This window comes from Oncorhynchus masou, chromosome 20, assembly GCF_036934945.1.
Source record: "Oncorhynchus masou masou isolate Uvic2021 chromosome 20, UVic_Omas_1.1, whole genome shotgun sequence".
NCBI lineage: Eukaryota > Metazoa > Chordata > Actinopteri > Salmoniformes > Salmonidae > Oncorhynchus > Oncorhynchus masou.
The window spans coordinates 8,346,198-8,407,145 of record NC_088231.1 but is presented as its reverse complement, the minus strand read 5'-3'; the positions used below and the strand labels follow the sequence as shown (position 1 = coordinate 8,407,145).

At 45.9% G+C, this 60,948-nt stretch overlaps 5 protein-coding genes and 1 long non-coding RNA gene across 9 annotated transcripts in view; 3 read left to right on the top strand and 3 right to left on the bottom strand.

Annotated features, from left to right (window-relative positions):
- Positions 1-5,576: 5,576 nt before the first annotated feature.
- On the bottom strand, positions 5,577-15,022 carry ndufs8a (NADH:ubiquinone oxidoreductase core subunit S8a). The gene is made up of 7 exons (XM_064926203.1): positions 14,958-15,022; positions 13,432-13,476; positions 12,997-13,062; positions 12,618-12,707; positions 12,030-12,202; positions 7,034-7,162; positions 5,577-6,763 (listed from the first exon to the last, which is right to left on the bottom strand). The coding sequence occupies exons 2-7, from the start codon at positions 13,472-13,474 to the stop codon at positions 6,632-6,634; spliced, it is 633 nt and encodes a 210-aa protein (XP_064782275.1). The 5' UTR covers positions 13,475-13,476; positions 14,958-15,022; the 3' UTR covers positions 5,577-6,631.
- Positions 15,023-15,051: 29 nt separating this feature from the next.
- Positions 15,052-18,164, top strand: si:dkey-9i23.8 (beta-1 adrenergic receptor). The gene is made up of 7 exons (XM_064925849.1): positions 15,052-15,058; positions 15,827-15,972; positions 16,286-16,475; positions 16,785-16,923; positions 17,227-17,391; positions 17,711-17,792; positions 17,881-18,164. The coding sequence occupies exons 1-7, from the start codon at positions 15,052-15,054 to the stop codon at positions 18,091-18,093; spliced, it is 942 nt and encodes a 313-aa protein (XP_064781921.1). The 3' UTR covers positions 18,094-18,164.
- tmem187 (transmembrane protein 187) lies at positions 18,156-19,518 on the bottom strand. The gene has a single exon (XM_064926202.1). It carries the CDS (start codon positions 19,379-19,381, stop codon positions 18,632-18,634), a length of 750 nt encoding a protein of 249 aa, XP_064782274.1. The 5' UTR covers positions 19,382-19,518; the 3' UTR covers positions 18,156-18,631.
- Positions 19,519-22,425: 2,907 nt separating this feature from the next.
- LOC135506817 (uncharacterized) lies at positions 22,426-23,932 on the bottom strand. Its single transcript, XR_010450566.1, has 3 exons — positions 23,555-23,932; positions 23,111-23,170; positions 22,426-22,970 (listed from the first exon to the last, which is right to left on the bottom strand). It is a non-coding gene; the product is annotated as an uncharacterized LOC135506817 (long non-coding RNA).
- A 2,651-nt stretch (positions 23,933-26,583) lies between these two features.
- si:dkey-9i23.6 (uncharacterized) lies at positions 26,584-36,701 on the top strand. Of its 2 annotated transcripts, XM_064926201.1 has the most exons (8): positions 26,584-26,775; positions 27,467-28,936; positions 29,139-29,314; positions 31,116-31,614; positions 32,365-32,455; positions 32,560-32,780; positions 34,048-34,159; positions 36,031-36,701. In XM_064926201.1, the coding sequence occupies exons 2-7, from the start codon at positions 27,467-27,469 to the stop codon at positions 34,144-34,146; spliced, it is 2,556 nt and encodes an 851-aa protein (XP_064782273.1). In that variant the 5' UTR covers positions 26,584-26,775; the 3' UTR covers positions 34,147-34,159; positions 36,031-36,701. The 2 variants fall into 2 exon arrangements, with proteins under 2 accessions (XP_064782273.1, XP_064782272.1); XM_064926200.1 differs by having other exon boundaries at positions 34,048-36,701.
- An 18,979-nt stretch (positions 36,702-55,680) lies between these two features.
- LOC135506814 (lectin-like) overlaps positions 55,681-60,948 on the top strand; it is a 7,360-nt gene continuing 2,092 nt past the window's right edge. Inside the window, exons 1-4 of one of the 3 annotated variants that reach the window (XM_064926199.1) lie at positions 55,681-55,778; positions 56,313-56,414; positions 57,448-57,581; positions 60,408-60,548. In XM_064926199.1, the coding sequence (XP_064782271.1) occupies positions 56,339-56,414; positions 57,448-57,581; positions 60,408-60,548 (351 nt within the window). In that variant the 5' untranslated portion in view covers positions 55,681-55,778; positions 56,313-56,338. Of the gene's footprint in view, positions 55,779-56,312; positions 56,415-57,429; positions 57,582-60,407; positions 60,549-60,948 lie in introns of all 3 variants that reach the window. The other 2 variants (XM_064926197.1, XM_064926198.1) reach the window with 2 other exon arrangements.

Genomic DNA, 60,948 nt, shown 5'->3' with positions numbered 1-60,948 from the left:
TGTAGTGGAGTAAAAGTAAAAGTTGTCAAAAATATAAACAGTAAAGTACAGTATAGACACCCCCAAAAACCGACTTAAGTGGTACTGTTAATTACACTTTTGGTGGTGTATCAATACACCCAGTCACTACACAGGTGTCCTTCCTAACGCAATTGCTGGTGACGAATGAATCACCTTAGGGATTTCACCATGAAGCCAATGGTGACTTAAAAAATGTAGAGTTTAATGGCTGTGATAGAAGGAAACTGAGGATGGATAAACATCATTGTAGTTACGTCACAATACTAAACGGTTAGGTTCTGAACAAACAGAGTAAAAACTCAACCGGAGCATCTTGACTGGCTGCATCACCGCTTGGTAGGGTAATTGCTTGGCATCCGACCTCGAAGGCACTACAGAAGGTAGGGTGTACAGCCCAGTAGATCACTGGGGCCAAGCTCCCTGCCATCCAGGACCTTTACACCAGGCGGTGTCAGAGGAAGGCCCTACAAATCATAGACTGTTCTCTCTGCTTCCGCACAGCAAATGTTACTGATGTCCCAAGTCTAGAACAAACAGGACCCTGAACAGCTTCTACCCCAAGCCATAAGATTGCAAAATAGTTAGTTAAATAGTTAACCAAATGTCTACACAGACTATCTGCATTGACCCTTTTTGTACTAACTAACGTCTCATCATATTTGCTTCCGCTAATGTTTATTATCTGTCACTTTATTCCTAGTTATACGTACAGTTGAAGTTGGAAGTTTACATACATCTTATCCAAATACATTTAAACTCAGTTTTTGACAATTCCTGACATTTAATCCTAGTAAAATATCCCTGTTTTAGGTCAGTTAGGATCACCACTTTACTTTAAGAATGTGAAATGTCAGAATAATAGTAGAGAGAATGATTTATTTCAGCTTTAATTTCTTTCAACACATTCCCAGTGGGTCAAAAGTTTACATACACTCAATTGGTATTTGGTAGCAATGCCTTTAAATTGTTTAATATGGGCAAACGTTTTGGGTAGCCTTCCACAAGGTTCCCACAATACGTTGGGGGAATTTTGGCCCATTCCTCCTGACAGAGCTGGTGTAACTGAGTCAGGTTTGTAGGCCTCCTTGCTCGTACACACTTTTTCAGTTCTGCCCACACATTTTCTATAGGATTGAGGTCAGGGCTTTGTGATGGCCACTCCAATACCTTGACTTTGTTGTCCTTAAGCCATTTTGACACAACTTTGGAAGTATGCTTGGTGTCATTGTCCATTTGGAAGACCCATTTGCGACCAAGCTTTAACTTCCTGACTGATGTCTTAAGATGTTGCTTTAATATATCCACATAATTGTCCTTCCTCATGATCCCATCTATTTTGTGAAGTGCACCAATCCCTCCTGCAGCAAAGTACCCCCACAACATGATGCTGCCACCCCCGTGCTGCATGGTTGCGATGGTGTTCTTCAGCTTGCAAGCCTCCTCTTTTTCCTCCAAACATAATGATGGTCATAATAGCCAAACAGTTCTATTTTTGTTTCATCAGACCCGAGGACATTTCTCCAAAAAGTACAGTCTTTGTCCCTATGTGCAGTTGCAAACCGTAGTCTGGCTTTTTTATGGCGGTTTTGGAGCAGTGGCTTCTTCCTTGCTGAGCAGCCTTTCAGGTTATGCCATATAGGACTCGTTTTACTGTGGATATAGATACCTTTGTACCTGTTTCCTTAAGCATCTTCACAAGATCCTTTTCTGTTGTTTTGGGATTGATTTGCACTTTTCGCACCAAAGTACATTCATTTCTAGGAGACGAGTCTACTTCCTGAGTGGTATGACAGCGGCGTGGTCCCATGGTGTTTATACCCGCGCACTATTGTTTGTACAGATGAGCGTGGTACCTTCAGGCAATTAGAAATCGCTCCCAATGATGAACCAGACTTGTGGAGGTCTACAATTTTTTTTTCTGAGGTCTTGGCTGATTTCTTTTGATTTTCCCATGATGTCAAGCAACGAGGCACTGAGTTTGAAGGTAGGCCTTGAAATACATCCACAGGTACACCTCCAATTGACTCAAATGATGTAAATTAGCCTATCAGAAGCTTCTAAAGCAATGACATCATTTGCTTTCGTTTTCCAAGCTGTTTAAAGTCACAGTCAACTTAGTGTATGTAAACTTCTGACCCACTGGAATTGTGATACAGTGAATTATAAGTGAAATAAACAATTGTTGGAAAAATGACTTGTCATGCTCAAAGTAGATGTCCTAACCGACTTGACAAAACTGTAGTTTGTTAACAAGACTTGTAATGACTCCAACCAAAGTGTAAGTAAACTTCCGACTTCAACTGTATGTAGGACACGTGACATCCTGGCAACTTTAAGAAAAAGCACTTTCTTTCGGAGTTGTGTCGTTACAACCACAAAGTCACAGCCATAAAGTCATAAACCCGGTCTATTTCTACAATTCATCTTCTTAAAATGAGGGGGGGGGGGGGGGTTAAGATGGTCATACCATGGAACATTTAACTATTTGACTTAGAATATTAGGATCTCTTTAGGTATTTAAAAAAAAGAGCTAAAATATTGAATTTGGCTACTACTACTACAACCAACATAAATGCACTGAATAACACATTCATAAATGGCAAACAAGACAGTAAAAAAATGAATCATAAGGAATAAGGTTTTAAAGTGTCTGTCCTATTTCTAGGAGATATAAGAAAGCTCAGAAAATATGTGTATATATTTTTTTACACATTTAACTGCTTATTTTTTGGGGCACAAAACTAACTCCGTATTTCCACGTGTTTGTATGGGTTACCTTCAGACGAGTCCCGTGACACTTGTGTGGGTCGTAGAGCAAAATGGAGAACACCATCATGTTCATCATTTAGGCCAAACCATTTGGACACTATAGACATTTTTGTGAGAAGACCCATTTTTCGGGATGCCTCATGGTCTGACAAACACTGCTGTAGCTCGGCCACCTTCCACCACCGATACAGAAGATTGACATAGGCAGATGCGGTGGATTGAGACAAACCCCATGCAAATAAAATAGATATCTCTATCTTAATGATTTGTTGAGCAATTACGAAAAGACTATTGATCGTCACAACTATAATATCTTTATTTTTCATAAAAGTGCTGGTTAAAATTATAAAGTAAACAATAGCTTGTATACATTAACTTTTCCATCTTACATCATATGGACTGAAATTGAGGTTCTTATTGACAATTTTCAATTCAATTTCACCGCAGCACACTGAACTGTTAATGATGGCATGGACAAGCTGAGGCCCCCTATAAAGCCTGGTCAAAAGTAGGGCAATATGGTGACATTGTACTGTACTGAGCCAATCGACTAAGCACACTGACACATCATCCACAGATACTGGCAGACGTTATGCATCAATGGCATTAACCTAAACCATAAATCAACCACGTTTTCAGATGCAAGAGCAGCCTTCATGGAATTGTAACCTTTAGACAGAAAGGTCCAATGCAGCCGTTTCATCTCAAGATCAAATCATTTCTGGGTAACAGTTTAGCGTGATTGCTTTCAATTAACATGGTCAAAAAGAAACAATAATAGCTTCTTTGCGAATAGCAATTTCTCAGGAAAATATTTTTGAGAAGATTGCCTGGGAGGGGAAAACTGGATATCAGCTGTTATTGGCAGAGAGGCTTGGACCTCTCTTTCTTATTGGTCTATTAACTGGTCCTATATGGCTCAGTTGGTAGAGCATGGCACTTGCACTGCCAGGGTAGTGGGTTTGATTCCAGGGACCTACCAATACATCGAATGTATATACACAGGACTATAAGTTGCTTTGGATAAAAGCGCCTGCTAAATGCTATCTATATATCTAACTAATTTACTGCATGAAAAACAGGCAGTGTTATTAAACAGCTCTTACACTGAAAGGGAATTATCATAAATGTCACAGTATACTTCACACCTCACTGTGAAAATACACTGCTCAAAAAAATAAAGGGAACACTTAAACAACACAATGTAACTACAAGTCCATCACACTTCTGTGAAATCAAACTGTCCACTGAGGAAGCAACACTGATTGACAATAAATTTCACATGCTGTTGTGCAAATGGAATAGACAACAGGTGGAAATTATAGGCAATTAGCAAGACACCCCCAATAAAGGAGTGGTTCTGCAGGTGGTGATCACAGACCACTTCTCAGTTCCTATGCTTCCTGGCTGATGTTTTGGTCACTTTTGAATGCTGGCGGTGCTTTCACTCTAGTGGTAGCATGAGACGGAGTCTACAACCCACACAAGTGGCTCAGGTAGTGCAGCTCATCCAGGATGGCACATCAATGCAAGCTGTGGCAAGAAGGTTTGCTGTGTCTGTCAGCGTAGTGTCCAGAGCATGGAGGCGCTACCAGGAGACAGGACAGTACATCGGGTGACGTGGAGGAGGCCGTAGGAGGGCAACAACCCAGCAGCAGGAACGCAACCTCCGCCTTTGTGCAAGGAGGAGCACTGCCAGAGCCCTGCAAAATGACCTCCAGCAGGCCACAAATGTGCATGTGTCTGCTCAAACGGTCAGAAACAGACTCCATGAGGGTGGTATGAGGGCCCGACGTCCACAGGTGGGGGTTGTGCTTACAGCCCAACACCGTGCAGGACGTTTGGCATTTGCCAGTGAACAACAACATTGGCAAATTCGCCACTGGCGCCCTGTGCTCTTCACAGATGAAAGCAGGTTCACTATGAGCACATGTGACAGAGTCTGGAGACGACGTGGAGAACGTTCTGCTGCCTGCAACATCCTCCAGCATGACCGGTTTGGTGGTGGGTCAGTCATGGTGTGGGGTGGCATTTCTTTGGGGGGCCGCACAGCCCTCCATGTGCTCATCAGAGGTAGCCTGACTGCCATTAGGTAGCGAGATGAGATCCTCAGACCCCTTGTGAGACCATATGCTGGTGCGGTTGGCCCTGGGTTCCTCCTAATGCAAGACCTCATGTGGCTGGAGTGTGTCAGCAGTTCCTGCAAGAGGAAGGCATTGATGCTATGGACTGGACCGCCCGTTCCCCAGACCTGAATCCAATTGAGCACATCTGGGACACCATGTCTCGCTCCATGCACCAACGCCACGTTGCACCACAGACTGTCTTGGAGTTGGCGGATGCTTAAGTCCAGGTCTGGGAGGAGATCCCTCAGGAGACCATCCGCCACCTCATCAGGAGCATGCCCAGGCGTTGTAGGGAGGTCATACAGGCACGTGGAGGCCACACACACTACTGAGCCTTATTTTGACTTGTTTTAAGGACATTACATCAAAGTTGGATCAGCCTGTAGTGTGGTTTTCCACTTTAATTTTGAGTGTGACTCCAAATCCAGACCTCCATGGGTTGATAAATTTGATTTCCATTGATGATTTGTGTGATTTTGTTGTCAGCACATTCAACTATGTAAAGAAAAAAGTATTTAATAAGAATATTTCATTCATTCAGATCTAGGATGTGTTATTTTAGTGTTCCCTTTCTTTTTTTGAGCAGTGTATATTTTTTTTAAAACACAGGAAATCACATTTTGACTGCATTGGGACATTAAAAGACAACACTGCAAGCCATTTGAAAACTTCGAACAGAACAATATTTATTCTTCATAATTTGAAGTCCACAAGTATTTAACCTTTGTACAATTCTCATGACAACAAACCCCCATTTAACTTTGTGTTTGCAGCAGGCTAATATATCTACTAGTTTGAGGATATTATAATTGAGCCTGAGTATCATGTACCAACTGGTTGTGTAATGCTTTCTGACCAAATGATAACACTCTGCCCTTAAAAACAGTAGGACTGCATCCCAAATGGCACCCTATTCCTTAAATAGTGCATTACTTTTGACCAGAATCTTATGGGCCCTGGTCAAAAGTAGTGCAATATATCGGAGATAAGATGCCATTTGGGACAAAGTAGGTAGTTGTCCCTAACCACTAACACATGGTTAGATTTATTTCCTTGCCCCTAATGGTTAAGGTTACTTAAATCTGATACTAGATCTGTGGTTAGGGGCAATATCTTCCCTCGAATCAGAAACAGTACTGTTGAGGAAAGACATCAGGGTTGTGTTCAGTAGGGCACAGCACTGTGGAACATTCAGATAGAAATATGGTACGTAGAACCAACATACCTCTCTGACAAGTAGAATAAAGAATCATGTCAACTCTATTCATGTAATTTCTTTCTGCATATTTCCACAACGTATCCCTATTGAATGTGCCCCAGGATAGGCATCTGTGGGCAGGCTGCCGGTACAGGAGACTGAGGGTGCTTCTCTCTGTGGGTGAACTGAGCTTATTAATACAGTGGCCCACACAGACCTCGTTCTGGAGAGCTGTGGGTTCCTGCTGTTTATTTGTCCCATTCAATATTTATGCAGTATAGATATATGCAATATAGATAAAACAGTGCTGTCTGGATCTCTGGAAACACATCTGGGTGTGAACCATTGATCTCGATCAACTGTACAGTATGAATGGACGTGTGTCTGTGTCAAAGAGGCTGACGAATATCTATACAATGTGTGTGCCAGTCTGTCATACCGCATCTGTGTGCGTTTCATGGTTATCAACAGAGTATGGTCAGTCAGTCGGTCGGTGTGTATCTGCGCACCAGTCAGTCTATCGATAGAGGTAATCAGCTTGTATGTTGGCAGCAATCTCAGCCTCCCACTTGTCTCCGTTATTGAGCAGTTTCTCTTTGTTGTAGAGCAGCTCCTCATGAGTCTCTGTGGAAAACTCAAAGTTTGGGCCCTAAGGGAGAGAGAGGTGAAAGAGAGGGTGGAAGAAGAATGAGAGTGGAGACACCACAACAAATAGTTTTACAGGTCCTTTACGCCAACCTCAGTCACAGGGATCTGAACAGCCAGACATCTACAGAGGAAGAGGGGTTGGTAGAGGGGTAGAGGGGTTTTGTGCCAAATGGCACCCTATTTCCTTTTGGTCAAATGTAACGCACTCAGTAGGGAATAGGGTGCCATTTGGGACACCGGCCACAGTAGAGAGGTAGAAGGTCCAGCTCACCTCCACGATGGCATCAACAGGACAGGCCTCCTGGCAGAAGCCACAGTAAATACACTTGGTCATGTCGATGTCGTAGCGCGTCGTCCTCCTGCTGCCGTCCGATCGGGGCTCTGCCTCGATGGTGATGGCCTATGTAATGGGGGGTGGGTAAATCACGTTTAGGGCAGTGAGCCTGAAGGTGTTGTGGTATAGCAGACATAGGAAACGGTAAACGGTGCACTTCTTTTGACCAGGGCCTATAGGGTGCACTATGCAGGGGTCTATGTACGTGCACCAATTTTGGACGCAGCCATGGAAGTATTTCCGTTGCAAAGTGCAGGTGTTTTGATGCCCTGGGAGGGTTAGGGATATGCAGATGTGAATAGTACAGGAGTGTAAACACTACAGGGGCCGGTTGCACCAGTTGGGACGTAACTATGTCAGATGTAAAATGCGCTCAACGCCGGACCAAAAAAAAACTATACCCGTTGCACCACCTGGGAGCAAGCCTTCTATGAGCGGTCTAGCAGGGAGCAGGCGGCGTAGGGTGTTCAATTCAGACTGTCTTCACAATACCAATAGAAATAACAGTCATCCATTTTCAAAAGCATGTGAATCTCACGTTCGTATTTCACAACCTCCGCTGACTTTTGGAGTTGCCTATGCACGAGTCATTAGCAAAATAATACTGTAGATTTGGGCAACATTATAGCATGCTAAAATGTTTCTGATCAGTGAATAGATGATCAGAAACATGAATAAATGAGCTAAATGAATGAATAAATGAGCTGCCACCTTCACTTATTTTCCCAGCCAGAGACCAAATATACAGACGGAGATTAGTTGAAACAGAATCACATCGGACAAGTCATCGGCTTTTGGTCAGGAGTAAACAGCAAAATCATCAACTTGTTATAGGCTACATAACATGCTATCAAAATGGTCTGATCAGTGGTAAATAACAGATGAGTCATCTAGACTAGAGATCAACCGATTAATCGGAATGGCCGATTACAAGTTTTCATAATAATCGGAAATTGGTATTTTTGGGCGCAGATTTGCCGATTTTTTAAACCTTTATTTAACTAGGCAAGTCAGTTAGGAACACATTCTTATTTTCAATGACGGCCTAGGAATGGTGGGTTAACTGCCTCGTTCAGGGGCAGGACTACAGATTTTCACCTTGTCAGCTCGGGGATCCAATCTTGCAACCTTACAGTTAACTAGTCCAACGCAATAACGACCTGCCTCTCTCTCGTTGCACTCCACAAGGAGACTGCCTGTTACGCGAATGCAGTAAGCCAAGGTAAGTTGCTAGCTAGCATTAAACGTATCTTATAAAAAACAATCAATCATAAATCACTAGTTAACTACACATGGTTGATGATATTACTAGATATTATCTAGAGTGTCATGCGTTGCATATAATCTGACTGAACATACAAGCATACAAGTATCTAAGTATCTGACTGATTAGTGGGATTTATTTCCTTAATGCGTTTGAGCCAATCAGTTGTGTTGTGATAAGGTATGGGTGGTATAGAAGATAGCCCTATTTGGTAAAAGACCAAGTCCATATTATGGAAAGAACAGCTTAAATAAGTAATGAGAAATGACAGTCCATCATTAATTTACGACCTGAAAGTCAGTCAATATGGAAAAGTTCAAGTACGTTCAAAGTTTCTTCAAGTGCAGTCACAAAAACCAAGCGCGATGATGAAACTGGCTCTCATGAGGACCGAAACAGGAAAGGAAGTCCCAGAGTTACCTCTGCTGCAGTTACCAGCCCAAATAAAATGCTTCACAGAGTTCAAGTAACAGACACATCTCAACATCAACTGTTCAGAGGAGACTGGGTGAATCACACCTTCATGGCCGAATTGCTGAAAAGAAACCACACCAATAATAAGAAGACACTTGCTTGGACCAAGAAACACAAGCAATGGACATTAGATTGGAGGAAATCTGTCCTTTGGTCTAATCAGTCCAAATTTTCGATTTTTGGTTCCAACCGCCATGTCTTTGTGAGATGCAGAATAGGTGGAACGGATGATGACCCTATAAGATGACCCTTCTTTCTTTTCTCTCCAAAACTCTTGAACGTGCCGTCCTTGGCCAGCTCTCCCGCTATCTCTCTCAGAATGACCTTCTTGATCCAAATCAGTCAGGTTTCAAGACTAGTCATTCAACTGAGACTGCTCTTCTCTGTATCACGGAGGCGCTCCGCACTGCTAAAGCTAACTCTCTCTCCTCTGCTCTCATCCTTCTAGACCTATCGGCTGCCTTCGATACTGTGAACCATCAGATCCTCCTCTCCACCCTCTCCGAGTTGGGCATCTCCGGCGCGGCCCACGCTTGGATTGCGTCCTACCTGACAGGTCGCTCCTACTAGGTGGCGTGGCGAGTATCTGTCTCCTCGCCACGCGCTCTCACCACTGGTGTCCCCCAGGGCTCTGTTCTAGGCCCTCTCCTATTCTCGCTATACACCAAGTCACTTGGCTCTGTCATAACCTCACATGGTCTCTCCTATCATTGCTATGCAGACGACACACAATTAATCTTCTCCTTTCCCCTTCTGATGACCAGGTGGCGAATCGCATCTCTGCATGTCTGGCAGACATATCAGTGTGGATGACGGATCACCACCTCAAGCTGAACCTCGGCAAGACGGAGCTGCTCTTCCTCCCGGGGAAGGACTGCCCGTTCCATGATCTCGCCATCACGGTTGACAACTCCATTGTGTCCTCCTCCCAGAGCGCTAAGAACCTTGGCGTGATCCTGGACAACACCCTGTCGTTCTCAACCAACATCATGGCGGTGGCCCGTTCCTGTAGGTTCATGCTCTACAACATCCGCAGAGTACGACCCTGCCTCACACAGGAAGCGGCGCAGGTCCTAATCCAGGCACTTGTCATCTCCCGTCTGGATTACTGCAACTCGCTGTTGGCTGGGCTCCCTGCCTGTGCCATTAAACCCCTACAACTCATCCAGAACGCCGTAGCCCGTCTGGTGTTCAACCTTCCCAAGTTCTCTCACGTCACCCCGCTCCTCCGCTCTCTCCACTGGCTTCCAGTTGAAGCTCGCATCCGCTACAAGACCATGGTGCTTGCCTACGGAGCTGTGAGGGGAACGGCACCGCAGTACCTCCAGGCTCTGATCAGGCCCTACACCCAAGCAAGGGCACTGCGTTCATCCACCTCTGGCCTGCTCGCCTCCCTACCATTGAGGAAGTACAGTTCCCGCTCAGCCCAGTCAAAACTGTTCGCTGCTCTGGCCCCCCAATGGTGGAACAAACTCCCTCACGACGCCAGGACAGCGGAGTCAATCACCACCTTCCGGAGACACCTGAAACCCCACCTCTTCAAGGAATACCTAGGATAGGATAAGTAATCCTTCTCACCCCCCCCCCTTAATGATTTAGATGCACTATTGTAAAGTGGCTGTTCCACTGGATGTCAGAAGGTGAATTCACCAATTTGTAAGTCGCTCTGGATAAGAGCGTCTGCTAAATGACTTAAATGTAAATGTAAGTGGTACCCACTGAAGCATGGAGGTGGTGGTGTGAGGGTGTTTTGCTGGTGATACCATCTGATTTATTTAGAATTCAATGCATACTTAACCAGTATGGCTACCACAGCATTCTGCAGCGATACGCCATCCCATCTGGTTTGCCCTTAGTGGGACTATCATTTGTTTTTCCAACAAGACAATGATCCAACACTTTCAGGCTGTGTAAGCAGTATTTGACCAAGGAGAGTGAGAGTGCTGCATCAGATTACCTGGCCTCCACAATCACCCAACCTCAACCCAATTAAGATGTTTTGGGAAGAGTTGGATCGCAGAGTGAAGGAAAAGCAGCCAACAAGTACTCAGTATATGGGGAAACTCCTTCCAGACTGTTGGAAAAGCATTCCAGGTGAAGCTGGTTGAGAGAATGCCCAGAGTGTGCAAAGCTGTCATAAAGGCAATTGGTGACTACTTTGAAGAACATAAAATATATTTAGATATTTCCATCATAAGTTTTTGGTTACTACACGATTCTGACAGTTAGCCTAGTGGTTAGAGCGTTGTGCCAGTAACCGAAAGGTTGTTGGATCCAAACCCCGAGCTGACAAGGTAAAAACCTGTTGTTCTGCCTTTGAACAAGGCAGTTAACCCACTGTTCCATCATTGTAAAATAAGAATTTGTTCTTAACTGACTTGCCTATTAAATAAAGGTTAAATGTAAAATAAATAAATAATCCATGTGATATTTCATAGTTTTGATGTCTTCACTATTACTCTACAATGTAGAAAATAGTACAAATAAAGAAAAACCCCTGAATGCGAAGGTGTGTATATACACACACTTTATGGGGGAATGTTGGCGTTGAATAGGTTGTCCTCAGGGCACTATTAAAAATGAGACACTTGTCTCAATGGGCTTCCGATTTAAATAGAAGTTAAAAAAAGCTATCATATTAATTCCCACAGTAACTCTTTATGGATCCATCTAGTTGTGGTTAAGAAAAGGTTCATGCAGTGGTGGGCTATGCAAAGGGATGGACTGTTCTCTCTATGGAAGTGACATGCCTTGCAAAGTTTAGAACTGCCACGAGGATGGCAACAGCCTAGTAACGGGCGCAGCCTAGCAACCATCATTATGAAGCATTAAATCTCATGCTTACACTGGACTAAGCTACGACAAGTCTTATTTTGGATTGGTGCAAACAGGTGTGAATCCTGATCACAAAGTCTGACGTAGCTACACATTTAACATTACATTTAAGTCATTTAGCAGACGCTCTTATCCAGAGCGACTTACAAATTGGTGAATTCACCTTCTGACATCAGTGGAACAGCCACTTTACAATAGTGCATCTAAATCATTTAAGGGGGGGGGGGGGGAGTGAGAAGGATTGCTTTATCCTATCCTAGGTATTCCTTGAAGAGGTGGCCTAGCACACCTGGCCTAGCATTTATGACCACGTTTTTACACCCAACTGATGCAACAGGTCACAGGTGTGTTTCTATGTACCTGGGCAGGGCAGATGGCTTCACACAGCTTGCAGGCGATGCAGCGCTCCTCTCCAGAGGGGTACCTGCGCAGGGCATGCTCACCGCGGAAACGGGGCGACAGGGGCCCCTTCTCAAACGGGTAGTTTATGGTGGCCGGCTCTCTGAATAGGTAGCTCATGGTCATGCCCAATCCTGGGGGAGCAAGAAGCAGGAAGTGATGTTATACACTGCACTGGCTGCATCCAAAATGGCACCGTACAGATTTAAGGTAACTCTACTTTGTCAGTATGTAGCCTTTATCACAGTCATTGAAAGGCTGATCCCTGATCTTTTGGTGCCCTCTTGTCAACCCCTATGAAATGTGTCACAGGAGTTTGCAAAATAGCAACAAAAAAACCTGGGACCAGGTTATTCAGTGGCATTGTCTGATTTTTATTTTATTTAACTAGGCAAGTCAGTTAAGAACAAATTTTTATTTTCAATGACAGCCTAGGAAAAGAAATGACACCCTGCTGGCCCATGGTCAAAAGTAGTGGACTATATAGGGAATACAGCACCGTTACAGACATGGGGGTTGGTGTCATGAAGAGTCAGGAGTAAAACTGACCTCTGAAGAGCTCAGTCCACAGCAGAGTCTGAGCGGCTCGGTCTGTTATGGACTTCATGTCTGTGGGCAGATCCTGAGCATTCACATACTCTACAGAGAGAAGACGAGAGGGAGGGAGAAAGAGAGGGAGGTAGAGAGACAAAGACAGTGAGATTAATGTTGAGTGTCTGAACATTCATACTAATCAAAGGCAAACAAAGTGCAGCTGTGTCGGGATCACAGTGGTCAGGTGTATATGAGAGACACTGGGTGTGCTCGTTTTTGAATTCCCAGGTGCCCCAGATGGGTGGGGATTTCCCTTTAGGACTAATGGAATGCCGCCCACCCAGTGATGCAAAACGAACGCACCTTGAGAGCCAGGGTAAGAGATCGTACTTACTGAATCCCTCTCTCTGGGCCGACAGACTGATTGGACGCACCAGATTGTGTCCAGCCGCAAAGGCGCCTGTGGGGGGGGAGTCAAATTATGACCGAAAAGGCAGAGGATGGAATAGAGCTACCAGGGAAGTGTTTTCACCACAAGAGGTCAACAATTAGCAAGTAGACTTCAATGACAGCTAACAGCATTGACTCGTCTTAAGTTATTACATTGAGAGCATTTAGCACACACTCTTATCCAGAGCAACCTACAAGCAGTATCTTCATAGATAGTTGAGATGTGTTTTGGGTATCTGTATCCACTGTTTACCCCAAATAACTAAGTATAGCCTAAATTTCCTCTTGAACTGTTGATGACCAGAGTGACTTTTCTATCACCAAAGCAGTGCACCACACCATCAATATCCATCCCTCCCTCCCTCACGTGAGGTCTTACCTGGCCGGGACACGGAATATAGTACACGCAACGCCGCAGACATGTCTGGAACACGTCAACAACACAGGAAGAGGTAGAGAAAGAAAAACAGAAACAAGTAATTATTGACCATGTGACACGCAAGTGCAATACAGGGTATGTGCATATAAATTGGCATATAATTTATTTGTATTTTTTTAAAGGTCACTAACCTATTGAAACCTGTTGCCAGATCATACATTGTACTCAATTCAGAAAACCTGTATTGGTCTTACTTTGTTTGTCATGACATAATGTAAAGATGTGCCTTATGTTATCATCCAAATAACTTGTCTGTTTGTCAACAAACAAACCGTAGGTAGATAGCTAACTAAGTTCCATAGCTAAGAGGTTAGTATGTGTTCTTGTTACTAAAATCGTTTGTGTGTGATGATCATTATGACCCGTTACTTTTTAATAAAAATAAAAAATGTATTCATAATACAAATATCCGCTTACATTGCTACATCAAACATGTCTAACAAAACAAAACACAGGTATTAACAAGCAAATACTCAAACATACAAAAAATATCAATAAAATAAAACATTTTTTTTTAGTGCAATTGTATTTACTCTGAAAAAATATTATTATAAAGATTCAGGAAGATGTTATTCTCGTAGTTATTAACTAGGGTTAATGTTTTAATAAGATAATTAAATTCAATCAGAAAAATGTGTAATTGTGGTATAGAATTTTGGAATTTTTGTTCGTGTATGAAGTATTTGACAAGAATTTAGAAAAAATTAACAATCATTTCAGTGGTCTTGTCATCATTGCAATAGTAACATATCTTTCATGTCAAAAACATAGGCAGTGTTCATAATGGTAAATAAGTATTTAGCTAGGTTTCCCCAAAATTCTGACCTTTTTCACAGAAAACGCAGATATCAGTAGCCACATATTTGGATATCATATAATTATATGGATATATCTTATGTAAAATGTTGAAGTGCACTTCATTAACTGTATTTGGTATACAGTATTTGTTATTATGACCCTTATGTCATGCGCTCTGCTGGTCCTTGTGACGACAGAGAGAAGAAGTTACTACACCAAAATTAATATCTGTTAACAGCATAGGTTAGTTAGTACGTTAGCTTGCTAGTTGAGGGCATGAGTGTTCTAGCAAGACAAATGTTTTCCCAGAAAACAAAAGCCAACCGGCTACACAGGTGACCCAGGCCCTGTTCAACGCTATTTTTTACTGCGTGACATGATATATTGTAGCAAAATGTATTACTACCAAAACGCTTTACGCTATGACAAATGCATGTTGTTAGATAGGTACTAACAAGCATTGGCGAGCCGGCTAGCAACAACCGGTTAGCCATAAAATCCTCAAGGACTTTTCCAATAACTGACGTTATGTAGCTTTAGCTGTAAAAGCAGCGGTCATACAAGTACCAACAGGCAGTAGAAATATCAACAAAGATATTATGTGTTGTAAAATATCTTTGAAACGATTGCAAATAAGTATGTAGTTGATAAAATAACGTAAAACTCACCGACGTGTCGCTATTTGGCCTTCTAAACCAGAACAGCGGACGATTTGAGAAGTGCAATTTGCGTGGGCAGGAAGTGAAAGAACATTATGACATAATGTCGCGTTGGACGTCAAAAAGTCGCCATTTTTGTTGTGGCACAGGTGGTAAGGTCAAAAGTTTGAAAATATGATTTTCTGTCCTAAAATACAGTGCTACGTGAAATTATTAAACGTATTGTTGTTGTTTTGAATTGATTGAGCTTCATTCAGTATTTAGTAGTGATATTTTACACACGCACACACACACACACACACACACACACACACACACACACACACACACACACACACACACACACACACACACACACACACACACACACTCTGCTCGAATCCCCGAGCTGACAAGGAACAAATCTGTCGTTCTGCCCCTGAACAGGCAGTTAACACACTGTTCCTAGGCCGTCATTGAAAATAAGAATTTGTTCTTAATTGACTTGCCTAGTTAAATAAAGGTAAAATAAATAAATAAAAATAAACACACACACACACACACTCACACAATGCTTAGTAAGGGATTTGCCAGTGGCTAATGAAGCAGGATAGTTTTAATTGGAGATTGTTTTTGATGACGGTCTCACTTTGTGTAATCTTCACTCTCCCATCCATAATTCCCTCTATCTCCTCATGGTTGTGGACTCTAACCAGCCGTCTTAAAAGTAAGTACTGTACTGTATTACAATTACATGAATTACTCTATAATAGCAATGATTTTCTACACATTGTGAGGCTTTCAAGATTGTATAATTTGACTAACCAACAGTATTTGACTGCATTCATTTATATCTTTATAACATATAATCACTGTTCTTTCTCTTCTCCATCGCTCAGTGAACGATTGGGCCAACAGCAGCACATCGGTAGTGTTGGAGCGGTCTTGGACAAGGGTTGAGAGGTCAGTGCTGGTGGCAGTTCTGAGCGTGGAGATGGTGCTGGGGGTCATTGGAAACTGTCTGGTACTACTGGTAAAAATCATGGTAGGTAACTGTTATTAACTCTGAGTGTGTGTGTGACTACACACACACTTCTCTCCCTGACATACTGTTAGGAGATCTAACCAAGGACTCGTATATCCTCTTTGTAACCCAGTTTTCTGACTGAAGCTTACTTCTGTGAGTGCGTTATAGTTTACATATGCCTGCCTGATGGTGGCACTCTTTTACAAAATGTCACAGTACAAACAAGCTCTTTCTGCTGATGAAGAGACACTGAGCAATGCCAATGAGCAGAGCCCATATAAATATAAAAAAGCTTGAAATAGAATAATCTCTCTCTCCGTCTCTTTCTTAGTGTAGGGGTCGGTTTCCCTGTAGATACTGGGTCCCGTTCGTCAGTCTGACCCTCTCCGACCTTGGCTCCTCCCTGCTCATCATCTCTGGCTCCTTATTGGCTATGTTGACTAAGGGTCAGAGGTCACCATGGTGCGAGGTCGTCAGCTTGCTCAAATTCGCCTTCATCACTTCCTCTATTGGAAGCATAGGTGAGACTCTCCTGGGCCTAGGTTGTAGGCGTTTTGAATCCGCATTTCACTTGGAGAAACAATAGTGTTACGGGACTGACTTTGATGACCACGTAATGCGCTAACCAACTTCTCTACACACACACTTTCCATTCTCATCATTCTCACTATTCACTTCCAAACACCCACTCCTCTCCTCACACGTGCATATTTTACATCCAATTCAACAATCCTCAATCCACTTACATCTAATGTTTGTCCCAAATGGCACTCTATTGCCTATGTAGTGCACTACTTTAAAAAAAAAACGAATTCCTCCACACTCCACAGCGATTCTCTGCGTACAGCGAGCCAAGGTCGTGGCCTCCACAGGAAGAGGCGCCTCTGTTGTCGTGGCTCTGGCTTGCCTGGCTTCCTGGTTGACAGGGGTGGTGTTTGGGAGCATCCCTGTGGTCTACAACTGGATCAGGTGAGGGAAGGTTGTGGTGTCTTGTAGTTTTTGGGTCATACAGTGAGGAAGACTAGGTCATTGTTAATTTATCTTCTCTTCCATCAATGTACTCTGGTCTATCTTTAGCCCAGTTAGCCAATCTAAATGAGGGGTTTTGCACAGAATTATAATTATTTGGCCAATAATGGGGGCCCAAAGGAAAAAATGGGCTGGTGTCAGGCTCTCAAGGAAAAAAATAGGCAGGTCTGTTAGAAATGTCCAGGCCGAATTTGGTCCGGTCCGTCCCTGCCTCTGAACTCTCTGTCGCTCTCTAACTTCCAGGTACGACCCTTCAGAGATGCTGTGTGCAGTGTTCTGGGAGAGCAGTTACTCTGACATGCTAGTCTATATCCTCTGTGCTTTCTCCATCTGCATCTTCCTCCCCTTCATCCTCATCCTCTTCTGCTCTCTCTTCACCGCTGCGTGCTGCAAGAGGAACTGTGACAGGTATGTGTTGTGATTTGTGAGCATTTGGGTGCATTGTAATAGTCTGAAATGGTCACCTCCCCCTCGTCTCGTGTACATCATCTGCATTGATGTGAAATAACTGCACATCAATTTCCTGATGCATGCACGCCATTCTTGCTTTACCAAAGTATCTTATTCAAGCTAGAAATGGAGGTTCCATTCACATATACTCAAAAATTACAGATCAGTGCAGATGATGGAAAGGCGATGAATAGAGAAAGCAACCTCACATAGAATGAGAGGCACCCAGATTAGTACCTTCCTCAGTAACGGCTCTCTTTCCCTCTCTCCTTCATAGTGATCCAGATGACCTCTCCTCTGTCACTCCTCTGATTGTGGCCTTCTACCTGTTCTGCTACACTCCCTTCGCTGTGTCTGAGGTGACACAGACACACACTCTCTTCAGATTAATTTTGCCATTCTCCTCCCTGAAGCCAATGGTTATTTTTTACCCTCACTTCCCCACAGCTGATTCTCCTGGGTAGACTGGACCTATCCCCTGCACCTGATTGGCTGAGAACCCTGTCATCAGTGATGTCCTACCTAGACTGCGGGTTGAACCCCATTATCTACTGTGCCAATCAGGACTTCCGGGAGGCGGGACTTGCTCTGTTCTGGACCAGTAGGAAGTTATTATTCTCTGAGCCTGTGCTGACAAGCATGACAAAGTTGGAATTGTAAAGATTGACCACAAAATAAATTATGGAAAGTTGGTGGCTAAAAGATTTCTCATAAAACTTAAAAAACATAAACATAACATTTAATTCCTCCAATTTGAGATATTATGACAATGATTGTTTTGACATATTTGTTGGAAATATATGTTGCACTGATGTTGATCTCTTAGATTAGATGTTAACGAACGCGATGTCGTGCATTGGTTAACATTACAAAGAAAAAACAAATATATATCTTCATCATTCTTAAATCATTGGCTGACTCAGTTCTTGCCGCCTTTTCCCCTCTGCATTTTATCAACCCAGCCTACCTGTACCTACATTTCTTTTCAATTCTGAATTAGGTGTGATTGACCTACTATCTAGAATATAACTTCAGTGGATGACCGACACAATTGTGTCATTTGTCCTTGAAGGGGGTTATGTTTCTTCTACACAATTTCTGCTCCCTTAAGTCCATGAAGACAATTGAATGAATTAACACACATTAGTCGCAGACAGACTCAGATCTATTGCCATTAATCATCCATGAACAGACTTATTCAGTCCGTTTTGGTGAAGCGCGTGAGAAAGCAGAAAGTGTAGTGGAACTGCAGAATGTCACACACTTTGGACCAGAAGTGTCCAGTGAGATGTTGGAACGGTCGGTACCGGGCCAGGGTGTGATCCAACAATTTCAGCAAAACGAAACCACTGCAGGACAGTACGGCAAGACCCAGGTATCTACGGGAGTGGCAGTCCCCATGGTTACGGTTTACCCCTACACCTTTGATGACCGCGAATGCCACATGACATCCGAGGGCCACCTCGAATCCTTGGTCGTGCACCAGCGAAAGACCATAGCTGAGAATGGAGCATAACTCGACCGTTAACATGTACCGTGGCCGCCAACCGTGCTCGATAAAATCGCACCACACCAGCACCCACGCGAAGATGGGAAGCGTGAACCACTGGTCCAAAACAGCGGGCGCACGAAGGAGAGTCGCGAGGCGCACCCACTGCACAGGTGCATAGGCAATGGCCATGAGTGCGAACATGTCTTTGACGTAATCTGCCCTAGTGTCTCTTTTACCGTCCGTCCGTTGAAGTAGCCAGTAAATGCCCATGAAAATGTATCCCAAATTGACCAAGGAGTTGAATGGCATTGCCAGGTAACAGGGTAGGTAGTCAACTGTCTTTTCCGCGTAGTGATCATAGCTCATGTCGACTAAAACGCTGTTGAATAGACCAGTGTTCGCCAAAACGACACAAACACAAACGGGCACTAAAACGTGTAACAATGCAGACTTCATTACTATATCATATAGTCCAACGCATTCGTACAATAATTGTTTTAGGAAGAATGGAAAATTAAACGTTTTGACAGAGCAAGTTGCGACACAAACTTTTCATGTTGTTTTCCGGGATTGGAATCACATGATGGCGCCAATGATTTATACACTAGATGACTAATGGGCACTGTTTTGAAGACCCCGTGCCTCCATCTTGGCACTCCCCACCGTTTAAGAAAAATATGTAGGAAGTTTTGATATGCGTTTATTAATGTCTACATTTGCTTTTGACAAGTTTATTCTATTACAGACACCTTCATGTATACGTTAATATATTTAGATCGAAACATAAAAGTAAAACATTTGAAAATATATAAAAACATTTTCTTTAAAGTATAATTTTTGTTGTTGATTGAAGTAGCTATTTACTGTACATATAGGTAGGGGTAAAATGACTAGGCAACAGGATATATATAATAGACAGTAGCAGCAACATAGGGGGTGAGTGTGAAAGTGTGTATGTGGAGTCAGTATGCATGTGTGTGTTGGGGTGTCAGTGTAGGAGCCAACTTCGGCTTGATCTGAAAATGTGGTCGTAGACTCCGTATGGAGGGTGTGACACAATTGCGTAGCCTCCGGAGGCACACAGCGGCCAAATTGAGCTCCCAAATTCTGTAACGGATGGCTCCGTATAGCTCTGCATTGACATGATTGGTTGACGGTAGGTGGGGGCGGGAAATCCTGTATAAACACAAACTCACTTCCTTCACAACAGCTCTGCACTGCGCCGTGAAGCGCAAGAAGTATGAATGCCCTGACTTCTGCAGAGGCTGTACCACCGTAAATGATGGAGCCTTCCTTTTTTTTACACCACATGGTATAGAGTTCCTGGATAGCAGGGACCTTGGCCCCAGTGATGTACTGGGCCGTATGCACTACACTCTGTAGTGCCTTGCATTGGATGCCAAGCAGTTTCCATACCAAGTGTTGATACAGCCAGTCAAGATGCTCTCGATGGTGCAGCTGTAGAACTGTTTTAGGATCTGAGAGCCCATGCCAAATATTTTCAGCTTCCTAGTTTCCGCTGGCTGCCCCTCCACCACAGAAAGCACTGCGCTAGACTGAAACACCTGCATTTTGGAGCTGCCTTACTCAAGAAAGCAAGAAAGAGACCATGTTTGTATACAGCTTTATTATTGACAGTTTTGATATTCATTCATCAAGATCCATTACACCGCATAGCATAACAAGCTGCTTAATACTGATATAGAAATATACTTTCTTTCTTCAAACATGCATTCCAGATGAAATCCTGCGATGGGGTTGAGCGGGTAGGTACTCGGGCAACCGGACATGACCCATCTCCAGACCTTCTCTGGAAACCTTCTTCCATTCCTCACTTCCCTCATCAACAAATCCCTGACCACTGACTTCAAGATGGCCAGAGTCGCTCCCCTCCTCAAGAAACCAACACTCAACCACTCTGACGTCAAAAACTATAGGCTGGTATCCCTTCTTTCTTTTATCAAAACACTTGAGCATGCCGTCTATGACCAACTCTCTTATCTCAGAACGATTTTCTTGACCCTAACCAGTCAGGCTTCAAGATGGGTCACCCACCTGAGATCATTCTCCTCTGCATCATGGAGGCTCTCCAAACTGCCAAAGCTGACTATTTCTCCTCTGTTCTCATCCTCTTAGATCTATCTGCTGCCTTTGACACGGTGAATCATTGGACCCTCCTCTCCTGCTCTCACTACTGGTGTCCCCCAGGGCTCGGTTCTAGGCCCTCTCCTTTTCTCTCTGTACACCAAGTCACTTGGCTCCGTCATATCCTCACATGGTCTTGACCTATCATGGCTATGTGGACGACTCTCAATTACTTTTCTTTACCCCCTTCTGACACCCAGGTGCTGACACGCATCTCTGCATGCCTGGCGGACATCTCAGCTTGGATGTCGGCCCACTACCTCAAGCTCAACAAGACCGAGCAGCTCTTCCTCCCAGGGAAGGCCTGCCCGCTCCAAGACTTCTCCATCATGGTTGACAACTCCACTGTGTCCCCCTCCCAGAGTGCAAAGAACCTTGGCCTGATCCTGGACAGCACTCTGTTGTTCTCTGCAAACAAAGCAGTGACTCGCTCCTGCAGCTTCACGCTCTACAACATCCATAGAGTGCGACCTTACCTCACACAGGAAGCGGGGGCAGATCCTAATCCAGACATCTCTCTCGACTTGCTGTTGGCTGGGCTCCCCACTTGTGCCATTAAAACCCTGCAACTGATGCAGAACGCAGCAGCCCGATTGGTGTTCAACCATCCCAAGTTCTCCCATGTCGCCCAACTCCTCCGCACACTCCACTGGCTTCCAGTCGAAGCTCGCATCCATTACAAGACCATGGTGCTTGCCTACAGAGCAGCAAGGGGAACTGTCCCTCCCAACCTCCAGGCTATGCTCAAACCCTACTCCCCAACCCGAGCACTCCGTTCTGACACCTCTGGTCTCTTGGTCCTCCCACCTCTATGGGAGGGCAGCTCCCACTCAGTCCAGTCAAAGCTTTTCTCTGTCCTAGCACCCCAATGGTGGAACAAGCTTCACCCTGACGCTAGGACAGCAGAGTCCCTGCCCATCTTCTGAAAAACGTCTGAGACCCTACCTCTTCAAAGAGTATCTTAAATAATCCCACAGCACCCCTCCACCCCCACCCTTTTATCGAATTAACACTCGCAATTGACTGCTGATAACTACTTAATTGAGGAAAATGTACATACTACGCCTGAGATAAATGCACTAACTGTAAGCTGCTCTCGATAGCAGTGTCTGCTAAATGACTAAAATGTAGATAATCATAAAGTAAAACATTTTTGAATTACCCACAATCCTGGAAAAATGGAGCCACTTGGCAAGTTGTTGCAAGAACTTCAATTACATTTTTTTTTAGAAATAAGATTAAAATTGAGTAAATTAAATCACTACATTTAGTCTCTCTTTGGTTATCCTAATAAAAATAGTTACATTTTGAGCAACATATTAAATTGGATTTATTCTAAAATGTTGGGGTAAATGAACAAATCACTGAAACTACTTGAATTCATTTTGATTAAGTTTATTTGTATACATTTTTTTTTTGTCAATTTCAATTAACCCCAGAAATGTTTTTTACACTGGTGAATGACAGTAACAGTTTTGTTATTTATCCTAGAAGTGGGCTCGGCCTATAAATCAGCATTAGTGGGAAATCAGGTGTAGTGGGACATTTGTGTTTGAGGGTACTATACTATGATACTGTACACTATAAAGTAATTTCAGTGTGTACAGAATATTCAAGTAAATGGTAAGAGTGGGTGGGGTATGTTGCCAAAGTCAGCCCAGGGTTCAACTGTTGGAACAGTATTGTGGTTATATTGTGGTTGAGGCTGGCTTTGAAACAGGTGGTCCGAAACTTGACTCTCAGTACAGCAGATTCCTCTCTCGTGTGTGCCACCAGATCCTACATTCACAATCGGAGGCCCCTTTCAGGTAACGGGTGACCTGAATCTGGACCCTCATCCGTGGCACGGTAGCATCTGCCACACGTTCGACTTCAGGCCCTTGGTATTACAGCCAGACACCTAAGATACAAAATGCAAGAGAAGTATTAGAAATGACATACTATGTTAACATATTTCCCTCCCCCACCCCCTATATTTTTTATATATACATTTGTGACAGTCTATAAAAACATTTAAGTTGGTAACAGTTATGTTTGTACCTTCATGTCTGCGGCCCAAACTTGGCACCGTTGGCCAGTTGTAGTGTCTCTCTCCTGGTCCTGTTTGAAACAATAACGCCACATTGAAATGAATACACAGAGTTGCAACATCAATCAAGGGGCTTTTTTCTCCTCTGAATGTGCATATAACGTTAGTCAATGTTGTTAGCAAGATGGCTAGCTACATAATTCGGCTAGCAAGGACACAATCGGATAACAAACTAGCCAACTTAATAGCATTTCCCCCAGAATTTAGCTTTCTAGCAACTGCCAAGTTCATGTTTCAAGCTAGCTAAGCAGCTAACATTAGCAAGCCATCTAACATTAGCATGCTAACGAAGTATTGTTAGCGAGCTATCTAGCTTGCGTTATTGTCGTGTTTTATGTTAATGCATTACACAAGTAAAACTACACACAAATGAAGAAAGCTGTAACATTACTCACTTGAACAAACAAACTTTGCATTCCATTCTGGTGCATGAACAGATGAGAACAAAAAATGTTCAAACGCTTTGGTTCCATATTTGAACATTTCAAATTAAGTCTATTGACTCCATTGAATGACCCACTATGCGTGATCCAAAATCCAGGCTAGCGAATTGGTGCTCCATCTATTTACAGTCCCTTCAGAAAATATCCACACCTCTTGACTTTTTCCACATTTTGTTTTGTTACAGCCTCCCTTTGAGCATGGTGAAGTTTTCCATTACACTTTGAAATGTGCGTCAATACACCCAGTCACTACAAAGATACAGGTGTCCTTCCTAACTCAGGACTGGGGAAGGTGGTCCACCCACACAGACGGTGCTGTGAACAAGGTGCAACAGCGCCACTATCAGAGCTAGAAACACAAGCATTTCGCTACACCCGCAATAACATCTGCTAAACATGTGTATGTGACCAATAAGATTTGATTTGAGTTGCCAGAGAGGAAGGAAACTGCTCAAGGATTTCACCATGAGGCCAATGGTGACTTTAAAACAGTTAGAGTTTAATGGCTGTGATAGGAGAAAACTGAGGATGGATCAACAACATTGTAGTTACTCCACAACAATAACCTAATTGACGGAGTGAAAATAAGGAAGCCTATACAGAATACAAATATTTCAGAACATGCATCCTATTTGCACAGCCTGATGTCACAGACTAGACGTAACATAGTGAAGGTAAATCCGGGACACTCAAATTAGTATGATTTGTTATGTTTGGTATGGTTACACAAGACATATAGCTACAAAAACTAAAGTAGGGTGGTTGGTCTGGGTGGATGGGTGGGTGTATAATGCGAACATTAAGGACTGGGAAGTTTTTCAGGATAAAAAAAGAAACGGAGTGGAGCTAAGCACAGGAAAACCCGGCTCTGCTTTCCACCAGACACTGGGGGATGAAATCACCTTTCAGTAGGACACTAACCTGAACACAAGGCAAAATCCACACAGAGTTGCTTACCAAGGAGACAGTGAATGTTCCTGAGTGGCTGAATTTTGAAAATAATAATGGGCAAATATTGTACAATCCAGGTGTGGAAAGCTCTTAGAGACATACCTAGAAAGACTCCAATAGACTCCAGAAGCCGAAAGTGCTTCTACAAAGTATTGACTCAAGGGTGTGAGTACTTATGTAAACAAGATATTTCTGTATTTAATTTTCAATACATTTACCAAACATTTCTGAAAACATGTTTTGTCATTATGCGGTATTGTGTGTAGATGGGTGAGAAAAAAATAAACATTTAATCCATTTTGAATTCAAGCTGTAAATGTGAAATAAGTAAAGGGGTACGAATACTTTCTGAAGGCACTGTATATTGAATGTGTGCAGCTAGTGTATTGTTGTTCTGTATTTCAAAACGTCGGGTGGTGATAAATACAGACAATTAAACTGTTCTTTACCTCCAAAAGCCTGTGGCGTATTCTATCTAAAAGCTACTGGCTACTACTTCTTCATGTGGTTTTCCGGCAGACTAGACACTTAGTTGTATATTGCTGCCTTTCACAGTTCAGAAAGTGCATTGCACATTTTGTTCACAATAAAGGGAAAAGGGAAATGGGGAAAATATAAATTGCACCTAGATCTATACCTTTACTCCCAAACAAACAAACAAACCCCATCCCACGACTTTGGCCCTAACAGATTCGACACCAGGCCATCAGCCTAGGAAGCTGGAACCCCTTTTCTCAAAACACCCTGTAGTTCTTCTGCGATAAAATCTCTTGACCCAAAAACATGCCTGCTGCTGCTACTACCAATTCCATCTTTTCAATCTTTTGGGATTTCCTTTCCATCTGTGCAGTACAATTAATGACCATAGCAATAAACACCAAGAAGCCAACCTTACTGAAGCACAAACTTTTGCGGTCACTCTGTACTGGCCTACTACTCACAGGGATCCTCTCAGGCTCCTTCACCCTTAGCCCCCCATCCTCTATTTTCCTCACTGCCACAGAGCTACTTGCTGCTTTCAAGTATCAAAGACAAGTTTGAAAACTCAATGGAGGATGGGGGAAAAAAAACTTCCCGTTGATAGCTTTTCAGCTTCTTCTGCGGTGTTTAAGCGGTGCCGCTGTAACCGATGTGAAATGGATAGCTAGTTAGCGGTGGTGCGCACTGATAGCGTTTCAATCGGTGACGTCGCTTGCTCTGAGACCTTGAAGTAGTGGTTCCCCTTGCTCTGCAAGAGCCGCTGCTTTTGTGGAGCGATGGGTAACGATGCTTCGTGGGTGACTGTTGTTGATGTGTGCAGAGGGTCCCTGGTTCGCGCCCGGGTATGGGCAAGGGGACGGTTTAAAGTTATACTGTTACATTGAGAGAATAAGCATAGTAACTACAAGGTTTTACTAACAATGGGCAGTAAATCATCAAAGGAGGTTCCATAATTAATAACAGGAGATGAGCAGGAAATGCAGTTAAAGGATAAAAGAAATGTCTATTTCTGTTTAAAGTGGAGGAAGAAGTATGAATTTGACGGACCTTTAAATATATAAAAACTGGAATCAATGATTAAACAATAAATAGGGTTTGTGGGGACAAGGTAGAGAAGCAACGGACAGAATGGTTTGACACCGCTCATATTTGGCTGGCTCAAGCTAGAAAAAGAGAGGAGGGGGCCAAGAAAAAGGGAGCTTCTAAGGAGGAAGAGGCACAGAAAGGAGGACAGGATTTAGCAACCTTATTGAGAAAGTGGATAGAGGTAGAAAAGGGTGGAGGTGAGAAAAAACAAAGAACTCTGAAGAGAGAAGACCGAGAGGGACCTAAATGTTACAACTGTAGCAAGCCAGGACATTTGGCTAAGGAGTGTGAGGAACCATGCACGCACTGCGATAAGGTGGGCCACAATCACCGAAACTGTGTGTTTAATATAGCATGCCATGCCATGTTAAACTTTGAGTCACTGACACGCGGAATGAGGGAGGACTGGTTTTGGCAGTTTCAATGAGGATATTATTACACACACACACACACACACATGCACGAGCACGCAGAGGGAGAAGGCAGGAGGGAAGAGAGAGGCCGGACATGTTAGAGTTGTGTCTGTTAGGAACACATGTGGGAAAGAGAGAGAGAGGGACTAAAGGAAAGCAGCTGAGGAACGCTTTCAATGCAAAGACGGCTCGAGGAGAACAGGATGAAGGGAAGAAAACACGGAGGAAGAGAATAAAACAGCGGTAAGAGAAATATACTGACTAAGTCTAATTAGGGGTGTAAAATTCTGTTAACTTTCCCAAAGTTCCGGAGTTTTCCAAAAATCCTGGTTGGAGATCTCCGGATTCCCTGCTTATTCTCTCCTGATCCCGGGAATATTCTAACTAGAGTTTCTATAGAACCTGGGAATTTACCAACATTTTTGCAACCCTAAGTCTAATAAATCTCTGAAGAACTGTGAAGTTGCAGTGATTGAAATGCATGAACATTACACTGAGAGAGAGAGGATGTAGTAACATCAACGGGTTGTTGTACAGCTTCTGTAGGGGCATATAGAACATTATGAGTGAATCCAAACTGTGAATAGCTTCAGTTGATAAAACTAAGTCAAAATTTCTGTGAAATTATGCCATCAATGACCTGTGCTGACTTTGACACACACTGGTCAGAGACAGGCTGACAGACAGGTCGAGGGACGGACGGACGGACAGATAGACAGACACTGAGTGTATTATTACTGTAGGGATGTGGTGATGAAACAACACTCTGTATGACTCCAAAATGGCACCATATTCCTTATGTAGTGCACTACTTTTTGACCAGAGCCCTATGGCACTCTATCTGGAATGGGCCCTAGTTAATAGTAGTGCACTATAAAGGGAATAAAGTGCCATTTGGGACACATTAAAAATCTCTGTATTTCTCTCTCTCTAGATGTCTGAGGCAGACAGTCACTCTGGAAGTATATCTCTGATCCAGTCCATGCTGCTCAGACTGAGCACTGCAGAAGACACGGATCAACCTCCTAACATACACCCTAACACGCACCGTAACACACACCCTAACACACCCCATCACCTCAGAACCTCAGTGGAAACAGACAGGGGATTCTATGTGACCCCTCAGGACCACAATAATGCAGAACTCATATTCCAAGGGAAGCTCGTTTCAGTGATTGAGGATGATGATAATAGTGATCATGTTGATGATGATAATGATCCACAATTGGAAGTTCTGACTGAGAGGGACAACGATCTGGAATCATCAGACAGGGATTCAGAGGAGAGAGAAGAGGGGAATTCCGGCATTCTATTTTTGGATGCAGGATCGAAAAAACTGGTCGACGAGGAGAAAGAGGAAACCAGCGAACCCCCTGCTGTGGTTCCCAGATGGGAGAGAAGGCAGTTGCTACCCTGTCCCCCTGGCCTGGATGCCAGACCACCGCCTCCCCCCGTTCCCCCCAAGAGGAAGGCTAAACCTCCACTACACCCTACAGGGCCACCGCCGCCGCCCCCTCCACCAGCCCTCGACCCTAGCCAGGGTGTCCCTGTGTTGGGGAGAGTGGTAGGCGAGGGCGCAGGCTGTGAGCTGAGGCCTCCAGGGCATGGGAGAGGGCCTGGAGGCCAGGAGGAGGACATGCTGTCATCCTCAGGGGATAGGCTGTCTATGTACTCAGCTGTCATCCTCAAGTCAGAACTCCGATTCTCACAGCCCCTTCTGGATCCTACTCTGGACTCTACAGCACAGAGGGGTGGGGGGCTGCAGCAGTTGGAGACGACTGTGTCCGTGGCAACACAGGACCCTTCTCAGCTGAGGGGGAAGGATATAGGGCGCCCCCCTAAAACCTCTGAGCCGGTGGGGATGGGAGTAATGGGGGTACCCAAACCATTGGAATCGATCGCACCCACGCCGCTTATACCCAAACCTCCACACAGAAACACATCTCTGCCCCAGGGACCTGAGAGGAGAGCCCAGGACAGTCCAGATGGAAGTGCCTCTTCTGGGTCTGAAGCGAGAGTCATCCCCCCTGACCTCCAGTCTATACCTCCAGAGACAGAGGGAGTCAGAGAACCACCAGAGCCTAGCGAACACATCGCAGATGGGAGCGAGAGCTCCAGAACCCCTGCCGAGTTTAGGTGTAACATAGAGGAGGGAGGTTTGATGGAAAGGGGGAGGAATTTAGAAGGCACACATGAAGTTGTGGTTCAGGATGCTGCAACATGGGGTGGTGTGGGTGTGCTTGGGTCGAAACACCCGAATATTAAGACAATGAAGGGAGGAAAGGTGAAGAAATTTGCCAAGAAGATAATGAGCAGATGGAAGCAGAGTCGAGAGGAGAAGAGAGGGAATGGAGAGATTCAGGAGGACGACGGAGAAAAAGAGGTGGAGAGCGAAATGCCATTGGTAAGTCTTTCTTGCTCATTTAATGCGACAACATTGCATTAAATGATGAATCAAATATTGCACAATTGTCCTCTTATAGCAGGTGAACCTCGACCAAGATCGACACCCAGTCGGACTATCTCACATTGATTAAGAACGAAGTCGCCCTCTTTTTTTTAGGGTGACCACGGTGTGATTCTTAGCTGTGGTCTCTTTTTGACAGGTGAACCTCGGTCAAGATCGACATTCAGTCAGGTTGCATACCAAAATGTCCGTCATAGAGGAAGAGGAGGACGAAGAGGAGAAGAGGAGTAGTGAGGCTGCTCCACCGACGATGGAGCCGCCCAGCCAAGCTGAGACGGAGAGGAAGCCTGTGGGACAGCATGCACGTTTTCAGAGGTGAGAGACAGAATGAGAGGGAGTAAGAGGAGGAGAGAGATGTTTTCAGTGGTGATGGAAAGGGAGTCTTGGGGAGTTTGCATCTACCACACCCTCTCTTTATCCTTGACTTTACTTAAGGTACTGTGCTTGCCATAGCCGAGCTCACACATTCCTTGGTCTCTGTGTGTGTGTGTTTTGTTAATGAAGTTACAGTAACTCAGACTCTACTTCCCCATAGCTGTCATGACTTCCTGGGTGCCCTGAAGTCACCACACGCACATTCTGTGCTCCGAGCTGTTATTCCAGTCAAGTGGCATTTTTGCAATCTCGTTTTTTTTCTTCTCCAATCGCTTTACACAAGTGTTTGGTGAATTGTTCCACACAACGACATAGGTGATCCCTTCACCTTGACAGGAGGAACTCAATGAGATGTGCAGCATTGTAGGACCAGTGTGAACGCCCCCCCCTGCAAAAAGAACAAAAACAACATTATTCTGGATCCATTCTAACTGTGTAGGTGATGCATTTTTTGCATACAGTACATATTTGTTCTTGTCAATGACAGATATATATATATTTAAACTTACTGTAGAGTAAAATCATTATAGTCCTCATCATAATTGTACATTACAGTATGCATCCCTTTCCATGACATAGACTGAGCAGGTGAAAGCTATGATCCCTTATTGATGTCGCTTGTTAAATCCACATCAATCAGTGTAGATGATGGGGAGGCAGGTTAAATTAGGATTTCTATGAGACATGGATTGTGTGTGTGTGCCATTCAGAGGGTGAATGGGCAAGACAAAACATTTAAGTGCCTTGGAATGGGTCATGGTAGTAGGTGCCAGGTGCTCTAGTTTGAGAGTGTCAAGAACTGCAACGCTGCTGGGTTTTTCATGCTCAACAGTTTTCCGTGCATATCAAGAATGGTCCACCACCCAAAGGACATCCAGCCAACTTGACACAACTGTGGGAAGCATTGGTGTCAACATGGGCCAGCATCCCTGTGGAATGCTTTCGACACCTTGTAAAGTCCATGCCCCGACAAATTGAGGCTGCTCTGAGGGTCAAAAGTAGGTTTAACTCAATATTATTAAGGTGCTCCTAATGTTTTGTACACTCAATGTATATCATACTTTATATGTTTATACTTTACAAACATACATTTTTTTTCAGTAGTTCTCAAAATTAGAATATAGGTTTACCAAATGTTGAAGTGATGATCAAATTAAGAGCAGTTGGATTAAGTAATAGAACAATGTATTTTAACAAATGAGAACAGAATCATATCAAAAGTAATGTGAACACTGCATTGTGAAATGCAGGCTATTACTTTATATGAACATGTATTACAACGTGAAACTTGTGTTTCTAGATTAAACACTGATTAAGTGTGGTGGAAAAGTGACTGTGTAATTTTGTGTGTTGTACTTTGTCAATTGAAGGTGTTAAAGTTTTGAAATAACTGCCTTTTAGATTATATGTTTTGAGTTTTTTTTTTTACAAACTAGAGTTGTGAAAATGTACCACATACTTGTGAAAAGTGTTATTATATATATTTGTTTAAAGAAATGTGACCACTGCTTTCATCAACCCATGACAGATAACATAATATATATGTTGTTACCCAAATGGCACCCTATTCCCTATATAGTGCACTAATAGGTCAAATGTAGTGCACTTTATAGGGAATATGGTGTATAGTGCACTATGTTTGATCAGTGCCCTGTTCAAATGTAATGCACTATATTGGAAATAGGGTGCTATTTTGTGACGAAACCATTGACTTCAATGTTTTTCCGCCTCTATTTTACAGCTCCTTCAGCTCTTTCAAGTTCAACTTCAGTCCCATCAGCTTGGTGGACGAGATTCTAACAGGAGAGGAGTGGTCACCATTCCTGTCCATTAAGGACAGTCCTGCCCCCTCACTGTCCGTTTACCAATCAGAGGCTGCTAGCCAACACGGTGGTGAAGGCGACCAATTAAAGACTGATCCAGAGTTGCACCTCCCCAACAACGTTCAACATAACCACGAAAACATAGGCCATTCTTTATATGAGGATGTTCACTTCAGCCAATCAAGTTCGAATGAGATTGTGGACAACCAATCGGACTACAGACAACAGGAAGTAGAGAACAACAATGACACTGGAGCTGATGCAATTGCTGTTATCAAACCGAAGATACTATTGGACAATGATCCAGCGGAGGAGAGTGAGTTGGACCACTCCAGACCCATATCTAAGGACATCCATGACTCTAAGTCCCCCATAAGGAACCAATCAAAGGACCATCTTGACTTCTCCTGTGTTAAGGTGAGCCACACGGTGGGATTGTGGGCATTAGTCATTTAAAGTGCAGTTGTAGGCCTCTGTCTATTGGCCTCTGTCCAACCCTGTTCTTGGAGACATAACCCCCTGTAGGTTTTTTGCTCCAACCCCAGTTGTAACTAACCTGATTCATCTTCATCTTATCAGCCAGCTAATTATTAAAAGCAGGTGCTCTAGATTAGGGTTGAACACCTACAGAACAGTAGCTCTGCAGGAACAGGGTTGGAGAGCCCTGGTATATAAACACTCACTGAAAAATCTCACTCTCTTGTTCTTATTCTCTCTCTCTCTCTCTCTCTCTCTCTCTCTCTCTCTCACTCTCTTGTTCCTATTCTCTCTCTCTCGCTCTCTCTTTCTTTCTTTCTTTCTTTCTTTCTGTCTTTCTTTCTTTCTTTCTTTCTTTCTTTCTTTCTTTCTTTCTTCCTTTCTCTCTCCCTCTCTCTCTCTCTACTCTCTCTCTCTTTCTTTCTCTCTCTCTCTCTCTCTCTCTCTCTCTCTCTCTCTCTCTCTCTCTCTCTCTCTCTTTCTTTCTTTCTTTCTTTCTTTCTTTCTTTCTTTCTTTCTTTCTTTCTTTCTTTCTTTCTTTCTTTCTTTCTTTCTTTCTCTCTCTCTCTCTCTCTCTCTCTCTCTCTCTCTCTCTCTCTCTCTCTCTCTCTCTCTCTCTCTCTCTCTCTCTCTCTCTCTCTCTCTCTCTCTCTCTCTCTCTCTCTCTCTCTCTCTCTCTCTCTTTCTCAGTCACTTGGAGTTCTGGACAGTTCTGCTCAGAAACATAAAATTCATCTGAGCAAAAAGAGAAAGCACAGACTTCCGGGGCTAAAGACGAGAAGTAAGATTGAATGACTGGAAAACGAGATGAAAGATTTGGACAAAAGCTGAGACGCTGAAATATAAAAAACATGTCTGCTGTTCTCTCCTTCTTTCCTGAAACAGAGACCTTCAAGATAAGACGCACTGCAATCAAAGCCCCGGAAATCAAATTCCTCAAACCCTCTCCTCCTCCCACCCTCTCTCCCACATCACTCCCTTCTTCCTCCTCTTCCTGCTCCTCTCCCTCCTATGTCTTTCCGTCCTCTGTTTTCTACAGCATCCCTCCGTCCGCTGAAGAACACGACCATGGGACAACAACGACACAGGGCAACTTCTCCGTTAAGGTCAGAGTTCATTTGACCCCGTAACCCTTGGCAACATTTTTGAACACTGTAACATTAACATGTGTCTCGGAAGTGTGTCTGAAATGGCACTCTACTCCCTAGTGTACTACAGGAATAGGCTGTAATTTCATACAGACTGTTGCTCATTCCTGAATGTAATAATGTATATTAACATCACTAGCCAGGTTTCCATCCAACCTTGTTATGCAAGTAAAGCACAAAAATGTCAGGACATGCCTGATGGACGCAACACATTTGTCGGTAAACTTTCCAAATGTCGACAAAACAAAATACGCTAGGTAAGGTGGGATCTTTTTGTGTCTGTAAAATGAATAATGTGAGAAATGGCAGTGGAAGCACCTTTATAATCAGATATTGACATAATAACCATCATATCAACATCCGTGTTGTCTGAATGAGATTCTATAAAATCTGAATAAATGGATTAATTTAAGTACAAGTATATGGTGTTGTATGGTGAAATGATTGAGGGTCATAAGAAGTGAGAGATCTGACTATAATGAGGTGTTGGGGAGTTTTCAACACTTTTCAGTAGCCAGACTCTGAGACAGCTTTAATTTAACTGTAGTTCAATGTGCTAGCAAGTAAGCATTTCACTGTGACAATAAATACACCTTTATGTGCAGATATTGATATAATAACCATCATTTCGAAGTGAACTTGGATTCAGGTGATATGTGGTGTGGTCCTCCCACTATGGCTCGGGAAAACATGCAGTTTATTAGGCTACGGATGAAATAAATGATGATGAACTTTACTTGGTGGGGAAAGTGCACAGTGATGAGCTTGATCCTGGTTTGACAAATCAAAATAATCCTGTTCTTTTTGTCCATAATAATCTCATAATGTATGCTAAACCAGCACTGTAGCCACCCCACTGTAGCTAACTGTTGGCTAGAGAGCACGTGCCAAAACCAGAGTGGGCACATTCACTATACAGTCTAATGCAAGAAATGTTTTCACAAAACCGTCAGTGGAGTTGAAAATGCAATTGAAACGCATTTAACCACAATTTATTTTTATGTAAACTATGTCATCACGCACAGCTCTTTATCCACAACAAGTCCATTTGAATGAAACATCTCTGGTGGGAAAATGCTTAAATTGTTTTTATGCAGATTCTAGAATTTTTGAACAGATGAACATCTGTCACCAATTGGATGGAAACCTAGCTATTGGCAGAGACCACTTCAGTCCTCCAAAGATTTCAAAATGGTTCCATCTCTCTCTTCTCTCTCTCTCTCAGACTACTGAATGCAGCAGAAAGCCAGATGCAAGTCCTAAGCTGCCTCTGTCCAAGTTCATAACAGTCCTGAGAGACAAAACCAAGAAGAAGATTCAATAGTGAAGAGAACTAGGTCTTGGTGATCAAATAGTAACCCATAGCTCCTTCTACTAGCCCCTACCTGCACCCTACCTCTAAGCTCTACCTGCACCCTACCTCTAGCCCCTACCTGCACCCTACCTCTAGCCCCTACCTTCACCCAACCTATAGCCCCTACCTGCACCCTACCTCTAGGCCCTACCTGCACCCTACCTCTAGGCCCTACCTGCACCCTACCTCGAACCCCTACCTGCACCCTACATCTAGGCCCTACCTGCACCCTACCTCTAGCCCCTACCATCACCCTACCTCTAGCCCCTACCTCTAGCCCCTACCTGCACCCTACCTCTAGGCCCTACCTGCACCCTACCTCTATGCCCTACCTGCATCCTACCTCTAGCCCCTACCTGCACCCTACATCTAGCCCCTACCTGCACCCTACCTCTAGCTCCTACCTTCACCCTACCTCTAGCCCCTACCTGCACCCTACCTCTAGCCCCTACCTGCACCCTACCTCTAGCCCCTACCTGCACCCTGCCTCTAGGCCCTACCTGCACCCTGCCTCTAGGCCCTACCTGCACCCTATCTCTAGGCCCTACCTGCACCCTACCTCTAGGCCCTACCTGCACCCTACCTCTAGCCCCTACCTGCACCCTACCTCTATCCCCTACCTCTAGCCCCTACCTGCACCCTACCTCTATCCCCTACCTCTAGTCCCTACCTGCACCCTACCTCTAGGCCCTACCTCTGGCCCCTACATGCACCCAGTGGTGTAAAAATACTTTAAAGTACTACCAAAAGTTTTGAGAATGACACAAATATTAATTTCTTCAAAGTTGGCTGCTTCAGTGCTTCAATGCTTCAATGCTTTTATTGACAATTACATGAAGTTGATGCAAAGAGTCAATATTTGCAGTGTTCTTTTTCAAGACCTCTGCAATCCACCCTGGCATGCTGTCAATTAACTTCTGGGCCACATCCTGACTGATGGCAGCCCATTATTGTATAATCAAGAGTTTGGAGTTTGTCAGAAATTGTGGGTTTTTGTTTGTCCACCCACCTCTTGAGGATTGACCACAAATTCTCAATGGGATTAAGTTCTGGGGAGTTTCCTGGCCATGGACCCAAAATATTGATGTTTTGTTCCCCGAGCCACTTAGTTATCACTTTTTCCATATGGCAAGGTGCTCCATCATGCTGGAAAAGGCATTGTTCGTCACCAAACTGTTCCTCGATGGTTTGGAGAAATGGCTCTCGGAGGATGTGTTGGCACCATTCTTTATTCATGGCTGTGTTCTTAGGCAAAATTGCGAGTGAGCCCACTCCCTTGGCTGAGAAGCAACCCCACACATGAATGGTCTCAGGATGCTTTACTGTTGGCATGACACAGGACTGATGGTAGCGCTCACCTTGTCTTCTCAGGACAAGCTTTTTTCCGGATGCCCCAAACAATCAGAAAGGGGATTCATCAGAGAAAATGACTTTACCCCAGTCCTCAGCAGTCCAATCCCTGTACCTTTTGCAGAATATCAGTCTGTCCCTGATGTTTTTCCTGGAGAGAAGTGGCTTCTTTGCTGCCCTTCTTGACACCAGGCCATCCTCCAGAAGTCTTCTCCTCACTGTGCGTGCAGATGCACTAACACCTGCCTGCTGCCTTTCCTGAGCAAGCTCTGTACTGGTGGTGCCCTGATCCCGCAGCTGAATCAACTTTAGGAGACGGTCCTGGCGCTTGCTGGACTTTCTTGGGTGCCCTGAAGCCTTCTTCACAAAAATTGAACTGCCCTCCTTGAAGTTCTTGATGATCCGATAAATATTTGATTTAGGTGCAATCTTACTGGCAGCAATATCCTTGCCTGTGAAGCCCTTTTGTGCAAACCAATGATGACAGCACATGTTTCCTTGCAGGTAACCATGGCTGACAGAGGAAGAACAATGATTCCAAGCACCACCCTCCTTTTGAAGCTTCCAGTCTATTATTCGAACTCAATCAGCATGACAGAGTGATCTCCAGCCTTGTCCTCGTCAACACTCACACCTGTGTTAACGAGAGAATCACTGACATGATGTCAGCTGGTCCTTTTGTGGCAGTGCTGAAATGCAGTGGCAATATGTTTTGGGATTAAGTTCATTTGCATGGCAAAGAGGGACTTTGCAATTAATTGCAATTCATCTGATCACTCTTCATAACATTCTGGAGTATATGCAAATTGACCATTCAAATTGAGGCAGCAGGTTTTGTGAATTTAATATTTGTGTCATTCAAAAATTCAAAAATGTTGGCCATGACTGTACTTTACTTTACTATTTATATTTTGCCTACTTGTACTTGTACTTTTACTTCACTACATTCCTAACGACAATAATGTACTTTTTACTCCATACATTTTCCCTGACACCCAAATGTACTTGTTACATTTTGACAGGAAAATGGTCCAATTCACACACTTATCAAGAGAACATCCCTGGTCATCCCTACTGCCTCTGATTGGGCAGACTCACTAAACACAAATGCTTTGTTTGTAAATTATGTCTGAGTGTTGGAGTGTGTACCTGGCTATCTGTCAATAAAAATAAAAATACAATTGTGCTGTCTGGTTTGCTTAATATAAGGAATTCGAAATGGTTTATACTTTTACTTTTGATTCTTAAGTACATTTTAGCAATTCCATTTACTTTTGATACTGAAGTATATTTAAAACCAAATACTTTTAGACTTTCACTAAGTCGTATTTTACTGGGTGACTATAACTTTTACTTGAGTAATTTTCTATTAAGGTATCTACTCTTACTCAAGTATGATAATTTAGTTGTTTTTCCACCACTACCTGCACCCTACCTCTATCCACTGCCTGCACCCTACCTCTAGCCCCTCCCTGCACCCTAGCTCTAGCCCCTCCCTGCACCCTACCTCTAGCCCCTACCTCTAGCCCCTACCTCTAGGATCTACCTGCACCCGACCTCTATCCACTACCTGTACCCTACCTCTATCAACTACCTGTACCCTACCTCTATCCACTGCCTGCACCCTACCTCTAGCCCCTCCCTGCACCCTACCTCTATCAACTACCTGAACCCTACCTCTATCAACTACCTGCACCCTACCTCTATCCACTGCCTGCACCCTACCTCTAGCCCCTCCCTGCACCCTACCTCTAGCCCCTCCCTGTACCCTACCTCTATCAACTACCTGTACCCTACCTCTATCAACTACCTGTACCCTACCTCTATCAACTACCTGTACCCTACCTCTATCAACTACCTGTACCCTACCTCTATCAACTACCTGTACCCTACCTCTATCAACTACCCGTACCCTACCTCTATCAACTACCTGTACCCTACCTCTATCAACTACCCGTACCCTACCTCTATCAACTACCTGTACCCTACCTCTATCAACTACCTGTACCCTACCTCTATCAACTACCTGTACCCTACCTCTATCAACTACCTGCACCCTACCTCTATCAACTACCTGCACCCTACCTCTATCAACTACCTGCACCCTACCTCTATCAACTACCTGTACCCTACCTCTATCAACTACCTGTACCCTACCTCTATCCCCTACCTCTTGGCACTACCTGCACCCTACCTCTAGCCCCTACCTCTAGCCCCTAACTGCACCCTACCTCAAGGCCCTACCTGCACCCTACCTCTATCCCCTACCTCTAGCCCCTACCTGCACCCTACCTCAAGCCCATACCCCTAGGCACTACCTGCACCCTACCTGTAGGCACTACTACCTGCACACTACCTCTAGGCAGTACCTGCACCCTACCTCTATCCCCTACTTGCACCCTACTTCTAGCCCCTACTTGCACCCTACCTGCACCCTACCTCTAGCCCCTACCTCTAGACACTACCTCTAGGCAATACCTGCACCCAACCTCTAGGCACTACCTGCACCCTACCTCTAGGAACTACCTGCACACTACCTCTAGGCACTACCTGCACCCTACCTCTAGGAACTACCTGCACCCTACCTCTATCACCTACTTGCACCCTACCTATAGCCCCTAATTGCACCCTACCTCTAGCCCCTACCTGCACCCTACCTCTAGCCCCTACCTGCACCCTACCTCTAGCCCCTACCTCTTGCCCCGACCTGCACCATACCTCTAGCCCGTATCTACACCCTACCTAAAAGTAGGGTGCAGGTAGGGCCTAGAGGTATGGTGCAGGTAGGGGCTAGAGGTGTGGTGCATGTAGGGCCAACAAGTACGGTGCAGGTAGGGCCTAGAGGTATGGTGCAGATATGGGATAGAGGTAGGGTGCAGGTAGGAGATAGAGGTAGGGTGCAGGTAGGGGATAGATGTAGGGTGCAGGGAGGGCCGAGAGGTAGGGTGCAGGTAGGTTCTAGAGGTAGGGTGCAGGTAGGGCCTAGAGGTAGGGTGCAGGTTGGGCCTACACATAGGGTGCAGGTAGGGCCTAGAGGTAGGGGCTAGAGGTAGGGTGCAGGTAGGAGATAGAGGTAGGGTGCAGGTAGGGCCTAGAGGTATGGTGCAGGTAGGGGATAGAGGTAGGCTGCAGGTAGGGGATAGAGGTAGGGTGCAAGTAGGGCCTACAGGTAGGGTGCAGGTAGGGCCTAGAGGTAGGTGCAGGTAGGGCCTAGAGGTAGGGTGCAAGTAGGGCCTACAGGTAGGGTGCAGGTAGGGCCAAGAGGTAAGGTGCAGGTAGGGCCTAGAGGTAGGGTGCAGGTAGGGGCTAGAGGTAGGGTGCAGGTAGGGGTTAGAGGTAGGGTGCAGGGAGGGGCTCGAGGTAGGGTACAGGGAGGGGCTTGAGGTAGGGTGCAGGGAGGGGCTAGTGGTAGGGTGCAGGTAGGGCCTAGAGGTAGGGTGCAGGCAGGGCCTAGACATAGGGTTCAGGTAGGGCCTAGAGGTAGGGTGCAGGTTGGGCCTAGAGGTATTGTGCAGATAGTGCCTAGAGGTAGGGTGCAGGCAGTGCCTAGAGGTAGGGTGCAGGCAGTGCCTAGAGGTAGTGTGCAGGTAGTGCCTAGAGGTAGGGTCTAGAGTTAGGGTGCAGGTAGTGCCTAGAGTTAGGGTGCAGGTAGTGCCTAGAGGTTGGGTGCAGGTAGGTTCTAGAGGTAGGGTGCAGGTAGGGCCTAGAGGTAGGGTGCAGGTTGGGCCTAGAGGTAGGGTGCAGGTAGTGCCTAGAGGTAGGGTGCAGGTAGTGCCTAGAGGTAGGGTGCAGGTAGTGCCTAGATGTAGGGTGCAGGTAGTGCCTAGAGGTAGGGGCTCGAGGTAGGGTGCAGGTCCAGAAAGAGAGCCAATTATCTACAAATTCTATCTTTTGGGGGGGCAGAAATCAGTTTTCAACCAACGATTGAGTTGTGAGACTCTGCTGTAGAGCTCATCACTCCCCCTAACTGGGAGGGGGTCAGAAACAATAACTCGATGCAGACACATCTTTCAGTCTGATTTACATGCTGAAGCTATGTTGCGCTTGGTGACCTCTGACTGTTTTATCCTAACATGATGCCTAACATGATGCCGACGTGGATAGCAATATCCCTATACCAAAGATGTTCTCATCTATCTGTGCCAATACTTTCTACATTCGCCAGTTTTAGCTTTAGCCAGCACCATCTTCAGATTAGCCTTAATGTCGGTAGCCCTGCCCCCTGTTAAACAGTGTATGATCGCTGAATGATTAGTCTTAAGTCTAATACTGCGGGTAATAGAGTCGACAGTGACTAGGGTTTTCAATATGTCAGAGCTAATGGTGGGAGGCTTCGGCGTCTCAGACCCCGTAACGGGAGGAGGAGAGACCAGAGAAGGCTCGGCCTCTGACTCCAACCCGTTGCTCAATGGGGAGAACCGGTTGAAAGTTTCTGTTGGCTGAATGAGCGACACCGAAGGACAACCATCTCTGCAGCACCACCTATCAGGCCTTTGTGGTAGTGACCAGACGGAAGCGACTCCTCATTAAAAGGCACATGACAGCCTGCTTGGAGTTTGTCAAAAGGTACATAAAGGACTCTCAGACCATGAGAAACAAGATTCTCTGGCCTGATGAAACCAAGATTGAACTCTTTGGCCGGAATGCCAATGGTCAAGTCTTGAAGAAACATTGCACCATCTGTATGGTGTAGCATGGTGGTGGCAGCATCATGCTGTGGGGATGTTTTTCAGTGGCAGGGACTGGGAGACTAGTCAGGATCGAGGGAAAGACGAATGGAAATCTTTATAAAAACTTGCTCCAGTGCTCAGGACCTGAGACTGGGTTGAAGGTTCAGCTTCCAACAGGACAACGACCCTAAGCACACAGCCAAGACAACCCAGGAGTGGCTTCGGGACAAGTCTCTGAATATCCTTGAGTGGCCCAACCAGAGTCCGGACTTGAACCCGATCTAACATTTCTGGAGAGACCTGAAAACAGCTGTGCAGTGATGCTCCCCACCCATCCTGACAGATCTTGAGAGGATCTGCAGAGAATGGGAGAAACTCAGATTCAGAGAATTCAGCAGTACATGTGGCGTCCACAGGTGTCAGTGCTGGGGCTTTTCCTGTTTTTAATTGACATGCTCCCTCTCAGCCAAATCCTCAGAGATTATAACGTCAACTTCCACTGCTAAACTGACGATACTTAGCACCTAGCCCACTACTGCTATTTACCTGCCTTAATTCTACATTTATGTTGCTATATTGAATGTAAATATATTTTTCCCCCCTCCGTAGATCTTTGAGACAACTCCAGAATGAAAAGCGCGACACAATTTAATTACTGTACAAATCACAAATGCAATTTCTCTAACTATGAATGAGATTCTGTAAGATCTGAATAAATGGATTAATTTAAGTACAAGTATACGGTGTGGTATGGTAAAATGATTGAGGGTCATAAGAAGTGAGAGATCTGACTATAATGAGGTGTTGGGGAGTTTTCAACACTTTTCAGTAGCCAGACTCTGAGACAGCTTTAATTTAACTGTAGTTCAATGTGCTAGCAAGTAAGCATTTCACTGTACTTGTGCATGTGACAATAAATACACCTTTATGTGCAGATATTGATATAATAACCATCATTACGTAGTGAACTTGGATTCAGGTGATATGTGGTGTGGTCTTCCCACTATGGCTCGGGAAAACATGCAGTTTATTAGGCTACGGATGAAATAAATGATGATGAACTTTACTTGGTGGGGAAAGTGCACAGTGATGAGCTTGATCCTGGTTTGACAAATCAAAATAATCCTGTTCTTTTTGTCCATAATAATCTCATAATGTATGCTAAACCAGCACTGTAGCCACCCCACTGTAGCTAACTGTTGGCTAGAGAGCACGTGCCAAAACCAGAGTGGGCACATTCACTATACAGTCTAATGCAAGAAATGTTTTCACAAAACCGTCAGTGGAGTTGAAAATGCAATTGAAACGCATTTAACCACAATTTATTTTTATGTGAACTATGTCATCACGCACAGCTCTTTATCCACAACAAGTCCATTTGAATGAAACATCTCTGGTGGGAAAATGCTTAAATTGTTTTTATGCAGATTCTAGAATTTTTGAACAGATGAACATCTGTCACCAATTGGATGGAAACCTAGCTATTGGCAGAGACCACTTCAGTCCTCCAAAGATTTCAAAATGGTTCCATCTCTCTCTTCTCTCTCTCTCTCAGACTACTGAATGCAGCAGAAAGCCAGATGCAAGTCCTAAGCTGCCTCTGTCCAAGTTCATAACAGTCCTGAGAGACAAAACCAAGAAGAAGATTCAATAGTGAAGAGAACTAGGTCTTGGTGATCAAATAGTAACCCATAGCTCCTTCTACTAGCCCCTACCTGCACCCTACCTCTAAGCTCTACCTGCACCCTACCTCTAGGCCTTACCTGCACCCTACCTCTAGGCCCTACCTGCACCCTACCTCTAGGCCCTACCTGCACCCTACCTCTAGCCCCTACCTGCACCCTACCTCTAGCCCCTACCTTCACCCAACCTATAGCCCCTACCTGCACCCTACCTCTAGGCCCTACCTGCACCCTACCTCTAGACCCTACCTCGAACCCCTACCTGCACCCTACATCTAGGCCCTACCTGCACCCTACCTCTAGCCCCTACCATCACCCTACCTCTAGCCCTTACCTCTAGCCCCTACCTGCACCCTACCTCTAGCCCCTACCTGCACCCTACCTCTATGCCCTACCTGCATCCTACCTCTAGCCCCTACCTGCACCCTACATCTAGCCCCTACCTGCACCCTACCTCTAGCTCCTACCTTCACCCTACCTCTAGCCCCTACCTGCACCCTACCTCTAGCCCCTACCTGCACCCTACCTCTAGCCCCTACCTGCACCCTGCCTCTAGGCCCTACCTGCACCCTGCCTCTAGGCCCTACCTGCACCCTATCTCTAGGCCCTACCTGCACCCTACCTCTAGGCCCTACCTGCACCCTGCCTCTAGGCCCTACCTACACCCTACCTCTAGCCCCTACCTGCACCCTACCTCTAAGCTCTACCTGCACCCTACCTCTATCCCCTACCTGCACCCTACCTCTAAGCTCTACCTGCACCCTACCTCTAGCCCCTACCTGCACCCTACCTCTATCCCCTACCTCTAGCCCCTACCTGCACCCTACCTCTATCCCCTACCTCTAGTCCCTACCTGCACCCTACCTCTAGGCCCTACCTCTGGCCCCTACATGCACCCAGTGGTGTAAAAATACTTTAAAGTACTACCAAAAGTTTTGAGAATGACACAAATATTAATTTCTTCAAAGTTGGCTGCTTCAGTGCTTCAATGCTTCAATGCTTTTATTGACAATTACATGAAGTTGATGCAAAGAGTCAATATTTGCAGTGTTCTTTTTCAAGACCTCTGCAATCCACCCTGGCATGCTGTCAATTAACTTCTGGGCCACATCCTGACTGATGGCAGCCCATTATTGTATAATCAAGAGTTGGAGTTTGTCAGAAATTGTGGGTTTTTGTTTGTCCACCCACCTCTTGAGGATTGACCACAAATTCTCAATGGGATTAAGTTCTGGGGAGTTTCCTGGCCATGGACCCAAAATATTGATGTTTTGTTCCCCGAGCCACTTAGTTATCACTTTTTCCATATGGCAAGGTGCTCCATCATGCTGGAAAAGGCATTGTTCGTCACCAAACTGTTCCTCGATGGTTTGGAGAAATGGCTCTCGGAGGATGTGTTGGCACCATTCTTTATTCATGGCTGTGTTCTTAGGCAAAATTGCGAGTGAGCCCACTCCCTTGGCTGAGAAGCAACCCCACACATGAATGGTCGCAGGATGCTTTACTGTTGGCATGACACAGGACTGATGGTAGCGCTCACCTTGTCTTCTCAGGACAAGCTTTTTCCGGATGCCCCAAACAATCAGAAAGGGGATTCATCAGAGAAAATGACTTTACCCCAGTCCTCAGCAGTCCAATCCCTGTACCTTTTGCAGAATATCAGTCTGTCCCTGATGTTTTTCCTGGAGAGAAGTGGCTTCTTTGCTGCCCTTCTTGACACCAGGCCATCCTCCAGAAGTCTTCTCCTCACTGTGCGTGCAGATGCACTAACACCTGCCTGCTGCCTTTCCTGAGCAAGCTCTGTACTGGTGGTGCCCTGATCCCGCAGCTGAATCAACTTTAGGAGACGGTCCTGGCGCTTGCTGGACTTTCTTGGGTGCCCTGAAGCCTTCTTCACAAAAATTGAACTGCCCTCCTTGAAGTTCTTGATGATCCGATAAATATTTGATTTAGGTGCAATCTTACTGGCAGCAATATCCTTGCCTGTGAAGCCCTTTTGTGCAAACCAATGATGACAGCACATGTTTCCTTGCAGGTAACCATGGCTGACAGAGGAAGAACAATGATTCCAAGCACCACCCTCCTTTTGAAGCTTCCAGTCTATTATTCGAACTCAATCAGCATGACAGAGTGATCTCCAGCCTTGTCCTCGTCAACACTCACACCTGTGTTAACGAGAGAATCACTGACATGATGTCAGCTGGTCCTTTTGTGGCAGTGCTGAAATGCAGTGGCAATATGTTTTGGGATTAAGTTCATTTGCATGGCAAAGAGGGACTTTGCAATTAATTGCAATTCATCTGATCACTCTTCATAACATTCTGGAGTATATGCAAATTGACCATTCAAATTGAGGCAGCAGGTTTTGTGAATTTAATATTTGTGTCATTCAAAAATTCAAAAATGTTGGCCATGACTGTACTTTACTTTACTATTTATATTTTGCCTACTTGTACTTGTACTTTTACTTCACTACATTCCTAACGAAAATAATGTACTTTTTACTCCATACATTTTCCCTGACACCCAAAAGTACTTGTTACATTTTGACAGGAAAATGGTCCAATTCACACACTTATCAAGAGAACATCCCTGGTCATCCCTACTGCCTCTGATAGGGCAGACTCACTAAACACAAATGCTTTGTTTGTAAATTATGTCTGAGTGTTGGAGTGTGTACCTGGCTATCTGTCAATAAAAATAAAAATACAATTGTGCTGTCTGGTTTGCTTAATATAAGGAATTCGAAATGGTTTATACTTTTACTTTTGATTCTTAAGTACATTTTAGCAATTCCATTTACTTTTGATACTGAAGTATATTTAAAACCAAATACTTTTAGACTTTCACTAAGTCGTATTTTACTGGGTGACTATAACTTTTACTTGAGTAATTTTCTATTAAGGTATCTACTCTTACTCAAGTATGATAATTTAGTTGTTTTTCCACCACTACCTGCACCCTACCTCTATCCACTGCCTGCACCCTACCTCTAGCCCCTCCCTGCACCCTAGCTCTAGCCCCTCCCTGCACCCTACCTCTAGCCCCTACCTCTAGCCCCTACCTCTAGGATCTACCTGCACCCGACCTCTATCCACTACCTGTACCCTACCTCTATCAACTACCTGTACCCTACCTCTATCCACTGCCTGCACCCTACCTCTAGCCCCTCCCTGCACCCTACCTCTATCAACTACCTGAACCCTACCTCTATCAACTACCTGCACCCTACCTCTATCCACTGCCTGCACCCTACCTCTAGCCCCTCCCTGCACCCTACCTCTAGCCCCTCCCTGTACCCTACCTCTATCAACTACCTGTACCCTACCTCTATCAACTACCTGTACCCTACTTCTATCAACTACCTGTACGCTACCTCTATCAACTACCCGTACCCTACCTCTATCAACTACCTGTACCCTACCTCTATCAACTACCTGTACCCTACCTCTATCAACTACCCGTACCCTACCTCTATCAACTACCTGTACCCTACCTCTATCAACTACCTGTACCCTACCTCTATCAACTACCTGTACCCTACCTCTATCAACTACCTGTACCCTACCTCTATCAACTACCTGTACCCTACCTCTATCAACTACCTGCACCCTACCTCTATCAACTACCTGCACCCTACCTCTATCAACTACCTGCACCCTACCTCTATCAACTACCTGTACCCTACCTCTATCAACTACCTGTACCCTACCTCTATCCCCTACCTCTTGGCACTACCTGCACCCTACCTCTAGCCCCTACCTCTAGCCCCTAACTGCACCCTACCTCAAGGCCCTACCTGCACCCTACCTCTATCCCCTACCTCTAGCCCCTACCTGCACCCTACCTCAAGCCCATACCCCTAGGCACTACCTGCACCCTACCTGTAGGCACTACTACCTGCACACTACCTCTAGGCACTACCTGCACCCTACCTTTATCCCCTACTTGCACCCTACTTCTAGCCCCTACTTGCACCCTACCTGCACCCTACCTCTAGCCCCTACCTCTAGACACTACCTCTAGGCAATACCTGCACCCAACCTCTAGGCACTACCTGCACCCTACCTCTAGGAACTACCTGCACACTACCTCTAGGCACTACCTGCACCCTACCTCTAGGAACTACCTGCACCCTACCTCTATCACCTACTTGCACCCTACCTATAGCCCCTAATTGCACCCTACCTCTAGCCCCTACCTGCACCCTACCTCTAGCCCCTACCTGCACCCTACCTCTAGCCCCTACCTCTTGCCCCGACCTGCACCATACCTCTAGCCCGTATCTACACCCTACCTAAAAGTAGGGTGCAGGTAGGGCCTAGAGGTATGGTGCAGGTAGGGGCTAGAGGTGCGGTGCATGTAGGGCCAACAAATACGGTGCAGGTAGGGCCTAGAGGTATGGTGCAGATATGGGATAGAGGTAGGGTGCAGGTAGGAGATAGAGGTAGGGTGCAGGTAGGGGATAGATGTAGGGTGCAGGGAGGGCCGAGAGGTAGGGTGCAGGTAGGTTCTAGAGGTAGGGTGCAGGTAGGGCCTAGAGGTAGGGGCTAGAGGTAGTGTGCAGGGAGGGGCTAGAGGTATGGTGCAGGTAGGGCCTAGAGGTAGGGTGCAGGTTGGGCCTACACATAGGGTGCAGGTAGGGCCTAGAGGTAGGGGCTAGAGGTAGGGTGCAGGTAGGAGATAGAGGTAGGGTGCAGGTAGGGCCTAGAGGTATGGTGCAGGTAGGGGATAGAGGTAGGCTGCAGGTAGGGGATAGAGGTAGGGTGCAAGTAGGGCCTACAGGTAGGGTGCAGGTAGGGCCTAGAGGTAAGGTGCAGGTAGGGCCTAGAGGTAGGGTGCAGGTAGGGGCTAGAGGTAGGGTGCAGGTAGGGGTTAGAGGTAGGGTGCAGGGAGGGGCTCGAGGTAGGGTACAGGTAGGGCCTAGAGGTAGGGTGCAGGGAGGGGCTTGAGGTAGGGTGCAGGGAGGGGCTAGTGGTAGGGTGCAGGTAGGGCCTAGAGGTAGGGTGCAGGCAGGGCCTAGACATAGGGTTCAGGTAGGGCCTAGAGGTAGGGTGCAGGTTGGGCCTAGAGGTATTGTGCAGATAGTGCCTAGAGGTAGGGTGCAGGCAGTGCCTAGAGGTAGGGTGCAGGCAGTGCCTAGAGGTAGTGTGCAGGTAGTGCCTAGAGGTAGGGTCTAGAGTTAGGGTGCAGGTAGTGCCTAGAGTTAGGGTGCAGGTAGTGCCTAGAGGTTGGGTGCAGGTAGGTTCTAGAGGTAGGGTGCAGTTAGGGCCTAGAGGTAGGGTGCAGGTTGGGCCTAGAGGTAGGGTGCAGGTAGTGCCTAGAGGTAGGGTGCAGGTAGTGCCTAGAGGTAGGGTGCAGGTAGTGCCTAGATGTAGGGTGCAGGTAGTGCCTAGAGGTAGGGGCTCGAGGTAGGGTGCAGGTCCAGAAAGAGAGCCAATTATCTACAAATTCTATCTTTTGGGAGGGGCAGAAATCAGTTTTCAACCAACGATTGAGTTGTGAGACTCTGCTGTAGAGCTCATCACTCCCCCTAACTGGGAGGGGGTCAGAAACAATAACTCGATGCAGACACATCTTTCAGTCTGATTTACATGCTGAAGCTATGTTGCGCTTGGTGACCTCTGACTGTTTTATCCTAACATGATGCCTAACATGATGCCGACGTGGATAGCAATATCCCTATACCAAAGATGTTCTCATCTATCTGTGCCAATACTTTCTACATTCGCCAGTTTTAGCTTTAGCCAGCACCATCTTCAGATTAGCCTTAATGTCGGTAGCCCTGCCCCCTGTTAAACAGTGTATGATCGCTGAATGATTAGTCTTAAGTCTAATACTGCGGGTAATAGAGTCGACAGTGACTAGGGTTTTCAATATGTCAGAGCTAATGGTGGGAGGCTTCGGCGTCTCAGACCCCGTAACGGGAGGAGGAGAGACCAGAGAAGGCTCGGCCTCTGACTCCGACCCGTTGCTCAATGGGGAGAACCGGTTGAAAGTTTCTGTTGGCTGAATGAGCGACACCGAAGGACAACCATCTCTGCAGCACCACCTATCAGGCCTTTGTGGTAGTGACCAGACGGAAGCGACTCCTCATTAAAAGGCACATGACAGCCCGCTTGGAGTTTGTCAAAAGGTACCTAAAGGACTCTCAGACCATGAGAAACAAGATTCTCTGGCCTGATGAAACCAAGATTGAACTCTTTGGCCGGAATGCCAATGGTCAAGTCTTGAAGAAACATTGCACCATCTGTATGGTGTAGCATGGTGGTGGCAGCATCATGCTGTGGGGATGTTTTTCAGTGGCAGGGACTGGGAGACTAGTCAGGATCGAGGGAAAGACGAATGGAAATCTTTATAAAAACTTGCTCCAGTGCTCAGGACCTGAGACTGGGTTGAAGGTTCAGCTTCCAACAGGACAACGACCCTAAGCACACAGCCAAGACAACCCAGGAGTGGCTTCGGGACAAGTCTCTGAATATCCTTGAGTGGCCCAACCAGAGTCCGGACTTGAACCCGATCTAACATTTCTGGAGAGACCTGAAAACAGCTGTGCAGTGATGCTCCCCACCCATCCTGACAGATCTTGAGAGGATCTGCAGAGAATGGGAGAAACTCAGATTCAGAGAATTCAGCAGTACATGTGGCGTCCACAGGTGTCAGTGCTGGGGCTTTTCCTGTTTTTAATTGACATGCTCCCTCTCAGCCAAATCCTCAGAGATTATAACGTCAACTTCCACTGCTAAACTGACGATACTTAGCACCTAGCCCACTACTGCTATTTACCTGCCTTAATTCTACATTTATGTTGCTATATTGAATGTAAATATATTTTTCCCCCCTCCGTAGATCTTTGAGACAACTCCAGAATGAAAAGCGCGACACAATTTAATTACTGTACAAATCACAAATGCAATTTCTCTAACTATGAATGAGATTCTGAAAGATCTGAATAAATGGATTAATTTAAGTACAAGTATACGGTGTGGTATGGTAAAATGATTGAGGGTCATAAGAAGTGAGAGATCTGACTATAATGAGGTGTTGGGGAGTTTTCAACACTTTTCAGTAGCCAGACTCTGAGACAGCTTTAATTTAACTGTAGTTCAATGTGCTAGCAAGTAAGCATTTCACTGTGACAATAAATACACCTTTATGTGCAGATATTGATATAATAACCATCATTACGTAGTGAACTTGGATTCAGGTGATATGTGGTGTGGTCCTCCCACTATGGCTCGGGAAAACATGCAGTTTATTAGGCTACGGATGAAATAAATGATGATGAACTTTACTTGGTGGGGAAAGTGCACAGTGATGAGCTTGATCCTGGTTTGACAAATCAAAATAATCCTGTTCTTCTTGTCCATAATAATCTCATAATGTATGCTAAACCAGCACTGTAGCCACCCCACTGTAGCTAACTGTTGGCTAGAGAGCACGTGCCAAAACCAGAGTGGGCACATTCACTATACAGTCTAATGCAAGAAATGTTTTCACAAAACCGTCAGTGGAGTTGAAAATGCAATGGAAACGCATTTAACCACAACTTATTTTTATGTGAACTATGTCATCACGCACAGCTCTTTATCCACAACAAGTCCATTTGAATGAAACATCTCTGGTGGGAAAGTGTGCAAATTGTTTTTAGGCGGATTTTAGAATATTCACATGGAAATCTGATGCCTAGCTATTGGCAGAGACCACTTCAGTACTCCAAAGATTTCAAAATGGATCTCCCTCTCTCTCTCTCTCTCTCTCTCTCTCTCTCTCTCTCTCTCTCTCTCTCTCTCTCTCTCTCTCTCTCTCTCTCTCTCTCTCTCTCTCTCTCAGACCACTGAAAGCAGCAGAAAGCCTGATTCAAGTCCCAAGTCCTGAGAGACAAAACAAAGAGGAAGATTAAATAGTGAAGAGAACTAGGTCTTGATGATCAAATAGTAACCCACAGCTCCCTCTACTAGCCCCTACCTGCACCATACCTCTAGGCCGTATCTTTAGTCCCTACCTGGACCCTACCTCTAGGCCCTACCTGCATCCTACCTCTAGGCCTTACCTGCACCCTACCTCTATCCCCTACCTGCACCTTACCTGCACCCTACCTCTAGGCCCTACCTGCACCCTACCTCTAGTCCCTACCTCTAGGCACTATCTGCACCCTACCTCTAGGCCCTACCTGCACCTTACCTGCACCCTACCTCTAGGCCCTACTTGCACCCTACCTCTAGGCCCTACCTCTAAGCACTATCTGCACCCTACCTCTAGGCCCTACCTGCACCCTACCTCTAGGTCTTACCTACACCCTACCTCTAGGCCCAATCTGCACCCTACCTCTAGGCACTATCTGAACCCTACCTCTAGGCCCAACCTGCACCCTACCTCTAGTCCCTACCTGGACCATACCTTTAGGCCCTACCTGCATCCTACCTCTAGGCCTTACCTGCACCCTACCTCTATCCCCTACCTGCACCCTACCTGCACCCTACCTCTAGGCCCTACCTGCACCCTACCTCTAGTCCCTACCTCTAGGCACTATCTGCACCCTACCTCTAGGCCTTACCTGCACCCTACCTCTATCCCCTACTTGCACCTTACCTGCACCCTACCTCTAGGCCCTACCTGCACCCTACCTCTAGTCCCTACCTCTAGGCACTATCTGCACCCTACCTCTAGGCTCTACCTGCACCCTACCTCTAGGCCCTACTTGCACCCTACCTCTAGGCCCTACCTCTAAGCACTATCTGCACCCTACCTCTAGGCCCTACCTGCACCCTACCTCTAGGTCCTACTTGCACCCTACCTCTAGGCCCAATCTGCACCCTACCTCGAGGCACTATCTGCACCCTACCTCTAGGCCCTACCTGCACCCTACCTCTAGTCCCTACCTGGACCATACCTCTAGGCCCTACCTGCATCCTACCTCTAGGCCCTACCTGCACCCTACCTCTAGGCCCTACCTGCACCCTACCTCTAGGTCCTACCTGCACCCTACCTCTAGGCCCTACCTGCACCCTACCTCTAGGCCCTACCTGCACCCTACCTCTAGGCCCTACCTGAACCCTACCTCTATTCCCTACCTTCACCCTACCTCTATCTCCTACCTGCATCCTACCTCTAGGCCCTACCTCTAGGCACTATCTGCACCCTACCTCTAGGCCCTACCTGCACCCTCCCTCTAGGCCCTACTTGCACCCTACCTCTAGTCCCTACCTCTAGGCATTATCTGCACCCTACCTCTAGGCCCTACCTGCACCCTACCTCTAGGCCCTACCTGCACCCTACCTCTAGGTCCTACCTGCACCCTACCTCTAGGTCCAACCTGCACCCTACCTCTAGGTCCAACCTGCACCCTACCTCTAGGCCCAACCTGCACCCGACCTCTAGGTCCTACCTGCACCCTACCTCTAGGCCCTACCTGCACCCTGCCTCTAGGCCCTACCTGCACCCTACCTCTAGGCCCTACCTGCACCCTACCTCTAGGCCCAACCAGCACCCTACCTCTAGGTCCTACCTGCACCCTACCTCTAGGCCCAATCTGCACCCTACCTCTAGGTCCTACCTGCACCCTACCTCTAGGCCCAACCTGCAACCTACCTGTAGCCCCAACCTGCACCCTACCTCTAGGTCCTACCTGCACCCTACCTCTAGGCCCTACCTGCACCCTACCTCTAGGCCCTACCTGCACACTACCTCTAGGCCCTACCTGCACCCTACCTCTAGCCCCTACCTGCACCCTACCTCTAGGCCCTACCTGAACCCTACCTCTAGGCCCTACCTGCACCCTACCTCTAGGCCCTACCTGCACCCTACCTCTAGTCCCTACCTCTAGGCACTACCTGCACCCTACCTCTAGGCCCTACCTTCACCCTACCTCTAGGCACTACCTGCACCCTACCTCTAGGCCCTACCTGCACCCTACCTCTAGGCCCTACCTGCACCCTACCTCTAGGCCCTACCTGCACCCGACCTCTAGGCACTACTTGCACCCTACCTCTAGGCACCGCCTGCACCCTACCTCTAGGTCCTACCTGCACCCTAACTCTAGGCCCTACCTGCACCCTACCTCTAGGCCCTACCTGCACCCTACCTCTAGGCCCAACCAGCACCCTACCTCTAGGTCCTACCTGCACCCTACCTCTAGGCCCAATCTGCACCCTACCTCTAGGTCCTACCTGCACCCTACCTCTAGGCCCAACCTGCACCCTACCTGTAGCCCCAACCTGCACCCTACCTCTAGGTCCTACCTGCACCCTACCTCTAGGCCCTACCTGCACCCTACCTCTAGGCCCTACCTGCACACTACCTCTAGGCCCTACCTGCACCCTACCTCTAGGTCCTACCTGCACCCTACCTCTAGGCCCTACCTGCACCCTACCTCTAGGCCCTACCTGCACACTACCTCTAGGCCCTACCTGCACCCTACCTCTAGCCCCTACCTGCACCCTACCTCTAGGCCCTACCTGCACCCTACCTCTAGGCCCTACCTGCACCCTACCTCTAGGCCCTACCTGCACCCTACCTCTAGTCCCTACCTCTAGGCACTACCTGCACCCTACCTCTAGGCCCTACCTTCACCCTACCTCTAGGCACTACCTGCACCCTACCTCTAGGCCCTACCTGCACCCTACCTCTAGGCCCTACCTGCACCCGACCTCTAGGCACTACTTGCACCCTACCTCTAGGCACCGCCTGCACCCTACCTCTAGGTCCTACCTGCACCCTAACTCTAGGCCCTACCTGCACCCTACCTCTAGGCCCTACCTGCACCCTACCTCTAGGCCCAACCAGCACCCTACCTCTAGGTCCTACCTGCACCCTACCTCTAGGCCCAATCTGCACCCTACCTCTAGGTCCTACCTGCACCCTACCTCTAGGCCCAACCTGCACCCTACCTGTAGCCCCAACCTGCACCCTACCTCTAGGTCCTACCTGCACCCTACCTCTAGGCCCTACCTGCACCCTACCTCTAGGCCCTACCTGCACACTACCTCTAGGCCCTACCTGCACCCTACCCCTAGCCCCTACCTGCACCCTACCTCTAGGCCCTACCTGCACCCTACCTCTAGGCCCTACCTGCACCCTACCTCTAGGCCCTACCTGCACCCTACCTCTAGTCCCTACCGCTAGGCACTACCTGCACCCTACCTCTAGGCCCTACCTTCACCCTACCTCTAGGCACTACCTGCACCCTACCTCTAGGCCCTACCTGCACCCTACCTCTAGGCCCTACCTGCACCCTACCTCTAGGCCCTACCTGCACCCGACCTCTAGGCACTACCTGCACCCTACCTCTAGGCACCGCCTGCACCCTACCTCTAGGTCCTACCTGCACCCTAACTCTAGGCCTTACCTGCACCCTACCTCTAGGCCCAACCTGCACCCTACCTCTAGGCCGTACCTGTACCCTACCTCTAGGCACTGCCTGCAAACTACCTCTAGGTCCTACCTGCACCCTACCTCTAGGCACTGCCTGCACCCTACCTCTAGGTCCTACCTGCACCCTACCTCTAGGTCCTACCTGCACCCTACCTCTAGGTCCAACCTGCACCCTACCTCTAGGTCCAACCTGCACCCTACCTCTAGGCCCAACCTGCACCCGACCTCTAGGTCCTACCTGCACCCTACCTCTAGGCCCTACCTGCACCCTGCCTCTAGGCCCTACCTGCACCCTACCTCTAGGCCCTACCTGCACCCTACCTCTAGGCCCAACCTGCACCCTGCCTCTAGGTCCTACCTGCACCCTACCTCTAGGCCCAATCTGCACCCTGCCTCTAGGTCTTACCTGCACCCTACCTCTAGGCCCAACCTGCACCCTACCTGTAGCCCCAACCTGCACCCTACCTCTAGGCCCTACCTGCATACTACCTCTAGGCCCTACCTGCACCCTACCTCTAGCCCCTACCTGCACCCTACCTCTAGGCCCTACCTGCACCCTACCTCTAGGCCCTACCTGCACCCTACCTCTAGGCCCTACCTGCACCCTACCTCTAGGCCCTACCTCTAGGCACTACCTGCACCCTACCTCTAGGCCCTACCTTCACCCTACCTCTAGGCACTACCTGCACCCTACCTCTAGGCCCTACCTGCACCCTACCTCTAGGCCCTACCTGCACCCTACCTCTAGGCCCTACCTGCACCCTGACCTCTAGGCACTACCTGCACCCTACCTCTAGGCACCGCCTGCACCCTACCTCTAGGTCCTACCTGCACCCTAACTCTAGGCCCTACCTGCACCCTACCTCTAGGCCCTACCTGTACCCTACCTCTAGGCCCAACCTGCACCCTACCTCTAGGTCCTACCTGCACTCTGCCTCTAGGTCCTACCTGCACCCTACCTCTAGGCCCTACCTGCACCCTACCTCTAGGCCCTACCTGCACCCTACCTCTAGGCCCTACCTGCACCCTGACCTCTAGGCACTACCTGCACCCTACCTCTAGGCACCGCCTGCACCCTACCTCTAGGTCCTACCTGCACCCTAACTCTAGGCCCTACCTGCACCCTACCTCTAGGCCCTACCTGTACCCTACCTCTAGGCCCAACCTGCACCCTACCTCTAGGTCCTACCTGCACTCTGCCTCTAGGTCCTACCTGCACCCTACCTCTAGGCCCTACCTGTACCCTACCTCTAGACACTACCTCTAGGCAATACCTGCACCCTACCTCTAGGCCCAACCTGCACCCTACCTCTAGGCCCTACCTGTACCCTACCTCTAGGCACTGCCTGCACCCTACCTCTAGGTCCTACCTGCACTCTGCCTCTAGGTCCTACCTGCACCCTACCTCTAGGCCCTACCTGTACCCTACCTCTAGGCACTGCCTGCACCCTACCTCTAGGTCCTACCTGCACTCTACCTCTAGGTCCTACCTGCACCCTACCTCTAGGCCCAATCTGCACCCTACCTCTAGGTCCTACCTGCACCCTACCTCTAGGCTCAACCTGCACCCTACCTGTAGGCCCAACCTGCACCCTACCTCTAGGTCCTACCTGCACCCTACCTCTAGGCCCTACCTGCACCCTACCTCTAGCCCCTACCTGCACCCTACCTCTAGGCCCTACCTGCACCCTACCTCTAGGCCCTACCTGCACCCTACCTCTAGGCCCTACCTGCACCCTACCTCTAGGCCCTACCTCTAGGCCCTACCTGCACCCTACCTCTAGCCCCTACCTGCACCCTACCTCTAGGCCCAACCTGCACCCTACCTCTAGGCCCAACCTGCACCCTACCTCTAGGTCCTAGCCCCTACAGCTTTGGTGTTTACAGTTTTAGGTGTGTAAGCGATAACACAGACATATCTTTGATTAAATTATTCTCTTGCTATATTGAGCGTCTTACCAACACTTTTAATCACAAATACATAATTTCTCTAACTATGAATGAGATTCTGTTAGATCTGAATAAATGGATTAATTTAAGTACAAGTATATGGTGTTGCATGGTGAAATGATTGAGGGTCGTAAGAAGTGAGAGATCTGACTATTACGAGGTGTTGGGGAGTTTTCAACACCTTTCAGTAGCCAGCCTCTGAGACAGCGTTAATTTAACTGTCGTTCATTGTGCTAGCAAGTAAGCATTTCACTGTACTAGTGCATGTGACAATACAACAGTAAACTTGAACCTTGCTGGTGTCACCACACTACAACAGTGTTAACAGGAAGTCTGCGTCTCAAATGGCACCGTAGTCCCTATATAGGGCTCTACTTTGGACCAGAACCCACAGGAATAGGGTGCCATTTGGGACGCAGAGTAGAGGGGTGGGTATCTGTATCTGTAAGGACGGTGTGAGAATTACAGGGTGGAGGTGAGATTACATTTGCTATAAAAAAGAAGAGAATACCAAATGAGAGAGAGAGAGAGAGAGCAGGAGAGAGAGAGAGGGAGAAGCAACCTATTCCACACTCTGGTAAGGTTATTTTTCATATTACATTGTGCAAATGTTCCTTTTTTTTGTTGCTTTGTATTCATTTTTAAAAAAGGAGCTATACATATCATTGTTGCATTGTAATTTCAGAAAATGTCTTTAATACATCTACGGTAATAGTGGAATGATAGTGTTTCACAATATTTATTTATTGGGGCACACAAAATTGCATTCTAATAGTGCATCCTTCTTATTGGACAACAAACGACGGACTTTTGTTGTCAAATCTTTATTTGTCAAATGGGACTGCTGATTGTTCCAGAGGCTGTGGCACTGTACAATCGGTTAGCGCGCGGAGCCACTCAAATTAACAATCCGTCAGGGCTCGGTACTTATACATCGCCAGCCACAATCAATTTGAGGACAAGAGATTTGTTTTAATGTCATTCATAGCATATTGCTATAGACTATGATCTCAGATAATTTACCTGGTGAAATAAAGGTTAATACAATTGATTTATTTATAAATGCATTTATTTAAAGGAAACTGTTACTGATTTAGTTGTTTGTTTTAAGGAAACGCAGAATCAGAGGAAGCCAATATGAAGTTTGTCAGCTTGATTGTGATGATGTCACTACTTGGGACAAAAATGGCTTTGACATTCCACAGAAGTACCGGTAAGAGAGTTGCATTGATTACAGTATATGTTTTGATCAGGGGCACAATTTAGATTTTAGAAGTGGGGAGACATTACTTTTGGGGAAACATGACTTTTAATAAAATCCAATCAGATAAACACTCCAAACAGCCTACCCGACAGCTCGGAGGTGTCCGTATGGTCCTAAAGCAAACCGTTGCCTCATTTTTTATCACATTCCAATTATAAAATCGGGTGGGGGGGGGGGGGGCAAAAATGCAGTCCCCCGTTCCCAGTGGAAGTTGCACCCCTGGTTTTGATGCTAAAATAGTGCTGAAAGTTTCATTTACATTTTTCATGATGATTATCGACCACAAGTTCTAAAAAAAATAATCTGTTTTAAACCTGAAAATGTGCTTTCCTCTTTCATGTCCAAATGAAAATGAGATGCATTCTTTACACAAATGTAGTAACTTACAGTATTTTTTGTTGCAATTGGTTATTAGCAGTCATAGACTGAATTGCACACCCATTTACAATGATAGATTATGATCAAATAGTAAAAGCCTAAACTAGCACAATACTTTTAATATAATACAATGTTAAAATATGCAGTATGCAGTATATATGCAGTATATAAAAATATGCAGTATATACTAAACAATAGTACAATGACAATATTGAGGCAGCAGGTAGCAGCCTAGTGGTTAGAGAGTTGGGCCAGTAACCGAAAGGTTGCTCGAACGCATGCCTGAACTAACAAGGTGAAAATCTGTTGATCTGCCCCTGAACAAGGCAGTTAACCACACTGTTCCTAGGCCGTCATTGTCAATGAGAATTTGTTCTTAACTGATTTGCCTGGTTAAATAAGAGGTCTTAGGTAGGCATTTCTTAGGCCCCTGGGCTATATGGTGTGCACATTGATCAGTTTAGTGAATTATGGAATGGGAGAGTTCTGTTTGCAGCCTATGAGTGTCATAGGAATGTTCAGCTTGTGGCTGTTTTCTCAGTACATAAGGTCCCAGGAGAGTAGTTATTCCATCATTGTCCCCTAGGTGGCGATGATGCTCCAGTGTATTTCCAGGATGAGACTGCAGTGTGTGACATGCCCAAAGCCTGTGACCTGAAGAATTATGAAGACTGGTACAGGCTGGGCTCATACTGCATCAAGTACTTCAAGGCTGCCCTCAACTTCACCGAAGCGGAGGTAAACAACATTCTATATAACATGAGAACGACATTATAACATGATCAAAGCATGTTACTGCTCTACCTGGAGTCAGTCAGCCTGTCCATTCCAATACAATGGCAATACAGTGAAGTGGATGTTAAATCCAATGTCTTAATTAGAGGTGTCTTCTGATGTATTCATCTTACACCCACTGGCGTACTTACCATTAGGCAGAAGAGGCAATTGCCTCAGGCCTCACATCATTTGTAGGCCGTCATTGTAAATAAGAATTTGTTCTTAACTGACTTGCCTAGTTAAATAAAGGTTAAATAAAATAAAAATCAAGAAGCCTCGTGACCTGGGCATAATTAAAATTAAAATATATAAATATTTCTCCGCTGAGGCCCCCCCCATGCTTTGTTTGAGGCATAATAAATAAAAAAGTAAATAAAAATATCTGTATCAAAATGTGTCTAAACGAGAGATTTCTGTGTTTTTGCATTGCCTGGCTGAGGTAAAGGAGACCTCTATAGGTAGCTTCTGTAGCGTCCAAACGGTTTGGCCTAGAAAATGTATATGACCCCTCTATGGAAACATAAAACAGTCATGAACCCAAAGGTGTTTCTGTTGCTCTACTGTTCGTCCCCCCACAAGTGTCACAGGACTTGGTAAACAGTAACATGGTAAAAAAGATTAGCATTTTTTCCTGAGCTTTCTTAGTCCTATATCTCTCAGATCTTCCTTTTAATTTAATGTTGACTATCTGTTTTTCCATGTATGAATGTGTAATAGCAGTAAGGCCAAATGCAATGTTTCATCAAATTATAACAACACCCCAAAAACTATACCTACAGGGGTCCTACAATTCTAAATCAAATATCTAAATTATCCTTGGTATGACCATCTTAAAACAATTCCATATGTTAGCTTAGTAGTAATCTCGCGTTGTCATACGTCCAAATCAAGTCGCTGTCACGACCTCCAGGGTTGTGGAGTAACAGATTACAAAAAAACCAGTAACTGTAATCCATTATGTTACCAGCTAAAATATTGTAATCAGATTACAGATACTTAAAATTTCAGAATCTGGAGGAAAAACGTAATTCTAATTTGTCAGAAGTCTATATACAAAATCGACATGCATCAACTTATTTTGATCATCAACATCTGACCTTTTAACCTGTCTCTCCTCTCTGGGGAGGTTCCCGTTGCTTGGGAGGCAGCCACAGTGCATCCTGTATTTAAAGGGGTAGATCAAGCTGAACCATTTCTATTTTGGCCTCTTTATCAAAAGTGTTGAAAAACTTTGTAAATAATCAACTGACTGGCTTTCTTCATGTCTATAGGATTCTCTCTGGCATCTGGTTTCCGCTTAGGTTATGGATGTGTCACTGCAACCTTAAAGGTCCTCAATGATGTCACCATTGCCCTTGATTCTAAGCAATGTTGTGCTGGGATTTTTATTAACTTGGCCAAAGCTTTTGATATGGTAGACCATTCCATTCTTGTGGGCCGGCTAAGGAGTATTGGTGTCTCTGAGGGGTCTTTGGCCTGGTTTGCTAACTACCTCTCGCAAAGAGTGCTGTGTATAAAGTCAGAACATCTGCTGTCTCAGCCACTGCCCTTCACCAAAGTAGTACCACAAGGCTCGATCCAAGGCCCCACACTCTTCTCAATTTACATCAACAACATAGCTCAGGCAGTTGGAAGCTCTCTCATCCATTTATATGCAGATGATACATTCTTATACTCAAGTGGCCCCTCCACGGATTTTGTGTTAACCTCTCTACAACAAAGCTTTCTTGGTGTCCATCAAGCTTTCTCTGCCCTTAACCTTGTTCTGAACACGTCCAAAACAAAGGTGATGTGGTTTGGTAAGAAGAATGCCCTTCTTCCCACAGGTGTGATTACAACCTCTGAGGGTTTAGAGCTTGAGGTAATCACCTCATACAAGTACTTGGGAGTATGGCTAGACTGTACACTGTCCATCTCTTATATCAAAGTTGCAGGCTAAAGTTAAATCTAGACTTGATTTCCTCTATCGTAATCGCTCGTCTTTCACCCCAGCTGCCAAACTAACCCTGATTCAGATTTATAGAACGGCAGGTAAGGGTGCTCTCGCGGCTAGATGTTCTTTACCATGAGGCTATCAGATTTGCCAGCAATGCTCCTTATAGGGCACTGCACTCTATACTCCTCTTTGAACTGGTTGTCTCTGTACACCTGTATGCTTATTCATAAAACCCTCTTAGGCCTCACTCCCCAGGAACGCCTGGTTTTCAACGAGGCCTTTTGACTCGAAGGGGATACAATTCACATTACTTCAATGAAACGATAGGTGCTGCTGATAATACTGCCATCGTCGTCGAGGCAGAGGACATCTATGTGTAGCCCATATCTGATGCTGGCATGACATGTCATACATGGGCTATTATAGCAAGACAGTGGCGCTGTTTCGCTTGCTTGGATGCTTTCTCCAGTGAGATAGTTTCAACCACTTGCGAATTGAAGGAAATTTGGCAGGTGCACAGCTCAGACGCTGGAATTATTTTGGATAAACGTGCTAAGGTAACCTTCTTTTTGAAGTGATTTGTTTAACAATCAGATAAAACATCATGACTGATTGTGTTCATGGCACATTAAAAGGTAATGCATTTTTATAGTTAGTTACCCATGAAAAGAAAATGTTGCATGTGCATAAGTGTGGCCTCTGACTGGCCTCTGCCTTGGGCTCCAAATCACTACATCAGCACCTGCTTACTTGCTCTCTCTCTCCTTCCTCCCACTCTCTCTTTCTCTCTCACTAATTCACTCTTTCTCTTCCCACCACCTAATTCTCCTCTTCTCTCTCATCCTTCTCAGACACAGTGTAGGTCTGCTGCCCCCGGTGGCCACCTGGTGTCGGTGCATAACAGTCAAGCCAACGCCAACCTGCTTTGCGTGGTGATGAAGAACAACGCCAAAAGCCCTCGCATCTGGCTGGGAGGCTTCGAACTCTTCCAGGTAAGAGAGGAAGAGTGATGGATGGAAGGAGTGATTAAGACAGGGCGGATATTGGGTGGAGGGAGGCAAAGTCATGTGGGAGGAAAGAGTGACATGGGGAAAGAGAGAAGCTTTGCAGCACAACATTTAACATTGAACATGTGATTGTCGTAATATCTACATTTACAGTATTCAGACCACTTGACTTTTTACACATTTTGTTACGTTACAGCCATATTCAAAAGTGGATTCAATTGTTTTTTCCCCTCATCAATCTACACACTACCCCATAATGACGAAAACAGTTTTTTTAGACATTTTTGCAAAAAATTGAAGTAACATAAGTATTCAAACCTTTTACTCAGCACTTTCTTGAAGCACCTATGGCAGCGATTACAGCCTCAAGTCTTCTTGGGTATGA

Excerpts from the sequence above, each read along its gene's own strand:
- si:dkey-9i23.6 (XM_064926201.1), top strand. The coding sequence starts at position 27,467 with ATGTCTGAGGCAGACAGTCACTCTGGAAGTATATCTCTGATCCAGTCC. Across the intron at positions 31,615-32,364 it reads TTGACTTCTCCTGTGTTAAG|TCACTTGGAGTTCTGGACAG; the intron begins GTGAGCCACACG and ends TCTCTTTCTCAG. Across the intron at positions 32,456-32,559 it reads TCCGGGGCTAAAGACGAGAA|AGACCTTCAAGATAAGACGC; the intron begins GTAAGATTGAAT and ends TTCCTGAAACAG.
- si:dkey-9i23.8 (XM_064925849.1), top strand. Across the intron at positions 17,392-17,710 it reads TGCAAGAGGAACTGTGACAG|TGATCCAGATGACCTCTCCT; the intron begins GTATGTGTTGTG and ends TCTCCTTCATAG. Across the intron at positions 17,793-17,880 it reads CTCCCTTCGCTGTGTCTGAG|CTGATTCTCCTGGGTAGACT; the intron begins GTGACACAGACA and ends ACTTCCCCACAG.
- tmem187 (XM_064926202.1), bottom strand. The coding sequence starts at position 19,381 with ATGAAGTCTGCATTGTTACACGTTTTAGTGCCCGTTTGTGTTTGTGTC.
- ndufs8a (XM_064926203.1), bottom strand. The coding sequence starts at position 13,474 with ATGTCTGCGGCGTTGCGTGTACTATATTCCGTGTCCCGGCCAG. Across the intron at positions 12,203-12,617 it reads GTGGACTGAGCTCTTCAGAG|GATTGGGCATGACCATGAGC; the intron begins GTCAGTTTTACT and ends TTGCTCCCCCAG. Across the intron at positions 7,163-12,029 it reads AAGCCATCTGCCCTGCCCAG|GCCATCACCATCGAGGCAGA; the intron begins GTACATAGAAAC and ends CCCATTACATAG.